Raw genomic sequence first — 71,547 nt, 5'->3', positions numbered from 1 at the left:
CCCACTGAGGTAAAGATATACCAGAGTAACCTGACTGAAAGTTGATATATATCAAAATAAATAAACAAGAAAGTCACTGAACAAACGAGTCTGGTAGCCATCTCACGTGAGGCTAATGCATTATGTGTTGTATGTTGGTCTCTGAATACAGTACAGTGACAAACAGCTTGAATATTGAAGAAACTTCAAACTATTGAGGAGTGTGAATTAATTAACGCATCTTAGCACATTGCATTTTGGCGGTAGAGGGGTCAGGTTAGGTTGGTCATAGGCTAGGTATAGTTAGGTTTGGTCAGGTCTGGTTAGATTTAGTTTGTTTTTGACTTGTTTACTTTTATTATTTGGTAATTCCGTGTGATACGCTTCGCGCTACGCCTTTGTTGTCACCGGTGGCTGAGGAGACGACGTCAGGGCAGTAATATATATATTTTACCAAAACACATTAAAGAATAGTGGAGGTACACCGGAAACATGAAAAGATGCACCTATATAACGATCATAGGCAATAAAGACCACAAGAGGAAGAAGAAGAAGGCTCGTTTATGTCGATCATTTACTCCACTGTTGTGTCTATTGTTTCCAAACAAGCTTTTGTGTACAGATAGATAACATGTTGAGTTCATTATAGCTATTTCATCTTTGCATAATATGCACTGTGGTAGCTATATACAATGCTTTTGCAAGTGATCGTTTTGCTAGGTGATGTACTTCATACCGGTGTTTTGCTCAAAAAATACTTAGCTTAGAGTCCGCTAAGGGGAATTCTAAGTAATACTTAAGGGCCTATGCTTAGCTAAAAGTTGTTAAGTGCAAGGCTTAGTATTATTCTTAGAATAGTTGTGTATACGGCCCCTGGACTTTGAGGCGACGGTGGTTGATAGTCGTATCAACCACAAGTTTTGTTAGCTTAAAAATAAAATGTTTAGTAAAGTTTGTAATATTAAATAGAGATGGTTGTCGGCCACAGTCATTGGCGGGGTGGGGCCAATGAATTGCTTTGTGAAAGGATATGAGAGAATATAGCGCTCACAACGCAACTCTAATAGATGGAGGCCCGTAGTAGTAGAAAAAAAAAGTAGAAGTAGTAGTAGTAGTAGATTTCCTTCAGTTTAGCCATCAAGACCAAGTTTTCTTTAGAACAATTCATAAGAACATAAGAACATAAAAACATAGGAGTCTGCAATTCATAAGTAATTATATAGCAAACTAACGTAGAAGGAAGGAAGGAAAGAGAACGAAAGAAGAGAGAAAGAAGAAAGAGGAGGGAAGAGGAGATATATGAATCAAATAACAAGATATCATATAGAGAATGAATGAAGGAGGGAAGAAGGGATGGGGAAGAATGGAGGAGGAGGAGGAGGAGTAACCGCCACGAAGGGGAAGAGGAGGTAGTACATCCCACACACACTCCCTCTTCTCTCTCTCTCTCTCTCTCTCTGAAATAAAACAAGGAAGTAAAGGAAGAAAGAATGAAATAGAAGGAATTATAAAAGATAGATTGAAAAGAAGGCGAATGAAAAGAGAAGGAAAGGAGAGAGAGAGAGAGAGAGAGAGAGAGAGAGAGAGAGAGAGAGAGAGAGAGAGAGAGAGAGAGAGAGAGAGAGAGAGAGAGAGAGAGAGAGTCAGCTGTCCCCCCTTCTCCCCTTCTCAGTCAGCTGAAAAGGACACACCATCATCATCTAATTATAATAATAATAATAATAATAATAATAATAATAATAATAATAATAATAATAATAATAACAATATAAAAAAATAAAAGAAAAGAAGGACAAGAATAGCAAGAAGAAAAAAGTAGGTAGAGAAGTAAAAAGAGGGAGAGGAAGAGAAAAAAGAAAGAGGAAGAAATAGAAAAAGAAGAAAAAGAGGAAGTAGAGGAATTGAGAAATAATAATAATAACACTCACCTAACCCATGATGTAGATGTAGTTCTTCTTTTTCTTCTTCTTCCTGTTCTTGCAACATATACCTATATAATTAAATTCGTGACAAAATATTAACTTGATATAATCGCACGCACACACACACGCACAGACACTTTCACTATCACCATTATCTATTATTATTATTTCCATCATCATCATTATTATTATTATCAGTTATAATTATTATTATTTTCTAAGATATTTCTAACTTATTTGCACATTATTTTACCTTTTTCCTTTTTATAATTTTCTAAGCATTTTCGAACAAAATTTCACATCATTTTGCTTTAAATTAATTTATTGTAATTTTCTAAGGATTTCCTTACATACTTTTACATTATTTTACCTTATTTTATTTTTTTCTAATTTTCTAGGCATTTTCTTACTTACTTTTACATTATTTTTAACTAATGTTTCCTTATTAATATCCAAGCTTTTTCTCATTATTTCAGTATCACTTTATATCTTTGACCTTATTTTTCCTTTCTACTATTTTCTAAGCATTTTCTAATTTTCACATGACTTTACCTTATTATTTTTTTCAGGCTATTTCTCACTAATTTTCACACGAATCTTACTTTATTATTATTTTCTAAGCATTTCCACACGCTCTTCCCCTTGTCTTTTCCTTGCTATCACTTTCTATTTTTTTTCGTTAATTTTCCTTTTCAACACACGACTTCCCCGCTGTCTTGCCCTCCACCCTCCGCTTTTCTCTTTTTTCAACCTTATTTTAGCATTCCCACGCGTTAAGATTGGCACTGTATGATCTATGCCACCTCCTCTTTCTGTGTATGGCACTGCGGCACTTTGAGGAAACGCAATTTACTTTAAAAATGTTGAAAAATATATATCTGGCGCTGAAGCGGGGTGTCAGACATGACACTCCGCCATTTTCACTCCCTCATTTTTTCTCTTATTTCAATCTTATTTCAGCCTTCCAGGGGGTTAGAAATGGCACAGTATAACCACTGGCACCACTTCTTCCTTTCTATGGCACCACAACATTCCGGGAACACGTAATTCGCCTAAAAAATGTACAAATACAATGTTGAAATTTCCCCGGGGTGGCACTTTCCCTCCACTCCACTTCTTCTCACCCAATTTTCCGCATGATGTAAGCTTTTCCAGGGACTGGGATTGACACTGTGTAATCTCTGGCACCTCTTCTTTCTTCCCTGGCACTGTGGTTCGCTGGCACAGCGTAGTTTGTCGGAAAACGATAAAAAGGATTTAATTTCACGGGTCACGCGAGCACCATCAGAGACGCCGCGCGGGAAGCCGGGAACTGAACTGATGGGGACTGAGTCGCCGATGGTTCTGTACGCCGAGTCCACGGGATTACTATAAGAAAAGTTATAATTATTTTTAACTATTATTGATGTTATTACTATGATTCATGGAGGGAAAATAAGGAAAAAGATGTTATTAGGCCTTTATAAATAGGTGATGTGCGAATACGTATTTGACAAGGCTTTCATGGGCGTTGTGGGCGTTACCAGGGATAGTTTTATGACCTTGGTGGTAGTTTGACCTTTCCACTTTACTGTGAACTTTAAAAAGATAGTCAATAGATACCGATTGACCTCTTTTCTGGCCTTTGAGAATAGTTAATGTGAGGGGCGGAGGCGTCTGAGGAAACACATCTGACAAGGCTTTAGTGGGCGTTGTGGGCGTTTCCAGGGGTGGTTAATGAGTCTGGTTGTAGTTTAACCTTTCTTCTTCACCCTGAGCCTAGGGAAAAAGTTATGAGAACCCGTTAATCGACTTTTTGGCCTTTGAAAATAGTTATTTCGCGAGGCGGAGGCGCCCTGCAGGGAGGCGGGTGGACGGGGCATCTTTTAAGGGTGCGTCACCCATTCATGTATTACTCAACCTATTTATTCTATGGCCACGGGAAGACCAATTACTTGCTCTCTTAGGCACACAGCTTCCCTATGTCTAAGAAAACAACTCTATCACGCCCAAAACGAATGAAACGCAGCAGAAATTCCACAAAACCGCCCACAAGGGAAATAGATGAAGCGGTCACCAGCCACCTCACAGCGTACTCCGTGACCTCTGGCTAACCTTTCGGAGCTCAAGAACGCCCTATTGACAAGGCTTTCGTGGGCGTTGTGGGCGTGTCCTGGGGTAACTTAATGACCCTGGTGGAAGACTAACCTTTCTTCGTTACCATGAGCCTAAGAAAACAGTCCATAGAGTGCGATTAGACTCATTTTTAGCCTTTGGAAATAGTGGATATGTTCGCCCCCGCGGCCCGCCGTCTTTCTGTCATGTCGAGCTCGGCCCCCACATAAGCACATTTGACAAGCTTTTCTTGAGCGTTGTGGGCGTTTCCATGGGTAGTTTGATGACCCTGGTGGTGATTTAACCTTTCTTCCTTACCCTGAATGTGCAAAAACACTCATGCAAACCCGATTGACCTCCTAGTTGAGCTTTAGAAATAGTCGACCTGGTCACCTCCACCGTCCCTGTCTTCTCGTCTGTACCCAAGGACCTGCCGGTCGGCCATATACGCCCATTTGACAAGGCTTTCGTGGGCATTGTAGGCGTTTCCAGGCGTAGTTTGATAACCCTGGTGATAGTTTAACCTTTCTTCTTTACCATGAACCTGAGAACACAGTCATGAGAACGCGATTAGGCTCATTTTTAGCATTTAGAAATAGTCGACGTGGTCACCCGCGACGTCTTTGTGGCGCTTCCTGAACCTGTTGGCACCCACGTATGCACATTTGGCAAGGGTTTCGTGGGCGTTGTGGGCGTTTCCAGGGGTAGTTTGGTGACCCTGGTGGTAGTTTAACCTTTTTTGTTTACCATGAATGTGCAAAAATACTAACGAGAACCCGATTGACCTCCTATTTAACCTTTAGAAATACTCGACGTGGTCACCCCGCCGGCCGTGTCTCTCCTCGCATGGACCCAGTGACCTGTTCCTGAACCTTACGTCGCCCAACTACTCCCATTTGGCAAGGCTTTCGTGGGCGTTGTGGGCGTTTCCAAGAGTAGCTTAACAACCCTGGTGATAGATTAACCTTTCTTCTTTACTCTGAACCAAAGAAAACAGTCAACAGAACCTGAATAAGCTCCTATTAGACCTTTAGAAATAGTAGACGTGGTTACCCTCATAGCGATGACGTAATACCCTTATACAGCGCATGTTTATACTTTTTCAGAGGATCCTTATACTTTTGACATAAGCTAATAGAGTGACTATGAGGGCATAGAAATGGCACCCTATAGTTGCCAGGAGTCGCCACTGTAACCATTCCCAACCCCTCATAGCCCCTCGGCAACCACACATAGCCCCCAAAATCCCCACATAACCCCACAAAACCCACATACGCACATTGTTATGGTTATGTGTTACTAACGAGACCAGAGCAATTTTCATGCTAGGAGCGGGGGTGTCATGCGGTGAAATTTCCCTAAACCTATTATAACCCACTTTCAAACCGACACAACTCCCCCACAACCCCACGTAACCCCTCCCCAACCCACCACAACCACATTTATAAGCCCTTGCCAACCCCTACAACCCCACTTGACCCCAACACACCCCTCCCTCAAGTGTCTTAAACAGCGATGGTCCGCCCCTGGCCTCCCCTACTCCCACCCCTCCCTCCTACCCTTCTCCTTGACACACTGTAAGGTTGAATGACACTGTGAGGTTGACAGACGCTAAGGTTGACAGACCCTGTGAGGCTGACACAGCGAAGTTGACAGACAATATGAGGTTGAGACACTGAGGTTGACAGACACTAAGGTTGACAGACCCTGTAAGGTTGACACAGTAAGGTTGAGACACTGTGAGGTTGAGACACTATGAGGTTGAATGACACTGTGAGGGTTCAGACACTGTGAGGTTGACAGACGCCATGGTTGACCCACTGTAAGGTTGAATGACACTGTGAGGTTGACAATACTGTAAGGTTGAATGACACGGTTTGGCTGACAGACACTGTGAGGTTGACAGATACTGTGAGGTTGAATGACACTGTGAGGGCTCAGACACTATGAGGTTGACAGATACTGTGAGGTTGAATGACACGGTTTGGCTGACAGACACTGTGAGGTTGACAGATACTGTGAGGTTGAATGACACTGTGAGGGTTCAGACACTTTGAGTTTGACAGACACCGAGGTTCACACACTGTGAGGGTTCAGACACTGTGAGGTTAAATGACACTGTGAGGGTTCAGACACTGTGAGGGTTCAGACACTGTGAGGGTTCAGACACTGTGAGGGTTCAGACACTGTGAGGGTTCAGACACTGTGAGGGTTCAGACACTGTGAGGATTCAGACACTGTGAGGTTAAATGACACTGTGAGGGTTCAGACACTGTGAGGGTTCAGACACTGTGAGGGTTCAGACACTGTGAGGGTTCAGACACTGTGAGGGTTCAGACACTGTGAGATTGAATGACACTGTGAGGGTTCAGACACTGTGAGATTGAATGACACTGTGAGGGTTCAGACACTGTGAGATTGAATGACACTGTGAGGGTTCAGACACTGTGAGATTGAATGACACTGTGAGGGTTCAGACACTGTGAGTTTGACAGACACCGAGGTTGACACACCGTGAGGTTGAATGACACTCTGAGGTTGAATGACATTGTGAGGTTGACGGACACTGAGGTTGCCACAGCACCTTACAGATGTAATACCCTTCATAACACACCCACCACAGCACCTTACAGATGTAATACCCTTCATAACACACCCACCACAGCACCTTACAGATGTAATACCCTTCATAACACACCCACCACAGCACCTAACAGATGTAATACCCTTCATAACACACCCACCACAGCACCTTACAGATGTAATACCCTTCATAACACACCCACCACAGCACCTTACAAGTGTATATTTATTTTGGTGGTTCCAGCAGGGCCACCAGATGGCAGGTACAGTTCAGTGAAGAACCCAATTGCTTCTTTGGCTCTGCCAGCGCAAACTAGCATGCCAAAGGAAAGTAGAACGGTTGACTTGCATGGCGTGAACTCCTGAGGAATGAAGAAGGCACACGGGAAGGGAAGAGGAGAAAAAGACATGAAGAAAGGAAGAGATGAATGTGAAGTGATGTGATGACTGACATGACAGGAGGAGACTGGATGCTGCTGCTGCTGGCTACTTCAATACATCTCAAAACTCTCTATATCATACACTCCCCAATACTTATGCAGCACACACGCACCGACATGCATACAACACCTCTCTTCAATACATCTCAACGCGTCCTGCTGGGAGATCTCTGAACCATTACATTCATGTATACCCAGTAGTGGTGTATTCCAGGGAACATTTCAGGCATTGCATCTTATTCTTGTAAGTTTTGGCGGCTGTTCAGGCCATGGCAACGTTGCTGTACGGTTTTAAGTGTCTCCCTGTCTCCCTGCGTCCTGCTCCGATGACCCAGCCCATTAGTTGTACAAACGAATTTTATTTATAACAATCTAAGGAAGTAATTATTTTTGGAGATTTCAACTTGCCTCTAATTGCCTGGCATCAAGGAAGGCCCCCGTCAGTACACTGGCCTCCACTCCACCAGCCATTCATGCACTGCTTCATGTCTCCTGGTCTGCACCAGTGGGCGTCTGACCCAACTTTTGTCACATCTGGCAACATATTAGACTTAATTCTGACTTCGGATGGTTGGAGACGTGGATGTACTGGGTAATTTTCCCAACTGTGGTCACTCCCAATTGATTTTTCAGTAGGTACTGTTTCCAAGCGGGTACGGAGCAAAGGTACCTCCAGTCCCGTGACTAAGTATGCCTGGCACAGGGTGAACACAAGACAACAGACTCTCACCTGCATGATACTGACTGGCACTTTGAGTTTTCCAGTATGTCTGTTGATGCCGTGTTCTTGAGTCTTATAGAGCAATTGTGTCCCATCGGGTCTACGTTCCTATCACTGCGGCTCTAATTGTGTCTCCCTGTCCTCTGTCACCACTGTGTCCACTCTGGGGTGTCTTATTCATCGAGGGATTCGTGAATCAACAAACACATCTCCGGCTAATGGCGTGAGATTATCCAATATAACGCAATTAAGATTATCCATTATGACGTAATATTATCCATGGAGGTTTTCATTCATGTATCAGCAAACACGTCTCCGGAGGCTGTGACGAAATATTATCCATTATGACGTAATATTATCCATGTGGGTGTTCATTCATGTATCAGCAAACACGTACGTCTCCGGAGGCTGTGACGTAATATTATCCATTATGACGTAATATTATCCATGTGGGTGTTCATCCATGTATCAGCAAACACGTACGTCTCCGGAGGCTGTGATGCAAGATTTAAAGTTCGCGCCTAAACAGCTGACGGGCTCGCCGGGCCCAGTGACCTCAACACCCCCGTGAGGCATTGTACGGCACTGATATGGCTTGAGCCTTGAGGAGCCCCAGACCGGTAGAGAACACGTCCAGTACACGATCTAGCCTGTTACTTAGCATACAAAGGCTTAGGGAATCGTGAAGTACTCATATATGAACTCGTAAGCAAAACTTTATTCAACTGGAAAATGGCAACACCTCCTATCATATATACAGCCTTACACAAGCTGATACAGGCGTTATCATTGCACAGCGTGACAAACAGAAGATTAGTGTACATATCTTAACACTAAAACAACACTGGCATGGCCGCTGCAGCCTAAAATTATGAAGGAATATATCCGGTAAAGGCGTGGAGAATGGCAACACCTCCCGCCATATTTGCGGCCTTATTCGCTGACACTGGTGTACGTTATTACTGCACAGTACGATAAACAGAAGATTACTGAACATATCTCAGTACTAAAACAACCCTACACGACATAATAAGGACCGGTACAGCCTTAACATATGGAGAAATGTATCCAGTAGTGAGGAATGGCAACACCCTACAGTTTCCATACTTCCAAATTAAGCTCAAAGAGGCAATAACTGTATGATAAACAGAACACACAGTATGATAAACAGAACGTTGATTAACATATCACCAAAACAAATATTAGCAACACCAGCATGGCCGGTAAAGCCTCAGAACGTGGAGAAATAATATGACAGCTACTCGATCGACCGTCAGCTGGCGGCCCCAATGACCCGTAACTCGCACCACGTAACACAGTGATAGACAGCTTCAGGGGCTCATAAACTAGTACAAAACTCGTCCATTACAATACCTAGGCTTTTATTTAGCATAGAAAGACACCGGGAATACTTAAATCTTATAGTAACTGCCATCAGCTGGTGACCTCAATGACCCCAAAACTATACGTCACATAACTCAATGATAGACGGCTTCAGGGGCTCCCACACTGGTACAAAACACGTCTGTTGCAATACCTAGGCTTTGTTTAGCATAGAAAGACATATTGAAGCGTCAAATGCTCATATACACACATAAGGAAAAAATGGTCAACTTGTGGGAGACGGCAACACCTCCTACCATGTATACAGGCTTATACCGTGCTTTGTTATCACGCAGCGTGGCTAACAGTGTACTAGTGAAGATATTTGACCACTGCAATACTGAAGAACAACAACACAATGATCGGTATTGCCTAACAGCAGGATTAAATATATCGGCTTATGGCACCCTCACGCGGCAAAAAGGAAATTATTCAACAAGACTTTGGGCCCACGGCAACACCTCCCATCACATATACAGGCTTGTACGGGGCTTTGCTATCCCTCAGTGTGCTTAACAACAGACTGAACAAGATAACTAAACACTCTGATATGCAGGAACAACACTGCAATAACCGCTATGGCCTAAAAATAGGGTTAAATATATCCTCACATGGCACCCTCACGCCGCAACACACGATTCGTACCCAAAATATGCAAGTCGACTCGGCCAAACGGCAACACTTTTCAACACAGGTAACGCTCTCACAGGCCTACGAGGGCGTATATACCTGCACAGTGCGGGGAATATTACATAACTAAGCCTATTGTACCAGGAAGATAAACATAAACCACACTAGAGTCCCCGCCATGGCCTGAAAAAGGGAGAAATATACACTTGACGGCACCTCCACATTCTCTCAATCAACCAGGCAGAATGAATGGCACCTGGCCGCATCGGGCGTACAGCCACTCCCGTTGAGGCCTATACTGGATCCTAGGGGTGCTGTAGGCCTATAAATCATCCTCAAGATAACTCCTGTCGCCTCAATACGCGATAATGGAAACTTTAACATTCCAAAAATTACATCGGGGTTGCGTTTTTGGGGTTGACCTTTTGACCTTGAGACCCGGAGGAAAAGGAGGAGTTACGTTATCAAGGGAGGGAAAATTAACATAGGAGTGTTTCTACGGCTATACTGAGTCTATATCTATGTATCTATTTACCTATCTGTATGTCTATCTGTCTATCACTGCAATAACCTCTTTCTATCTATTGACCATTTGTTGTGTATTTGCCCGTCTGTCTGTCTGTCTATCTGTTTATCTATCTACTTATCTATATCCGTTTATCTGTTTGTCTATTTATCTATATCTCTGCCTTCTATCTATCTATCTATCTATCCCTGTGCAATAACCTCAGTATCTATTGGTTTATTATCTGTTATCATGCAATAACCTGTGTAAATCTATTTGTCTGTCTAGCTATTTATCTATCCGCTTCATTCTGCCCTCTCCTCCTACTCCTCCTCCTCCTCCTTGTTTCATCTTTTCTTTTTATCTCCATCTCTCCCTCTATCTTCTCTTATTGTTTCCTCCTCCTCCTCCTCCTCCTCGTTTCATTTTTTTCTTTTTATCTCCATCTCTCCCTCTATCTTCTCTTATTGTTTCCTCCTCCTCCTCCTCCTCGTTTCATTTTTTTCTTTTTATCTCCATCTCTCCCTCTATCTTCTCTTATTGTTTCCTCCTCCTCCTCCTCCTCGTTTCATTTTTTTCTTTTTATCTCCATCTCTCCCTCTACCTTCTCTTATTATTTCCTCCTCCTCCTCCTTTCATCTTTTCTTTTTATCTCCATCTCTCTCTCTATCTTCTCTTATTGTTTCCTCCTCCTCCATCTCCTCTCATCTTGTCTTTCTTTCTCTTTTCAGTTTTCACTCTTCTTTTCCGCTTCCTCTATTTTCCTCTTTTCTTCCTCCTCCAATCCTCCTTTTCCTCCTCCTTCTCCTAGCTCATACATGTCTTTTGTTCAATATATACTTTCTCCTTCTATCTGGGTATATGCTAATTGTACCACCACTACTACTACTACTGAAATGCCTGAATTTTTCTTTACTATACTCCCACACGACCACTGCGTGTAACGAAACACACGAGAAATTAATCCAGACAAGGGAAGTTTTGCGCCGGGATCGAACCCGCGACCAGCGTAACGGGAGAGCCGCTCCTTTACCAGTCGGCCAAAGAGGTACCCCCCTGGCTAAGTGGGTTATGGGAGGCTCGCCCATCAGGCAAGTCGTGTCACTACACTACTACTACTACTACTACTACTAATGATAATAACAATATTAATAATAATAATGGATATGAAACATTGCTTGACTGTTTTGCACGTTCTATTTTGCTTTATTTAATTGGACAGCAGATAAAGACATGGTAAATACAACCAGGTAAACACACACACACACACACACACACACACACACACACACAGATTGAAGGAGATGGACTTGACGACACTGGAACAAAGAAGGGAGAGAGGAGATGTGATCACGCTGTATAAGTTGGTAAATAAGTTTGATGAGGTGGATAGAGAGGATCTCTTCTCAACTGTGAGGACACAGGGGCTGAGAGGACATGGAAAGAAACTTAATAAAGGAACCTGCTTGAGTGACTTGAAAAAGTAGGTTATAGTTTTCCACACAGAAGTGTTAACACATGGAACAGCTTGCAGGAAGAGGTGGTGGAGGCGAGCAGTGTCCACCAAATGAAGGAAAGGCTGGATGAATGTAGACATGGAGACGGGACTATTAGAGCTTAGCTCGGGCCACCTAGACTACAAATAGCTAAACACACACACACACACACACACACTTGTGAAAGCAGTGTAGCGGTACAGCGGTACAGTACCTATGATTTTTTTTTATATATATAGCCACGGACGCTAAATATATAGCTGCACCTTCCACCACCACACAACACCCAGCCGCACGTGCCCCAGTAATGAGATTCCCTTGTAGTTATGACAGAAATCGTTATTCTGTTTTGGTAATGGTGGAGAGGGAGGAAGGGAGACCCGAGCCCCAGACCAAGGCCGAGTAGTGCCTGGCGGGGCGTGTTGACGTGTGTGTGTGTGTGTTGGTGAGCAGCGTTCATTGCAAGGTGTGTTCCTCCATATTTACCGCATAAAATGAAGACAAAGATTCTTGTGTTGCCCTGTAATGTGTTGTTCTATGGCTGTGTTGTTGTCAGTGCTAAGAGGCTGGGGGAGGGAGAGGCTTAGTGAGGCAGACTATGGTGATGCCAAGGTTATTTACTTTGTTGAATCTCGTCGACTACGGACACAGCTGAGGTGGACCTCCGCTGCTTCCCACTGGCTCCTCTCCTCTTGCTGAAGGTTTGTAGAAAAGATATATGAAGAGATAGTGATGTTTCATAAAGTAGATTATGAGATACTGGCACGGACCTAAAACGAATCTTTACCAAGACGATTTCCGTTGCCACTTGGATAACCTGGCGCTGGTGGCTGGTCAGGTACTGTTGACAGCCACTTGTCCAGGTGGTACTTGAAGGTGTCGGGTGCTACTGCAGTCAGGTTCCTTATGCTGGGAGGCACTGCATTGAATAGGCGTGCTCCAGTGTGGGTGAAGCTGTTGTGCACGATGGTTTTCACTCTTGAGGACACACCTTCAGTCCTCTTGATGTAGCACAGCCTGCCGCGCCTTGGGTGGTGGTGCTCCTGGAGGCCGGCATTTAGTACCAGCTTCTCAAGTGTCTTCCACACGTACATGATGATGTACCTGTCTCAGCGCCGCTGTAGTGAGTAGAGATGCAGGTGCTGTAGCCTTTCCCAGTAGTTGAGGTGCTCCATACCCTCAATACGGCTGGTAAATGTTCTCTGCACTGCCTCTATCCTTGATATATCTCCCACTCTGTGTGGGGACCACAGCTGGCAGCAGTACTCCAGCCTAGGGAGCACCAAGGATTTCCAGTGTCAGCATACAGTCCTGTTTCCTAGTTCTGAAGGTGCGTAGTATCCAACCAGTGAGTCCTTGGGCTGTTGCTGTGATCTTGTTGTAGTGCAACGTGAAGGTGTCGTCATCACTCACATACACTCCAAGATCCTTGACGTGGTGTTTGCTTTCGATGGTTTGCTGGTTGCAGATGTAACTTGTTGTGGTCTTCAGCTCCTGTAGTGGGCTATATCTAAGTACCTCAAATTTGTCACTGTTTAGCAGCATGTTGTTCTCCTCTGCCCAAGTTATCACTCGGTCCACGTCAGCTTGTAGCAGGGCAGTGTCACTGTGGGCTTGTACATGTTTAAGGTTCCTCGTGTCATCTCCGAAGGATGTGGCCTTGGCATGCTGGAGATCTTGATCGATGTCTTGTATCATGACCAGGAACAGGAGTGGTCCCAGCACCAAGCCTTGAGGAACGCCACTTTTGAAACATTTGAAACATTTTATTATACTTGCAATTTGTATACATAGGTCGATATAACATAAATTTGTTGTGCAAGTAGCCCATAGGAAGCTAGAGCTTTTGGGGCAACAATTGGTATGTATTAATGTTTTTTTTTTCTTTTTCTGGACATGTATAGTACTAAATTTTTTGGCCCAAGTAACATTAGATAAAGTATTCAAAATAATAATCTAACAATACTAGTATTACTAGTAAAAAGACAATAATGATAATAATGAAATAATAATGATATTGATGATAATAATGATTAATAATGATAATAGTAATAATAATAAAAGTAATAATGATAATATATCACCTCTGTTTACGTTCTTCTCTAATAACATCATCATCATCATCATCATAATAATAATAATAATAATAATAATAATAATACCTATCATTACTACAATGATGATGATGATACACAGCAGTTGTACTAATAATAATAGAATGACAACAATAATAATAATGGTAATAATACTGATAATAATAATAATAATAATAATAATAATAATAATAATAATAATAATAGCAATAATAATAGCAATAATAATAATAATAATAATAATAATAATAATAGTAATAATAATAATAATAATTGACTGGGCTGGGTCGAGATAAACTGCCCTGGACTGACACTTGTTGAGTTCGGCCTGTGAGGAAACTGGATCCATTTTCCTAGGTTACCACTGATACCATGAGCCCTGAGTTTGTGTAGCAGTAGCCCATGGTCCACCTTATCGAAGGCCTTGGCGAAGTCTAGGTAGATGACGTCTGCGTTCCTGCCCTCCTGCACTGCCTCGAGTATTCCTTGGTGGTGCTTCTGTAGCTGTGAGAGACAAGAACGACCTCTCCTAAATCCGTGCTGTCCCTCGTTTAAGGTGTTCCTCTTTTCTAGGTGGTCGACGAGCTTTGTGCAGATGATCTCTGTTATTTTAATGAGGTGTGATGTTAAGACCACAGGACGGTAATTCTTGGCTTGTCCTCTGCTGCCACCTTTGTGGATGGGAGTTACTATCCCGGTCTTTAGTAGTGGTGGGACTGTCGCTTCACTTAGTGATTTGTGCCACAGTAGCTGAAGTGGTTTTGCCAGTTCATTCCTGCAGTTTCTTAGCAGTATGGCATGGAAACCGTCCTGTCCTGCTGCTGAGTCCGGTGCAATACTGTTGATGGCTGCTACAATGTCCCCGGTTTCTAATTCTATATCGGTGAACAGCTGGTGATCTTCTGTTGGGGCTTGGAAGAAGGAGATAGGGTCTGTTACCATCTTGTTCGGCAGTGGGGTGCTGAAGACACTGTCGTACTGTTGGCGGAGCAGCTCAGCCATTCCTTTGGGCAGCTCACAGTCTCATTACCGTCCGTTATCAGAGGGCCTACTGGGGCGCGTCCGTTGAGTTTTTTCCGGGCGTACGTGAAGAAGTATTTTGAGTTCTCCTTGATGTTTGACACTGCCCTTCTTTCATCTCTGGCTCTCTCTTCCTCATGGGATTCCATCAGTTGATGTTCCAAGGAATCTAGCTGGTCTTGAATCCGACTCCTTGTTGTTGTGTGGTGCTCTGGAACACTGAGTAATTTTTTCTTCAGAGTTGACCTTTTTCTCATTAGGATTTTCCTGTCCCTTGGGATGAGCTGCTTTGTCCGGTTACCTTTCCGTGGGGTCCACTGTTTGCAGATGTCCAGGGCCTTTTCCTGTAGGAGCATCAGTGAGGTGTTAACATCCTTCCCTGTCATTAGCGCTTCCCAGTCGACAAGTTCAAGCTCCGTTCGGATTTGGTCCCAGTTCACCTTTAGGCTGACACCACCAGCTTGTAACCTTCATGGCAGCAATCAAGACTCACTCCTTCGCTACAATGTTAAGAACATAAGAACGCAGGAGTCTACAAGAGGCCGGTAGGCCTGTATGAGGCAGCTCCTTTGACCCTAAGCTCCTGTGTATCTAACCCCATCTAATATCGCTGTCCATGAATTTATCTAGTCTATTTTTGAATGTGACAATTGTATTGGCACTCACCACATGACTGCTAAGCCTATTCCACTCATCCACCACCCTGTTAGTAAACCAATTTTTGCCTATGTCCCTGTTGAATCTGAATTTATCCAGTTTAAACCCATTACTTCGTGTCCTACCCGGTTCTCTTACCAACAAAACCTTATGAATGTCTCCCTTATTAAAGTCCTTCATCCATTTATAAACCTCGATCATGTCTCCACGCACCCTTCGCCTTTCTAGAGAATGCAAGTTTAACTGTTTGAGTCTTTCCTCGTATGGCAAGTTTCTCAACCCCTGAATCATCTTAGTCATCCTCCTCTGTTGTATGAACAAGTGCACCCAGGATTACTTATGGAGGCTAACATCATTATAGTGTTGGCGGCCCTGCGATGGTGACGCTCATCATCAGCGGCAGTAAATGTGAACACCAACGAGAGTGTCTGTGCCATCCAAGGATGGGCTGTCTTGGGTGGTGGGCCAGTGTCTGTGGGAGGGCTGTCCTGGGTGGTGGGCCAGTGTGTGTCATACCGGAAAGTTCCTACTTATCCTACAATGATGCTTTAAAATGTTCTGTGGTGCAGCAGTAACACAACAGTAACCTCGTGAACTCTATATCCAACCCCACCTGGCAGGGTTACTCGTAGGAAGCTCAGGAAATGGTCCTTGCCATAGGCCTAAAGAGGTGCGGCCAGCAAGAAAGTGGCCGTACTCTGCTCTGCTGCGGCTTGTGCGGGACCCCTGATTCTTGTCAAGAATTTGGGGGTAGTCTTGAAAATCTGATGCGCTAAAACAAGAAATGCAAAAATTTCCCTAGATTTGGGAAAATTCTTGCTCGGTCCAGGGTAATTCTTGATCGCCAGACGATATCTTATGATGGAGAGTGAGCAAGACACTTATGTGAGCTTTATTCCTAGGAAATTTGGGAAGATTTACCCTGAGGAAGAGAAATACTATGAGGTAACCCATGATAGGAGGGCATACATAGGAAGAGTTCTAAAAGTTTGTATAACCAGTGTAACAATTAAATTCTTAGAGAGAGGATGAACACTCAGTAGGACTGGCCCAAACGTGGTTATGTTGGTGAGGTTAGTAAGACACACTTGATCAGTGGACCAGTGCTGTTGTCAGGCACACCGCCTTTAACAATTAGAAGGATTGATAAAGCTTCTGCTGACTTTAAAATGCATGTAAAACACAGCATGATGGAACCACTTCCCTGGCATTTACAGAAAGTAACAATACGTAGGTTACTTCTCTTTTTTACTAGCTACCCGGGATACAAATTCATCATGATATTTTCCAGAGGGGAAAAAAAACAGGTACCTAAATGTCTGAAAGGTGGGTATTTTTGTTTGAAGTGATCTTGATTCATTCAGATGTCAAGTCAATTCAACAACAAGTAAGAGGATGTTCGTTTATTTACCATACAAAACAGTTTTTACACCTGTCTCAGTTCACCCCAAGAAGTGTCTCAATTCACCCCAAGAAGTGTCTCAATTCACCCCAAGAAGTGTCTCAATTCACCCCAAGAAGTGTCTCAATTCACCCCAAGAAGTGTCTCAATTCACCCCAAGAAGTGTTTCAATTCACCCCAAGAGGTGTCTCAATTCACCCCAAGAAGTGTTTCAATTCACCCCAAGAAGTGTTTCAATTCACCCCAAGAAGTGTCTCAATTCACCCCAAGAAGTGTTTCAATTCACCCCAAGAAGTGTCTCAATTCATCCCAAGAAGTGTTTCAATTCACCCCAAGAAGTGTCTCAATTCACCCCAAGAAGTGTTTCAATTCACCCCAAGAAGTGTCTCAATTCATCCCAAGAAGTGTTTCAATTCACCCCAAGAAGTGTTTCAATTCACCCCAAGAAGTGTCTCAATTCACCCCAAGAAGTGTTTCAATTCACCCCAAGAAGTGTTTCAATTCACCCCAAGAAGTGTCTCAGTTCACCCCAAGAAGTGTTTCAATTCACCCCAAGAAGTGTCTCTATTCACCCCAAGAAGTGTCTCAATTCACCCCAAGAAGTGTTTCAATTCACCCCAAGAAGTGTCTCAATTCACCCCAAGAAGTGTTTCCATTCACCCCAAGAAGTGTTTCAATTCACCCCAAGAAGTGTCTCAATTCACCCCAAGAAGTGTTTCAATTCACCCCAAGAAGTGTCTCAGTTCACCCCAAGAAGTGTTTCAATTCACCCCAAGAAGTGTCTCAATTCACCCCAAGAAGTGTCTCAATTCACCCCAAGAAGTGTTTCAATTCACCCCAAGAAGTGTCTCAATTCACCCCAAGAAGTGTTTCAATTCACCCCAAGAAGTGTTTCAATTCACCCCAAGAAGTGTTTCAATTCACCCCAAGAAGTGTCTCAATTCACCCAAAGAAGTGTTTCAATTCAATTCACCCCAAGAAGTGTCTCTATTCACCCCAAGAAGTGTCTCAGTTCTCCCCAAGAAGTGTCTCAATTCATCCCAAGAAGTGTTTCAATTCACCCCAAGAAGTGTCTCAGCTCATGCCATTTTCCTTGACTGAATCAAAGTGACTGTTTACTTTATGTAAAAAATAAATACATAAAGTTTTGTACACTTGCACATGAATTGGTCACCTGCCCTCCATACTCAACTTGAATATAAACTGCTTCACTCTTAGGCTGCGTCTACACCAAGCGAGTCGCGTCGAGTCGACCTGACGCGTCAACCTGAGTCAAGTCAGCGCTCAGTGACCCGTTTGATTTCATGGAGAATGGATGCATAGTCTTGTTTATTTTTTATTTATTTATCTTATTTATTTTGTTCGCTATTGTTCTTTTTTTTTCTTTTCTATTGGTGTTTTTCTTTTTCTTTTCTTTTTATTTCTTTTCTTGCTGTTGTTTATCTTCTTTTATTTATTTTTTATTTTTTTCCCATGATGCTTTTGTTGGTGTTGGTTGGTCTGGGTGAGCCGCTTTCCTCCCAGAGGAGATCAGCGAGTTGTGATTTACTTCATGTTTTTGGTGACGGGTATAATTTCTTGGCGTACGCTTGAGTATGATTGAACGTAATTAATGCTATATGAATGGTGCACATTGTTATTTACAAACATTGTAAATATACATATTAAGTATATGTATATACCTCCTCCTCCATGTCCCTTGTCCTACTAACATAGCATTGTGATAGGCCCCAATATTAACAGTTTGTGCATTGTATGTACATACATATGTATGAGTGGTTGAGTGAGTGGTGTGCATGCTTTAGGATTATACGTAAAACTGAAAACTTCTTTCCATAAAGTGGGAATGACATCATGATCCCGGTGGTTGGGGTCACTGGAATCATAAATAACAGGGCCCTCTTGAACTGTTGATTAGGAGTGCCTCCAGCATACTTGAAGACACCACGGCAGACTCGCTGTAACCGTCGTCAAAAATAGGTCCAGCTCTATATGTGACTCAATGCGATGCAAAACAACGTGATGTGGCTCGACGCATCCGGTGTAAACGGTTTCTTTAAAAAACCCATATAAATCAGTGTTGAAACTTGGGTAGCGATTCATGATGCATCATGAATTGTCATGACGCGACATGACATGACTCAATGTGTGTCTCAAACGCAGCCGTATGGTTTAGAGGACAGAACCAAATAAGGGAAAAATGTCTCAATTCCCCCCACTCGACACTACTCCTTGGTCTTTCTCTGCCTCTGTGGTGGATAGTGGAGTGTCTCCCATGTGGTTTTGGTGTGCTGGATATCCCCTCCCAAGGTGCAGGACTTTACATTTCTCTTCACTGAATTGTAGCAGACACTTTTTGTTCCATTCCTGTAGCTTGGTGAGATCATCTGGTAGAAAATCCACAGTCAAGGGGTTAAACATTGTTTTTAATGTGTTATACGCACTCACAGAATGCTACTGTCATCTATTAGCATTATTCCTAATGAGAATAGATGCATATTAAATTCCAATTATGGAAAATTTACTTGAAAAAATCTTTCCAAGAACCAAAGTGTATAAGTTATGCGTATGTATAACTTATGTATGCATGGTACCGATATTTATGTACATTATGTATTATACTTGTGTATGAGTTGTGAAGTGCCACCTTCCCTGGTTTTCCTTCCCTTCCCTTCCTGTCCCATCCCACACAATCAGAGCATCAAGGCTCCACAGTACAATAAGGTAATTTTGTTTGGTTCAAATTTTTCTTGCTCTTTCTAATAGCTGTCAATGTTTCCACAGCCACGTACGTGTGCCTGTGTTGTCCAGCAGAGGCCGGAGGGGTCTGTGAACAGCAGCGGCACCAGCCAGGTGCTGGAGTGGTGCCAGGACTCATCCATGGTGGTGGTTGGTGTGTGAACAGCAGCGGCACCAGCCAGGTGCTGGAGTGGTGCCAGGACACATCCATGGTGGTGGTTGGTCTGTGAACAGCAGCAGCACCAGCCAGGTGCTGGAGTGGTGCCAGGACACATCCATGGTGGTGGTTGGTGTGTGAACAGCAGCGGCACCAGCCAGGTGCTGGAGTGGTGCCAGGACACATCCATGGTGGTGGTTGGTGTGTGAACAGCAGCAGCACCAGCCAGGTGCTGGAGTGGTGCCAGGACACATCCATGGTGGTGGTTGGTGTGTGAACAGCAGCAGCACCAGCCAGGTGCTTGTGTGGTGCCAGGACACATCCATGGTGGTGGTTGGTGTGTGAACAGCAGCAGCACCAGCCAGGTGCTGGAGTGGTGCCAGGACTCATCCATGGTGGTGGTTGGTGTGTGAACAGCAGCAGCACCAGCCAGGTGCTGGAGTGGTGCCAGGGCACATCCATGGTGGTGGTTGGCATAAGTGTTTCAGGCTGGGCCTCATAAACCAAAACCTTTCGCCCCCCAAGCACACACACTTGACAAGGCTTTCCTAGGATTTGTGGGGGTCATTTCCATGGCCTGGTTTATGAATTGGTGCTCCCTTTGTATGTTGATCACTGCCCCTATAAAAGAGCGAATAGATGAGCTGCCTTCAAACCAAATATAATAGAATAGAGATAAAAGAGTATATGTAGTCAGTCGGTGTAGTTGTTGTAGCTGTGGAGACAGAAAGCAATCTTGTACGTTAATCACCCAATGACTTGCAGACCAACAAGAATCGGCTGATCTTATACTCTATCGTGGCTGATGAGTCTCGGCGGGAGGTTTACGAGCAGAGGGACCTGCCAGCCCCCCCCTCAAGTGGGAGTCTTCCAGCCTGTATGCCTGTGAGCCCGTCCGCCTCTCATGATCTCCACGGTGAGTGCTGGGATGGATTTTGCCGCTCCTCAGAACCTTGGGGAGTAACACAGGAAAATGTCGGCCATTCTTAGTTTTTACCACAAAATGTCATGTCAAGGTTACAGCAATTGTGTTACTGTGAGTGACAGCAACTCTTTCCCTTCCCTTCCCTTCCCTTTCTCTACCAATTGTGTTACTGTGAGTGGCGGCAACTCTTTCCCTTCCCTTCCCTTCCCTTTCTCTACCAATTGTGTTACTGTGAGTGGCGGCAATTCTTTCCCTTCCCTTCCCTTCCCTTCTCATCCCTTTCTTTTCCAATTAATTTCCCTCCCATCCTTCCCGTTCCCTTCCCCTTCCTTCCCTTCTCATCCCTTTCTCTAGCAATTCGTTTCCCTCCCCTCCCTTCCCTTTCTTTCCGTTTCTTCCCATCCTTTCCTTGCCATCTCTTCATCCTTTCCCCTCCTTCCCCTGCTTTCCCTTTCCTTCTCTTCTCCTCCCTTCCCTTCCCTTCCCATCCTTTCCTACCAATTCATATCCCTCCCCTTCCTTTCCTTTCCTTCCCATCCTTTCCTTTCCATTTCTTCATCTATTCCCCTCCATCCCTTCCCATCCCTTCCTTTCCCTTCCTACCTTTTCATTTCCCTCCCCTTTCCCTTCCCGTCAATGCCTTCATTTTGTTGGTGTTTTTCAGGCTTTTCAGACCGAGGTGAACAGAGGCGTGACTGAGCTGGTGTGTCTAAGGGAGGAGCTGATGGTTGCCACTGTGCCGGGCCATACCCAGCGGCTGTGTTGGGACGGCTCCGTCAACTACAGCCACAAGCTGCGTGGACCTGCAGCGCGTCCCATTCTGCAATGATCAGCTGGCAGTGAAGGGTGAGTCTCCGAGGCTCTTGACTTTGTGGACCATAGCCATTATTTTTAAACATAAGCTCCCCGGTTCTCCTGTTTGAAAAGCCTCTCACTGTAGAAGTTAACCTGACCTAGCCTAACAAATCCCCAAACAGTTACTACAGGCCTTGACTCAGAAAATTCATATATGCTTCCCTGTTAATGAGACTTTCTATACAACAAAGTGAGGTCATTCTTTGTTGATTTAAACCATAAGGTGCTGGCTATCATGTATTTGAAGATACCCTAAACTTAACCCAACAAAACCCCAAACAGTTAATATAGATCTTGAGTCAGAAAAATCATATATGCTTCCTTACTTTCTATACAACAAAGTGACATCATTCTTCAGGTAAGGTCAGGTCTTTAGGGGCTGTGGTATGTGTGGGGGGAGTCCGGTGTGTTTAGTCTTGCCCTGCAGCGGTGCCCCTAGAGGCTCCGGGGGTGCATGTGGTGGACCTGGCGTGTTCCCCGGTGGTGGTCCTCAGCGACGGCAGGGCAGCTTTCCTCACCGCCTCAAATTTGATCCTGATGTGAGTTATTCACTTACTATGCAGGACTGTTTTGTTGATGTTGTTTTATGTTTTGACGTAAAGCTGCCTCCCTAGCTGTAAGAAGTAATTATACCTTCTAAAACAGCCTGTCCTTGAAGTATACATGTTGTTTTGTATAGATTTTTCATTGTAATCTCTATTTTTTTTGTGCCCTTGGCCTGTACCAAGACTCATGAAGGTTTAGCAATGAGGATCAAAGGGAAGGATGGTGTGCACTGAGTCACTAACATTTTTGGAACGAAGGTTTGCAGGAGACTAGTGAGCATGTGGGTAGTCTTGAGCCACTCAGCGGTGACTGAAAAATCCCAGCTTGTGGCGGTGGGCAGGACATGAACCCACACCCTCCTGGATATGGTGCCAGCATGCTGACCACTCAGCCACCTCCACCTCACAGTTCCCAGGGCGTGGTGTGCCTGGACCCCGGTGAGTGAGGCAACAGGCGGCCTGGAGGTGTCCCACATTATGGTGCCCTCAGACAGAGGCTACGGAGGAAGGGTCACCAGGGCCAGTGGGTGAGTGTCCCTTACCTAATCCATCACTATTTGTCTTACACCCCATTGCTGAGAGTGTTTGTTCAATGTGAGACTAATAATGTACCCAAAGATATATTAAACACTTCTTTCCTGTGTATACACAAGGCTGTTTTGATGCACAGAGATGCAGCTCTTTGAGGCTCCTTTATCTTTGTTTGAGGTTCTGAGGGCCAAGGCTCAAGAGGAAATTAGGTTGTAAAAGTGTGTTCATCCCTTTGCTGTGTGTTTATCTAAGCTTCTGTGGGCCACAGCTAAATAGAAAGGAGGTGTTGAGTGTTTCCATTCCTTTGCTGTGTGTTTGTTTAAGCTTCTGTGGAACAAAGCTAAATAGAAAGGAGGTGTTGAGTGTTTCCATTCCTTTGCTGTGTGTTTATCTAAGCTTCTGTGGGCCAAAGCTAAATAGAAAGGAGGTGTTGAGTGTTTCCATTCCTTTGCTGTGTGTTTAAGCTTCTGTGGGCCAAAGCTAAATAGAAAGGTGTTGAGTGTTTCCATTCCTTTGCTGTGTGTTTATCTAAGCTTCTGTGGGCCAAAGCTAAATAGAAAGGAGGTGTTGAGTGTTTCCATTCCTTTGCTGTGTGTTTATCTAAGCTTCTGTGGGCCAAAGCTAAATAGAAAGGAGGTGTTGAGTGTTTCCATTCCTTTGCTGTGTGTTTATCTAAGCTTCTGTGGGCCAAAGCTAAATAGAAAGGAGGTGTTGAGTGTTTCCATTCCTTTGCTGTGTGTTTATCTAAGCTTCTGTGGGCCAAAGCTAAATAGAAAGGAGGTGTTGAGTGTTTCCATTCCTTTGCTGTGTGTTTATCTAAGCTTCTGTGGGCCAAAGCTAAATAGAAAGGAGGTGTTGAGTGTTTCCATTCCTTTGCTGTCTGTATCTAAGCTTCTGTGGGCCAAGGCATGAAAGGTGGTAAAAGTGCTTCTATGCATTTGCTGTTTTTATTCAAGCTTCTGTCAGTCAAGACTCAAGAAAAGAAGGGAGTAATAGTGCTTCTATTACTTTGCTTTGTCTTTATTTATCTATTTATTTACATATTCTCATCCCTTTGTTTTCATGAAGTGGGCTCCTGAAGGCACTGTGCTGGGCATGAGCTGGACAGGAGGAGGATTGCTGCTGTGGAGTGCATTTGGCTCCCTGCTGACTGTGTCTGCGCTGGGACCACTCCGAGGACCCACTGTCTCTTGCCATTACTATAACCAATATGGTAAGTAGCAGGGGGGTGGAGCGCAGTCACTGGAGTCGCCTACTTTTGGCCAGAGTCAAAGTCGCTAAAATTATCTCAACACCTTTATGACAAAACAGCTGCTTCTTCCTCTTAATGAAAATTGGTTAGGTTAAGTTAGGTTAGGTTAGGCTTGCTGGTTCTTCCTCATAATGAAGATTGGTTAGGTTAGGTTAGGCTAGCTGGTTCTTCCTCATAATGAAGATTGGTTAGGTTAGGCTAGCTGGTTCTTCCTCATAATGAAGATTGGTTAGGTTAGGTTAGGCTAGCTGCTTCTTCATCATAATGAAGATTGGTTAGGTTAGGTTAGGCTAGCTGGTTCTTCCTCATAATGAAGATTGGTTAGGTTAGGTTAGCTGGTTCTTCCTCATAATGAAGATTGGTTAGTCATTCTTAAAGCCATACAAAGGCCATGGAAGCCTTCAGAAATGTTTGCAAACTTTGCTTATTCTAAAAACTTGCTCCAGGCATGTCAAACTACGTATTTAATTGAGGCAAACTACTTGTGTGTCTTACGGTCATATTCTTTATACATTTCAGCGCCCAATCACATGTATTTGACAAGGCTTTCGTAGGAGTTTGGGGCATTTCCAGGGGTAGTTTTATGACCCTGGTGGTAGTTTGACCCTTTTTCTGTACCATGAACCTAAGAAACATATTTGACTAGGCTTTCATAGGAGTTTTGAACATTCCCATATCCAAAACTGATAGCTTGAGTAAAAGTCATATGCATCGGGGCACACTATACTAAGGTTAACATCACTTTGTTGTTTTCTGCCTGTCTGTTTCTCTCCCCAGTTCCACAGCGCCCAGATGACTCCCATCGTGCTGGCGTCAAGCTGTGAGGCTGTGCTGCACCGTGAGCCACAAGCTCCACCTGAGCCACGCCCTCTGGCTCCACAGTGGGGTTCACGGCACACGCGCGTGGCTCCCTTTGTTCCCAAACTCCTCGGACAAGTCCCACACCTTCATGGCCCGGAGAATCACGCTGCCCTTCACTCCATGCGTCCATACAGCCGCTGGGAAGGTGACGCTTAACTTGACTAATCATTTTCGTGTGTAATCTTTTATACTTCGCACACGGCAGGTTTTGCTGTTGAAGAATTAAGACTTTTCTCAAGGGAATCATGGACAGTATTTCCCTTTAGTGCTAAACAAAAGGATTAATGTGAATGCAGTGTGTACAGTTTGGGTCCCTCCCTAACCCTCCTCACCTCACTGAGTCCCACAATATTCAAGCAGTCAAGTTTGTATTATTATTATTATTATTATTATTATTATTATTATTATTATTATTATTATTATTATTATTATTATTATTATTATTATTTTTACAGTAGAGGAAGTAAGTCAAGGTCAAAACAATAACTGCGCTAAACTAAACCAATCCCTCTAATCACTGCCCCTATGAAAGAGTGTACAGATGAGTGGCATTTAGCAGCATTCAGTGCTCGATGGCTCCTCCATAAACACTGACAAATCAGCTTCCATTACGCTGGCTATCCTTGCACCCGTGCACTGGAGTGACTCTGACTGGCACTGTAATGAGGCACTCCTTCACTGCTGCCTGGCACTAAGGGATGTCTGTGGAACCTTATGTTGATGTAGTGAAGGAGGTAGGTAGCCAGCATCCCACATGGCTGGTTTACGGCATTATTAGTGCAGAAAACATTGTCACGCTACTGCTCCTAGGCCCTGGGGGCATGGCTGGAGCTGTTAGTCAGGGTGGTATTACATAACTGGCCTGCAAGACTGTTCACCAGGGTTGGGATAATGACTCGGGAGACATAAATTTTCATGCCTCAGAAATCCTGCTGCCAAAGAGTTTGTATAGGAAGGCAAACCATACACCTCAACGTTCACTCAATGTTAGTGTTGATTTTGTTTCTGCAAGAGTTGTTACAGGAAGGGTTGCTTTAGGGAGAGTTGGTAGAGGAAGTGTTGGAGTATTGAAGAGGTGGTAGAGGAATTTTTGAAGAGTTAGTATATGAAGAATTGGTATAGGAAGTTTTGATTCTGTTTTTTGCAGTTGTTCCAAGAAGGGTTGCTACAGGAAGAGTTGGTATAGGAAGTGTTGGAGTATTGAAGAGTTAGTATAAGAAGAGTTGGTATAGGAAGTGTTGAAATATTGAAGAGTTAGTATAAGAAGAGTTGGTATAGGAAGTATTGAAGTATTGAAGAGTTAGTATAAGAAGAGTTGGTATAGGAAGTGTTGAAGAGTTGGTATAGGAACTATTGAAGAGCTAGTATAAGAAAAGTTGGTATAGGAAGTGTTGAAGTATTGAAGAGTTGGTATAGGAACTATTGAAGAGTTGGTATAGGAACTATTGAAGAGTTAGTATAAGAAGAGTTGGTATAGGAACTATTGAAGAGTTGGTATTGGAACTATTGAAGAGTTGGTATAGGAACTATTGAAGAGTTAGTATAAGAAGAGTTGGTATAGGAACTATTGAAGAGTTGGTATTGGAACTATTGAAGAGTTGGTATTGGAACTATTGAAGAGTTAGTATAAGAAGAGTTGGTATAGGAACTATTGAAGAGTTGGTATAGGAACTATTGAAGAGTTGGTATTGGAACTATTGAAGAGTTGGTATTGGAACTATTGAAGAGTTAGTATAAGAAGAGTTGGTATAGGAAGTGTTGAAGTATTGAAGAGTTGGTATTGGAACTATTGAAGAGTTAGTATAAGAAGAGTTGGAATAGGAAGTGTTGAAGTGTTGAAGAGTTGGTATTGGAACTATTGAAGAGTTAGTATAAGAAGAGTTGGTATAGGAAGTTTTTATTCTGCTTTTTGCAATAGTTGGTATGGGAAGACAGAGCATACATTTACACTTTTTCTATATGTTAGTTTTGATCATGTTTTTGTGGGCGGCAGCTGTCATGTTTGAGGAGGACATCCATCCTGCTGGCCGCCCAGACTGACGCCTCCTTGCCGGCCTGTGTACTACTGCCTCCCACCACCAGCCCCTCCCTGTGGCTGAATGCACTGTAAGTCATTCTTTATTGTGGTTCAATTTCGTTTTTGTGCGGTAGTGATAGGGTCTTGCCACTAATGAATATCAAAATAACACTTTTCAAAATGACACTAAATTAGAAGAGATTCTAAATTTCTACAATAATGTTTGGATTCTCTCAAATACCGTTTTTTTGGGGTGAGTCACGTTTGTCATGTTCATGTGTTTTTTTCTTAATCCGTCCGCTGCAATTGGCACGGATTTCACCTTCACTGTTAGCCTGGTAACATAATTATAGTCCCAGGTCTTTCTCTGCTTCTGTGGCAGATAGTGGAGTGTTTCCCATGTGGTATTGGTGTGCTGGATATCCCCTCCCAAGGTGCAGGACTTTACAGTTTTCTTCATTGAATTGTAGCAGCCACTTGTTGCTTCACTCCTGTAGCTTGGTGAGGTCTTCTGGTAGGAAGTCTGCACCCAAGGGGTTAAGGGAATTTCTCTTGTATGTCTGATATTCTGTATTTCTGTGATGGTAGTGGTGGTGATAACTGACAAGGGTATCTGGCCCTAGAGGAGGAGGCCTCCCAGACTGCCTGCTGCCCCGGTGCTGGAGTTCATCAGGGAGTTTCCAGTGCACCTCCAGACGGTGGTGGAGTGTGCCTGCAAGGCAGAGCTGGCACTCTGGCACTACCTCTATAAGCAGCCGGCAGCCCCAAGCAGCTCTTCATACGAGCACTGGAGGTTCCCCAGCTGGACACAGCAGCCTCATGCCTCATCATTTTGCAGGAGGGTGAGGAAGGAGAAGCAAGGTGGGCTATTAGTTTTGTCTAATTTCATGGCATTCATCTGACAATAGTTTATGAATGTGGTTTCTAGTCACACCGTTAACACACTTTTTGCCTTGTTTTGGTGGAGGTCATTTTGTCTCCATAAATAAAGTTTGCCTTGCTTCCCCGGGACAGAATCTGGAGAGTGCCTCCGTGAGTCGCTGCCTTACAACGCGTCTCCTCCATGCCACTCCAGAAGCCAGGGAGTGGAACCTCAGCAAAGACCTCATCCGCTTCCTGCGCTCTATAGGTGAGGAAGACTCTTGCCTCAGCCATGTATACTAAACACTCCTATGGCATTAATAGGATGGACCTTGCTTGTGACAGCATCTTCTGTTTCCAGAAGCAGCTGTTCCTGTATGAACAAGATCCTGAAGTCCACAGCCAGCGCAGCGTCAACAGCCAAGGTATTAGTCAGCATGTATACTTCTGTTGTCTTGTGGTTATATTCTCCGGCAAGGCGTGGAATAAGTGGAGATGGGATAGAAGTGTTGAAGTAGTAGATTGGGGCTACTATCAAAGGGGCTGTTGAAGAAGTAGTATCTTAAAATGATCCTACAGGCCACAGCAATGAGGACAGGACAACCTCAGTCTGCTTCCTGGCCTGGAGCAGCAGTGTATAGATGGGCGTCTGTGTTCCTGTGTTCTTTCCTGCTCCTGATCTGCCTCCCTTCATGTAAGAAAACCTTCTCCTGCTGCTTCCTGGCCTGGAGCAGCAGTGTATAGATGGGCGTCTGTGTTCCTGGGTTCTTTCCTGCTCCTGATCTGCCTCCCTTCATGTAAGAAAACCTTCTCCTGCTGCTTCCTGGCCTGGAGCAGCAGTGTATAGATGGGCGTCTGTGTTCCTGGGTTCTTTCCTGCTCCTGATCTGCTTCCCTTCATGTAAGAAAACCTTCTTTTTCTGCTTCCTGGCCTGGAGCAGCAGTGTATAGATGGGCGTCTGTGTTCCTGGGTTCTTTCCTGCTCCTGATCTGCCTCCCTTCATGTAAGAAAACCTTCTCCTGCTGCTTCCTGGCCTGGAGCAGCAGTGTATAGATGGGCGTCTGTGTTCCTGGGTTCTTTCCTGCTCCTGATCTGCCTCCCTTCACGTAAGAAAACCTTCTCCTGCTGCTTCCTGGCCTGGAGCAGCACTGTATCGATGGGCATCTGTGTTCCTGGGTTCTTTCCTGCTCCTGATCTGCCTTCCTTCATGTAAGAAAACCTTCTCCTGCTGCTTCCTGGCCTGGAGCAGCAGTGTATAAATGGGCGTCTGTGTTCCTGGGTTCTTTCCTGCTCCTGATCTGCCTCCCTTCATGTAAGAAAACCTTCTTTTTCTGCTTCCTGGCCTGGAGCAGCAGTGTATAGATGGGTGTCTGTGTTCCTGGGTTCTTTCCTGCTCCTGATCTGCCTCCCTTCATGTAAGAAAACCTTCTCCTGCTGCTTCCTGGCCTGGAGCAGCAGTGTATAGATGGGTGTCTGTGTTCCTGGGTTCTTTCCTGCTCCTGATCTGCCTCCCTTCATGTAAGAAAACCTACTTTTTCTGCTTCCTGGCCTGGAGCAGCAGTGTATAGATGGGTGTCTGTGTTCCTGGGTTCTTTCCTGCTCCTGATCTGCCTCCCTTCATGTAAGAAAACCTTCTCCTGCTTTTACCTGGCCTTGAGCAGCAGTGTATAGATGGGTGTCTGTGTTCCTGGGTTCTTTCCTGCTCCTGATCTGCCTCCCTTCATGTAAGAAAACCTTCTCCTGCTGCTTCCTGGCCTGGAGCAGCAGTGTATAGATGGGTGTCTGTGTTCCTGGGTTCTTTCCTGCTCCTGATCTGCCTCCCTTCATGTAAGAAAACCTACTTTTTCTGCTTCCTGGCCTGGAGCAGCAGTGTATAGATGGGTGTCTGTGTTCCTGGGTTCTTTCCTGCTCCTGATCTGCCTCCCTTCATGTAAGAAAACCTTCTCCTGCTTTTACCTGGCCTAGAGCAGCAGTGTATAGATGGGTGTCTTTGTTCCTGGGTTCTTTCCTGCTCCTGATCTGCCTCCCTTCATGTAAGAAAACCTTCTCCTGCTGCTTCCTGGCCTGGAGCAGCAGTGTATAGATGGGCGTCTGTGTTCCTGGGTTCTTTCCTGCTCCTGATCTGCTTCCCTTCATGTAAGAAAACCTTCTCCTGCTGCTTCCTGGCCTGGAGCAGCAGTGTATAGATGGGCATCTGTGTTCCTGGGTTCTTTCCTGCTCCTGATCTGCCTTCCTTCATGTAAGAAAACCTTCTCCTGCTGCTTCCTGGCCTGGAGCAGCAGTGTATAAATGGGCGTCTGTGTTCCTGGGTTCTTTCCTGCTCCTGATCTGCCTCCCTTCATGTAAGAAAACCTTATTTTTCTGCTTCCTGGCCTGGAGCAGCAGTGTATAGATGGGCGTCTGTGTTCCTGGGTTCTTTCCTGCCCCTGATCTGCCTCCCTTCATGTAAGAAAACCTTCTCCTGCTGCTTCCTGGCCTGGAGCAGCAGTGTATAGATGGGCGTCTGTGTTCCTGGGTTCTTTCCTGCTCCTGATCTGCCTCCCTTCACGTAAGAAAACCTTCTTTTTCTGCTTCCTGGCCTGGAGCAGCAGTGTATAGATGGGTGTCTGTGTTCCTGGGTTCTTTCCTGCTCCTGATCTGCCTCCCTTCATGTAAGAAAACCTTATTTTTCTGCTTCCTGGCCTGGAGCAGCAGTGTATAAATGGGCGTCTGTGTTCCTGGGTTCTTTCCTGCTCCTGATCTGCCTCCCTTCATGTAAGAAAACCTTATTTTTCTGCTTCCTGGCCTGGAGCAGCAGTGTATAGATGGGTGTCTGTGTTCCTGGGTTCTTTCCTGCTCCTGATCTGCCTCCCTTCATGTAAGAAAACCTTCTCCTGCTGCTTCCTGGCCTGGAGCAGCAGTGTATAGATGGGCGTCTGTGTTCCTGGGTTCTTTCCTGCTCCTGATCTGCCTCCCTTCATGTAAGAAAACCTTCTCCTGCTGATTCCTGGCCTGGAGCAGCAGTGTATAGATGGGCGTCTGTGTTCCTGGGTTCTTTCCTGCTCCTGATCTGCCTCCCTTCATGTAAGAAAACCTTCTCCTGCTGCTTCCTGGCCTAGAGCAGCAGTGTATAGATGGGTGTCTTTGTTCCTGGGTTCTTTCCTGCTCCTGATCTGCCTCCCTTCATGTAAGAAAACCTTCTGCTGCTTCCTGGCCTGGAGCAGCAGTGTATAGATGGGCGTCTTTGTTCCTGGGTTCTTTCCTGCTCCTGATCTGCCTAACTTCATGTAAGAAAACCTTCTTTTTCTGCTTCCTGGCCTGGAGCAGCAGGGAATAGATGAGTGTCTGTTTTCCTGGGTTCTTTCCTGCTCCTGATCTTCCTCCCTTCATGTAAGAAAACCTACTTTTTCTGTTTCCTGGCCTGGAACAGCAGTGTATAGATGGGCGTCTGTGTTCCTGGGTTCTTTCCTGCTCCTGATCTGCCTCCCTTCCTGTAAGAAAACCTTCTCCTGCTGCTTCCTGGCCTGGAACAGCAGTGTATAGATGGGCGTCTGTGTTCCTGGGTTCTTTCCTGCTCCTGATCTGCCTCCCTTCATGTAAGAAAACCTTCTCCTGCTGCTTCCTGGCCTGGAGCAGCAGTGTATAGATGGGCGTCTGTGTTTCTGGGTTCTTTCCTGCTCCTGATCTGCTTCCCTTCATGTAAGAAAACCTTCTCCTGCTGCTTCCTGGCCTGGAGCAGCAGTGTATAGATGGGCGTCTGTGTTCCTGGGTTCTTTCCTGCTCCTGATCTGCCTCCCTTCATGTAAGAAAACCTTCTCCTGCTGCTTCCTGGCCTGGAGCAGCAGTGTATTTTTTTTTTTTTTTTTTTTTTTTACAGCAAAGGAGACAGCTCAAGGGCACAAAAAAGTAAACATTAATAAAAAAAAAAGCCCGCTACTCGCTGCTCCTAAAAAGAATCCAAAGAGGTGGCCGAAAGATAAGTCAGTTTCGGGAGGAGAGGTGTCCTGATACCCTCCTCTTGAAAGAGTTCAAGTCGTAGGCAGGAGGAAATACAGATGAAGGAAGATTGTTCCAGAGTTTACCAGCGTGAGGGATGAAAGAGTGAAGATGCTGGTTAACTCTTGCATAAGGGGTTTGGACAGTATAGGGATGAGCATGAGTAGAAAGTCGAGTGCAGCGGGGCCGCCGGAGGGGGGAGCCATGCAGTTAGCAAGTTCAGAAGAGCAGTCAGCGTGGAAATATCGATAGAAGATAGAAAGAGAGGCAACATTGCGGCGGAATTTAAGAGGTAGAAGACTATCAGTATGAGGAGGAGAGCTGATGAGACGAAGAGCCTTAGCCTCCACTCTGTCCAGAAGAGCTGTGTGAGTGGAGCCCCCCCACACATGAGATGCATACTCCATACGAGGGCGGACAAGGCCCCTGTATATGGACAGCAACTGTGCAGGGGAGAAGAACTGGCGGAGACGGTACAGAACGCCCAGCCTCGAGGAAGCTGATTTAGTAAGAGATGAGATATGAAGTTTCCAGTTGAGATTTTGAGTTAAGGATAGACCGAGGATGTTTAGTGTTGAGGAAGGTGATAGCTGGGTGTTGTCAAAGAATAGGGGATAGTTGTTTAGAAGATTGTGTCGAGTGGATAGGTGGAGAAACTGTGTTTTTGAGGCGTTGAAGGACACCAGGTTCTTCTTGCCCCAATCGGAAATAATAGTAAGGTCTGAGGCTAAGCATTCTGCAGCCTCCAGCCTTGAGTCGTTAAGTTCCTGAAGGGTGGGTCTTCTATTAAAAGAAGTTGAATAATGCAGAGTGGAATCATCGGCGTAGGAATGGATAGGACAGTTCGTTTTGGAAAGAAGATCATCAATGAACAACAGAAAAAGAGTGGGAGATAGAACAGAACCCTGTGGGACACCACTGTTAATAGATTTAGGGGAAGAACAGTGACCGTCTACCACGGCAGAAATAGAACGGTCAGAAAGGAAACTGGAGATAAAGGTACAGAGATTAGGATAGAAACCGTAGGAGGGTAGTTTAGAAAGCAAAGATTTGTGCCAGACCCTATCAAAAGCTTTTGATATGTCCAGCGCAATAGCAAAAGTTTCACCGAAACGGCTAAGAGAGGATGACCAAGAGTCAGTTAAGAAGGCAAGGAGATCACCAGTAGAACGCCCCTTGCGGAACCCATACTGGCGATCAGATAGAAGGTCAGAAGTGGAAAGGTGCTTTTGAATCTTACGGTTAAGGATTGATTCAAAAGCTTTAGATAGACAAGAAAGTAAAGCAATAGGACGGTAGTTTGAGGGATTGGAGCGGTCACCCTTCTTAGGTACAGGCTGTATGAAGGCATACTTCCAGCAAGAAGGAAAGGTAGATGTTGACAGGCAGAGGCGAAAGAGTTTGACCAGGCAGGGTGACAGCACGGAGGCACAGTTTTTAAGGACAATAGGAGGCACTCCATCAGGTCCATAAGCCTTCTGAGGATTGAGGCCAGAGAGGGCATAGAAAACATCATTTTGAAGAATCTTTATAACATGCATAAAGGAGTCAGAGGGGGATGAGTAGGAGGAATATGCCCAGAATCGTCCAGAGTGGAGTTTTTAGAAAAAGTTTGAGAGAAGAGTTCAGCCTTAGAGATAGATGAGACGGCAGTGTTGCCGTCAGGACTGAGGAGTGGAGGGAAAGATGAAGAAGTGAAGTTGGAGGAGATGTTTTTGGCTAGATGCCAGAAGTCACGGGAAGAGTTAGAGAAAGCAAGGTTTTGACATTTTCTATTAATGAAAGAATTTTGGTTAGTCGGAGAATAGATTTGGCACGATTTCGGGCAGAAATGTAAAGTTCATAATTAGCATTAGTTTGAAGGCTCTGGTATCTTTTGTGAGCTACCTCTCTATCACTGACAGCACGAGAACAAGCGTGATTAAACCAAGGCTTTTTAGCGTGAGGAGTAGAGAAAGAACGAGGAATGTATGCCTCCATTCCAGAGACAATCACCTCTGTGATGCGCTGAGCACACACAGAGGGGTCTCTATCCTGGAAGCTATAATCAGTCCACGGAAATCGGAAAAGTACATCCTCAGGTCGTCCCACCGAGCTGAAGCAAAATGCCAGAAGCATCGCCTCTTCGGTGGGTCCAGAGGATGTACAGGAGCGATAGGACAGGATGCAGAAATAAGATTGTGATCGGAGGAGCCCAACGGAGAGAACAGTTTGACAGAATAAGCAGAAGGGTTTGAGGTAAGGAAGAGGTCTAGAATGTTGGGCCGATCTCCAAGACGGTCAGGAATACGTGTAGGGTGCTGGACCAACTGCTCTAGGTCGTTGAGGATAGCAAAGTTGTAGGCTTGTTCACCAGGATGGTCAGTGAAAGAGGATGAAAGCCAAAGCTGGTGGTGAACATTGAAATCTCCTAGGATGGAGATTTCAGCGAAGGGAGAGTGGGTCAAGATGTGCTCCACTTTAGAATTCAAATAGTCAAAGAATTTTACGTAGTTGGTAGAGTTAGGTGAGAGATAAACAGCACAGATGTATTTAGTAATAGAATGACAGTGAAGTCTTAACCAGATGGTGGAAAATTCAGAAGAGTCAAGGTCGTGGGCACGAGAGCAAGTGATGTCGTTGCGCACGTAGGCGCAACATCCAGCTTTGGATTGAAATTTAGGATAGAGATAGTAGGAGGGAACAGAGTAGACATTGCTGTCAGTAGATGGGCGTCTGTGTTCCTGGGTTCTTTCCTGCTCCTGATCTGCCTCCCTTCATGTAAGAAAACCTTCTTTTTCTGCTTCCTGGCCTGGAGCAGCAGTGTATAGATGGGCGTCTGTGTTCCTGGGTTCTTTCCTGCTCCTGATCTGCTTCCCTTCATGTAAGAAAACCTTCTCCTGCTGCTTCCTGGCCTGGAGCAGCAGTGTATAGATGGGTGTCTGTGTTCCTGGGTTCTTTCCTGCTCCTGATCTGCCTCCCTTCCTGTAAGAAAACCTTCTCCTGCTGCTTCCTGGCCTGGAACAGCAGTGTATAGATGGGCGTCTGTGTTCCTGGGTTCTTTCCTGCTCCTGATCTGCCTCCCTTCCTGTAAGAAAACCTTCTCCTGCTGCTTCCTGGCCTGGAGCAGCAGTGTATAGATGGGCATCTGTGTTCCTGGGTTCTTTCCTGCTCCTGATCTGCCTAACTTCATGTAAGTAAACCTTCTTTTTCTGCTTCCTGGCCTGGAGCAGCAGTGTATAGATGGGTGTCTGTGTTCCTGGGTTCTTTCCTGCTCCTGATCTGCCTCCCTTCATGTAAGAAAACCTTCTCCTGCTGCTTCCTGGCCTGGAGCAGCAGTGTATAGATGGGTGTCTGTGTTCCTGGGTTCTTTCCTGCTCCTGATCTGCCTCCCTTCATGTAAGAAAACCTACTTTTTCTGCTTCCTGGCCTGGAGCAGCAGTGTATAGATGGGTGTCTGTGTTCCTGGGTTCTTTCCTGCTCCTGATCTGCCTCCCTTCATGTAAGAAAACCTTCTCCTGCTTTTACCTGGCCTTGAGCAGCAGTGTATAGATGGGTGTCTTTGTTCCTGGGTTCTTTCCTGCTCCTGATCTGCCTCCCTTCATGTAAGAAAACCTTCTCCTGCTGCTTCCTGGCCTGTAGCAGCAGTGTATAGATGGGCGTCTGTGTTCCTGGGTTTTTCCTGCTCCTGATCTGCCTCCCTTCATGTAAGAAAACCTTCTGCTGCTGCTTCCTGGCCTAGAGCAGCAGTGTATAGATTAGCGTCTGTGTTCCTGGGTTCTTTCCTGCTCCTGATCTGCCTCCCTTCATGTAAGAAAACCTTCTGCTGCTTCCTGGCCTGGAGCAGCAGTGTATAGATTAGCGTCTGTGTTCCTGGGTTCTTTCCTGCTCCTGATCCGCCTCCCTTCACGTAAGAAAACCTTCTCCTGCTGCTTCCTGGCCTGGAGCAGCAGTGTATAGATGGGTGTCTGTGTTCCTGGGTTCTTTCCTGCTCCTGATCTGCCTCCCTTCATGTAAGAAAACCTTCTCCTGCTGCTTCCTGGCCTGGAGCAGCAGTGTATAGATTAGCGTCTGTGTTCCTGGGTTCTTTCCTGCTCCTGATCTGCCTCCCTTCATGTAAGAAAACCTTCTCCTGCTGCTTCCTGGCCTGGAGCAGCAGTGTATAGATGGGCGTCTGTGTTCCTGGGTTCTTTCCTGCTCCTGATCTGCCTCCCTTCACGTAAGAAAACCTTCTCCTGCTGCTTCCTGGCCTGGAGCAGCAGTGTATAGATGGGTGTCTGTGTTCCTGGGCTCTTTCCTGCTCCTGATGTGCCTCCCTTCATGTAAGAAAACCTTCTTTTTCTGCTTCCTGGCCTGGAGCAGCAGTGTATAGATGGGCGTCTGTGTTCCTGGGTTCTTTCCTGCTCCTGATCTGCCTCCCTTCATGTAAGAAAACCTTCTTTTTCTGCTTCCTGGCCTGGAGCAGCAGTGTATAGATGGGTGTCTGTGTTCCTGGGTTCTTTCCTGCTCGTGATCTGCCTCCCTTCATGTAAGAAAACCTTCTGCTTCTGCTTCCTGGCCTGGAGCAGCAGTGTATAGATGGGTGTCTGTGTTCCTGGGTTCTTTCCTGCTCCTGATCTGCCTCCCTTCATGTAAGAAAACCTTCTCCTGCTGCTTCCTGGCCTGGAGCAGCAGTGTATAGATGGGCGTCTGTGTTCCTGGGTTCTTTCCTGCTCCTGATCTGCCTCCCTTCATGTAAGAAAACCTTCTTTTTCTGCTTCCTGGCCTGGAGCAGCAGTGTATAGATGGGTGTCTGTGTTCCTGGGTTCTTTCCTGCTCCTGATCTGCCTCCCTTCATGTAAGAAAACCTTCTTTTTCTGCTTCCTGGCCTGGAGCAGCAGTGTATAGATGGGCGTCTGTGTTCCTGGGTTCTTTCCTGCTCCTGATCTGCCTCCCTTCATGTAAGAAAACCTTCTCCTGCTGCTTCCTGGCCTGGAGCAGCAGTGTATAGATGGACGTCTTTGTTCCTGGGTTCTTTCCTGCTCCTGATCTGCCTCCCTACATGTAAGAAAACCTTCTTTTTCTGCTTCCTGGCCTGGAGCAGCAGTGTATAGAAGTGCATCTGTGTTCCTGGGTTCTTTCCTGCTCCTGATCTGCCTCCCTTCATGTAAGAAAACCTTCTCCTGCTGCTTCCTGGCCTGGAGCAGCAGTGTATAGATGGGCGTCTGTGTTCCTGGGTTCTTTCCTGCTCCTGATCTGCCTCCCTTCATGTAAGAAAACCTTTTTCTGCTTCCTGGCCTGGAGCAGCAGTGTATAGATGGGCGTCTGTGTTCCTGGGTTCTTTCCTGCTCCTGATCTGCTTCCCTTCATGTAAGAAAACCTTCTTTTTCTGCTTCCTGGCCTGGAGCAGCAGTGTATAGATGGGCGTCTGTGTTCCTGGGTTCTTTCCTGCTCCTGATCTGCCTCCCTTCATGTAAGAAAACCTTCTCCTGCTGCTTCCTGGCCTGGACCAGCAGTGTAAAGATGGGCATCTGTGTTCCTGGGTTCTTTCCTGCTCCTGATCTGCATCCCTTCATGTAAGAAAACCTTCTCCTGCTGCTTCCTGGCCTGGAGCAGCAGTGTAAAGATGGGCGTCTGTGTTCCTGGGTTCTTTCCTGCTCCTGATCTGCCTCCCTTCATGTAAGAAAACCTTTTTCTGCTTCCTGGCCTGGAACAGCAGTGTATAGATGGGCGTCTGTGTTCCTGGGTTCTTTCCTGCTCCTGATCTGCCTCCCTTCATGTAAGAAAACCTTCTTTTTTCTGCTTCTTGGCCTGGAGCAGCAGTGTATAAATGGGCGTCTGTGTTCCTGGGTTCTTTCCTGCTCCTGATCTGCCTCCCTTCATGTAAGAAAACCTTCTCCTGCTGCTTCCTGGCCTGGAGCAGCAGTGTATAGATGGGTGTCTGTGTTCCTGGGTTCTTTCCTGCTCCTGGTCTGCCTCCCTTCATGTAAGAAAACCTTCTCCTGCTGCTTCCTGGCCTGGAGCAGCAGTGTATAGATGGGCGTCTGTGTTTCTGGGTTCTTTCCTGCTCCTGATCTGCTTCCCTTCATGTAAGAAAACCTTCTCCTGCTGCTTCCTGGCCTGGAGCAGCAGTGTATAGATGGGCATCTGTGTTCCTGGGTTCTTTCCTGCTCCTGATCTGCCTTCCTTCATGTAAGAAAACCTTCTCCTGCTGCTTCCTGGCCTGGAGCAGCAGTGTATAAATGGGCGTCTGTGTTCCTGGGTTCTTTCCTGCTCCTGATCTGCCTCCCTTCATGTAAGAAAACCTTATTGTGCTGCTTCCTGGCCTGGAGCAGCAGTGTATAGATGGGCGTCTGTGTTCCTGGGTTCTTTCCTGCTCCTGATCTGCCTCCCTTCATGTAAGAAAACCTTCTCCTGCTGCTTCCTGGCCTGGAGCAGCAGTGTATAGATGGGCGTCTGTGTTCCTGGGTTCTTTCCTGCTCCTGATCTGCCTCCCTTCATGTAAGAAAACCTTCTCCTGCTGATTCCTGGCCTGGAGCAGCAGTGTATAGATGGGCGTCTGTGTTCCTGGGTTCTTTCCTGCTCCTGATCTGCCTCCCTTCATGTAAGAAAACCTTCTCCTGCTGCTTCCTGGCCTAGAGCAGCAGTGTATAGATGGGTGTCTTTGTTCCTGGGTTCTTTCCTGCTCCTGATCTGCCTCCCTTCATGTAAGAAAACCTTCTCCTGCTGCTTCCTGGCCTGGAGCAGCAGTGTATAGATGGGCGTCTTTGTTCCTGGGTTCTTTCCTGCTCCTGATCTGCCTCCCTTCATGTAAGAAAACCTTCTTTTTCTGCTTCCTGGCCTGGAGCAGCAGTGTATAGATGGGCGTCTGTGTTCCTGGGTTCTTTCCTGCTCCTGATCTGCCTAACTTCATGTAAGAAAACCTTCTCCTGCTGCTTCCTGGCCTGGAGCAGCAGTGTATAGATGGGCGTCTGTGTTCCTGGGTTCTTTCCTGCTCCTGATCTGCCTAACTTCATGTAAGAAAACCTTCTTTTTCTGCTTCCTGGCCTGGAGCAGCAGGGAATAGATGAGTGTCTGTTTTCCTGGGTTCTTTCCTGCTCCTGATCTTCCTCCCTTCATGTAAGAAAACCTACTTTTTCTGCTTCCTGGCCTGGAACAGCAGTGTATAGATGGGCGTCTGTGTTCCTGGGTTCTTTCCTGCTCCTGATCTGCCTCCCTTCCTGTAAGAAAACCTTCTCCTGCTGCTTCCTGGCCTGGAGCAGCAGTGTATAGATGGGCGTCTGTGTTCCTGGGTTCTTTCCTGGTCCTGATCTGCCTCCCTTCATGTAAGAAAACCTTCTCCTGCTGCTTCCTGGCCTGGAGCAGCTGTGTATAGATGGGCGTCTGTGTTCCTGGGTTCTTTCCTGCTCCTGATCTGCCTCCCTTCATGTAAGAAAACCTTCTTTTTCTGCTTCCTGGCCTGAAGTAGCATTGTATAGATGGGTGTCTGTGTTCCTGGGTTCTTTCCTGCTCCTGATCTGCCTCCCTTCATGTAAGAAAACCTTCTCCTGCTGCTTCCTGGCCTGGAGCAGCAGTGTATAGATGGACGTCTGTGTTCCTGGGTTCTTTCCTGCTCCTGATCTGCCTCCCTTCATGTAAGAAAACCTTCTCCTGCTGCTTCCTGGCCTAGAGCAGCAATATATAGATGGGTGTCTTTGTTCCTGGGTTCTTTCCTGCTCCTGATCTGCCTCCCTTCATGTAAGAAAACCTTCTCCTGCTGCTTCCTGGCCTGGAGCAGCAGTGTATTGATGGGCGTCTGTGTTCCTGGGTTCTTTCCTGCTCCTGATCTGCCTCCCTTCATGTAAGAAAACCTTCTCCTGCTGCTTCCTGGCCTGGAGCAGCAGTGTATAGATGGGCATCTGTGTTCCTGGGTTCTTTCCTGCTCCTGATCTGCCTCCCTTCATGTAAGAAAACCTTCTGCTGCTGCTTCCTGGCCTGGAGCAGCAGTGTATTGATGGGCGTCTGTGTTCCTGGGTTCTTTCCTGCTCCTGATCTGCCTCCCTTCATGTAAGAAAACCTTCTGCTGCTGCTTCCTGGCCTGGAGCAGCAGTGTATAGATGGGCATCTGTGTTCCTGGGTTCTTTCCTGCTCCTGATCTGCCTCCCTTCATGTAAGAAAACCTTCTCCTGCTGCTTCCTGGCCTGGAGCAGCAGTGTATAGATGGGTGTCTGTGTTTCTGGGTTCTTTCCTGCTCCTGATCTGCCTAACTTCATGTAAGAAAACCTTCTTTTTCTGCTTCCTGGCCTGGAGCAGCAGTGTATAGATGGGTGTCTGTGTTCCTGGGTTCTTTCCTGCTCCTGATCTGCCTCCCTTCATGTAAGAAAACCTACTTTTTCTGCTTCCTGGCCTGGAGCAGCAGTGTATAGATGGGTGTCTGTGTTCCTGGGTTCTTTCCTGCTCCTGATCTGCTTCCCTTCATGTAAGAAAACCTTCTTTTTCTGCTTCCTGGCCTGGAGCAGCAGTGTATAGATGGGCGTCTGTGTTCCTGGGTTTTTCCTGCTCCTGATCTGCCTCCCTTCATGTAAGAAAACCTTCTGCTGCTTCCTGGCCTGGAGCAGCAGTGTATAGATTAGCGTCTGTGTTCCTGGGTTCTTTCCTGCTCCTGATCTGCCTCCCTTCACGTAAGAAAACCTTCTTTTTCTGCTTCCTGGCCTGGAGCAGCAGTGTATAGATGGGCGTCTGTGTTCCTTGGTTCTTTCCTGCTCCTGATGTGCTTCCCTTCATGTAAGAAAACCTTCTCCTGCTGCTTCCTGGCCTGGAGCAGCAGTGTATAGATGGGCGTCTGTGTTCCTGGGTTCTTTCCTGCTCCTGATCTGCCTCCCTTCATGTAAGAAAACCTTCTTTTTCTGCTTCCTGGCCTGGAGCAGCAGTGTATAGATGGGCGTCTGTGTTCCTGGGTTCTTTCCTGCTCCTGATCTGCTTCCCTTCATGTAAGAAAACCTTCTTTTTCTGCTTCCTGGCCTGGAGCAGCAGTGTATAGATGGGCGTCTGTGTTCCTGGGTTCTTTCCTGCTCCTGATCTGCCTCCCTTCATGTAAGAAAACCTTCTCCTGCTGCTTCCTGGCCTGGAGCAGCAGTGTATAGATGGGCGTCTGTGTTCTTGGGTTGTTTCCTGCTCCTGATCTGCCTCCCTTCATGTAAGAAAACCTTTTTTTTCTGCTTCCTGGCCTGGAGCAGCAGTGTATAGATGGGCGTCTGTGTTCCTGGGTTCTTTCCTGCTCCTGATCTGCCTCCCTTCATGTAAGAAAACCTTCTCCTGCTGCTTCCTGGCCTGGAGCAGCAGTGTATAGATGGGTGTCTGTGTTCCTGGGTTGTTTCCTGCTCCTGATCTGCCTCCCTTCATGTAAGAAAACCTTCTCCTGCTGCTTCCTGGCCTGGAGCAGCTGTGTATAGATGGGTGTCTGTGTTCCTGGGTTCTTTCCTGCTCCTGATCTGCCTTCCTTCATGTAAGAAAACCTTTTTCTGCTTCCTGGCCTGGAGCAGCAGTGTATAGATGGGCGTCTGTGTTCCTGGGTTCTTTCCTGCTCCTGATCTGCCTCCCTTCATGTAAGAAAACCTTCTTTTTCTGCTTCCTGGCCTGGAGCAGCAGTGTGTAGATGGGCGTCTGTGTTCCTGGGTTCTTTCCTGCTCCTGATCTGCCTCCCTTCATGTAAGAAAACCTTCTCCTGCTGCTTCCTGGCCTGGAGCAGCAGTGTATAGATGGGCGTCTGTGTTCCTGGGTTCTTTCCTGCTCCTGATCTGCCTCCCTTCCTGTAAGAAAACCTTCTCCTGCTGCTTCCTGGCCTGGAGCAGCAGTGTATAGATGGGCGTCTGTGTTCCTGGGTTCTTTCCTGCTCCTGATCTGCCCTTCTGACCTTCTCCTGCTGCTTCCTGGCATGAAGTAGTTATATGCTAATATGTGAATTATTTAAATAACAATAAATTATTAGCAGTACGTAGGAGAAAAATTTAGTAATAACGAAATAAAATGTGGAAGAGAGAGAGAGAGAGAGAGAGAGAGAGAGAGAGAGAGAGAGAGAGAGAGAGAGAGAGATCCCTTTCCTGCTACACATTTTTGCTTCATCAAAGGATCCAGCTCAAGTGCAACAAAAAAAGCCCGCTACTCGCCTCTCCCACAAAAGTAAAAAGTAAAGAGTAGCCAGAAGAGAGATCAATTTCGGGTGGAGAGGTGACTTGATACACTTCTTAAAAGAGGTCATGTCATAGGCAGGAGGAAATACAGACGAAGGAAGGCTTCTCCAGAGTTTACCAGTGAAAGGGATGAAAGAATGGAGATTCTGGTTAACTCTTGTATGAGGGGTTTGGACAGAATAGGGATGAGCATGAGTAGAAAGTCGTGTGCAGCGGGGCCGCGTGAGGGGGGGAAGCATGCAGTTAGCAAGTTCAGAAGAGCAATTAGCGTGAAAATATCGATATAAGATAGAAAGAGGCAACATGTCGGCCGAATTTAAAAGTCAGTAGGAGGAGGAGAGCTGATGAGACAAAGAGCCTTAGACTCCACTCTGTCCAGAAGAGCTGTGTGGGTGGAGCCCCCCCACACGAGATGCATACTCCATACGAGGGTGGACAAGGCCCCTGTATATGGATAGCATCTGCGCGGGGGAGAACTGGCGGAGACAATACAGAGCGCCCAACCTCGAGGAAGTTGATTTAGCGAGAGAGGAGATGTGAAGTTTCCAGTTGAAATTTTGAGTTAAGGATAGATCGAAGATGTTTAGCGTTGAAGGTGACAGCTGAGTGTTGTTGAAGAATAGTGGATAGGTGTTTGGAAGTTTGTGTTGTGTGGACAGGTGGAGAAACTGGGTTTTTGAGGCATAGAAGGACACAAGGTTCCTTTTACCCCAATCGGAAATGATAGCAAGGTCTGAGGCTAAGCGTTCTGCAGCCTCCAGTCTGGAGTCTTGTAATTCATGTTGAGAGGGTCTTCTGTTGATAGAAGTTGAATAATGCAGAGTGGAGTCATCAGCGTATGAGTGGATAAGATAGTTGTTATGGAAAGAAGATCATTGATGAATAACAGGAAGAGAGTGGGTGATGGGACAGAGCCCTGTGGAGCACCACTGTTGATAGGTTTAGGGCAAGGACAGTGACCGTCTACCACAGCAGAGATAGAACGGCCGGAAAGGAAACTGGAGATAAAGAAACAGAGAGGGATAGAATCCAAAAGAGTAAACATGACTCCCTTAGATGCAGTGTGTCCTAAACCTGCCTGATCATGTTCCTGGTTGATGTGTTCCTGCCATGAAGTACAAACCATTGCTATCTGAAGCTCCTCCGCTGCTTCCCTGCCTGTGCTTAGGGCGTCCACACCCTTGGTTGACACACTCACCATTTAACCTCCACTCACGAAGCTTTTTTTGTATTGTTTTGTTTTTTATATAATGAAATGCAAAAATTACAGTTTGCGCCCCCTCCATGTAACGCCTCTTGCCACCCCCTGCCCTGATGCCATAGAACACTGTGTTACTGATGGCCTTGCAACACATGACCATATAATTATGTGTGTGTGTGTGTGTGTGTGTGTGTGTGTGTGTGTGTGTGTGTGTAGTACAGGGGATCCTTGGGTTACAACATCCTCAACCTACAACGTTTGGAGGTTGCAACGTAACCCCCGTACATTATTAAAAATCCTTGTTTCGAGTTACGACACTTGTGTCAAATTACGAACTCCACCTGGGACTATATAATACCAGGCTGCCAGTGAAGGGATATCCAGCACACCAGTACCATGTGGGAAGCACTCCACTATCCACCACAGAAACAGAGAAAGACATGGCACTATATGTTATCAGGCTGCCAGTGAAGGGATATCCAGCACACCAATACCATGTGGGAAGCACTCCACTATCCACCACAGAAACAGAGAAAGACATGGCACTATATGTTACCAGGCTACCAGTGAAGGGATATCCAGTACACCAATACCATGTGGGAAGCACTCCACTATCCACCACAGAAACAGAGAAAGACATGGCACTATATGTTACCAGGCTACCAGTGGTACTGGGGATGTGTTACGAGTGGGGTCCCACAAGGTTCGGTATTAGGTCCACTTTTGTTTATTATTTATATCAATGACTTAGACACAGGAATTAGTAGTGATGTTAGTAAATTTGCAGATGATACCAAGATCGGTAGAGTAATTGAGTCGGATCAGGACGCTAGTATTCTCCAAGGTGAACTCAACAGATTATATGACTGGGCGGATAAATGGCAGATGGAGTTCAATGTAGGGAAGTGCAGTATTCTGAGTGTAGGTAGGAACAACCCCTCACATAACTATTGCTTAAATGACACCCTCTTAAGTAGGTCTGGGTGCGAGAGGGATTTAGGGGTCTTAGTGAGCTCTGATCTCCGTCCAAGGGCACAATGCATTCAAGCTAGAAATCGAGCTAATAGGGTACTGGGATTTATTTCAAGGAGCGTAAGCAACAGAAGCCCCGAAGTCTTCCTCAAACTATATTTAGCATTAGTTAGACCTCATCTTGACTATGCGGTTCAGTTCTGGTCACCCTACTATAGAATGGATATCAAAATGTTAGAATCGGTACAGAGGAGAATGACTAAGATGATTCAGGGGTTGAGAAACTTGCCATACGAGGAAAGACTCAAACAGTTAAACTTGCATTCTCTAGAAAGGCGAAGGGTGCGTGGAGACATGATCGAGGTTTATAAATGGATGAAGGGCTTTAATAAGGGAGACATTCATAAGGTTTTGTTGGTAAGAGAACCGGGTAGGACACGAAGTAACGGGTTTAAACTGGATAAATTCAGATTCAACAGGGACATAGGCAAAAATTGGTTTACTAACAGGGTGGTGGATGAGTGGAATAGGCTTAGCAGTCATGTGGTGAGTGCCAATACAATTGTCACATTCAAAAATAGACTAGATAAATTCATGGACAGCGATATTAGGTGGGGTTAGATACACGGGAGCTTAGGGTCAAAGGAGCTGCCTCGTACAGGCCTACCGGCCTCTTGTAGACTCCTGCGTTCTTATGTTCTTATGTAACTCCTCTGGCTTGGGTTATAAGTCCATCTTTATTTAGTAGCCTAATGTATAAGGCTGCATGGTCTTCATTTTCATGGGTACCAATGTCATTATAATATGCTGAAGACATTTTCCTACAGTATTCTCTAAACCTGTTTTGACCCTCAAGCAAAATGAAACACGTTTACATGGCCTTAGTAGTTTACTGTATTATTTTTTTAATCAATAATAAGTATCTAAATGAAATTAAATGTTATTGAATTATAATCATTGATGACTTATCTTCACAATACCTTGGAATCGCACAGAAGATTTATTGCAGCAATAGTGTGTGTGTGTGTGTGTGTGTGTGTGTGTGTGTGTGTGTGTGTGTGTTAACACAATAAAGAGAGCAGCCCGGCGAGTAATGGAATCAGGATCCCCTCCACCCCCAGATAATTAGTTTACACTAATTTTCTCTCCATATGCTAAAGTTTACTGCAAGCAGGTAACGGAAAGGAAGCAACGTGCCTTTGCATTGATGGAGCTTGGGTAGTGTGTCAGCCACGTGGCCCATGACAAGTATATCAAGGCTCATGACGTTCAGGAGGCAGCGTCCCTCCCTGCAGGCAAGGGTCAGGCGATGAAGGGATATGTAGGTAATAGAAAGACTTCCCCAACTGCTGCCGATAATGTTTTACAGCGAAAAGTATTGTTAAATCCATCCATCACAGCAGCAACACTCAAAGAGAAGCACCCAGACTTGTGTGAAGTCTCTCGGTACCCTCTGAGCGCTGCCGCCTCTCAAGGTCGTCAGCAGCCCGCCGTGACACGCATATATCACAGGCTACGTGGGTTACTGAGTGCCTATACTGAGACAGTGGCTGATCGTAAGGCTAATAATAATCTCCTGTCACCTTCTAACGGCACATTCCAACGGCTGGTGACCAAATTATGGTAAAGTATAAGGGCGTAATGGTGGGTTGGCGATACCTGTTGATGTAGACACAAACTGTCTCATATTTATTTTCCCACAGCTCGTTGGCTGCCGGCTCCCTGCTGGCTGTTAGGGGAAGGTGTGCAGGTCTGACACAAGTGTGCTCAGTTTCAGTGAACGACCCGTATGGCTGTGCAACAGAAATACAAAAGAGAGCGTGTGCCAGCGTTTGAAAAGCACGGCGAGAACAGGGCCAATAATGGCATCCAAATCTTAGGTTGTTGGAACTCTCTCTATCAAGGGACTCTAACCTCGCCCACCCTGCCACCCCTTCCCTGGCCATCCCTCCGGGCAAGTCTTTATACAGGGCCCTTCCCATGTGAAGTACCTCATGGTAGGATCCATTGGCCTCCTCCACTTTAGATTGTCTCTTGGTGCCCCTGGAACCAGGGCCATGGAGACCAACACACAATGTGGCCTGAAGCAACATTAAAGTCATTCAAGACAAGAGAGGAGGCAGTGGCTGAGTGGTTAGCGTGCCACTCCCATGTTTGCCACGTTGTGGATGATGTGGGCTAGAATCCGCCGCTACCACCTGGGAATTTTTCAGTCACCGCTGAGTGGCCTGAGCCTACCCACATGCTGTCCTGAAGACCACCCATCAACCCGGACTCTACAAGAACTGTACAAGTGAATCAAGAATGAGCTCTGGGGGCAGCATGAGCCAACTATAGACGGCGGCACCACAAACACCTGCCTGCGCCATAACAGGCTTGGGCCGACCACCAGGCCCAACCAAGAAAGCCTACTGGCACTACAGGCCAGGACGTAGAGGGGGCACTATAAGTGTTTCCCACCTATCAGTAGCAGCACACAGTGTGAATAGACATGAAGCTCCAGGTGCCTCAGACTCACCTGTACTACACACTCAGTCAGTCGCCCCAACAACAAATGCTACAGTTGGCTGGAGGTGCCTAGAGCCACCCCCTAGACACTCACCTTTGATCAATCTATATGCGCCCTTCAGAGTAGTGCCGGGGCTCTAAAGAGCATGGGATCAATCACTATGATTCTCAAAGATGACCAGGAAACAGATGTGTGATGAGACTTACAGGAAACACTATTTAACAGATAACTGGAGGAGGGAAGGGAAGGGATGGTGTGATATCTGGCAGAGCTTCATAACCTCTGTATCACTCAGTATAAAGGACTAGCGGAGGAGTGAAGGTGTAGTATCAGGCTGGGCCTCATGCAGTACACCATGTAATAAACTAATATTAAAGCCTTGATATAATGTACTAATTGACAGGTGAAGGGAAGGGATGTAGTAAATGGCAGGACTGTATACATAAGTTCTCTATTTAACAAACCAATTACCAGAGCACCAAGTCTCCTACCCTGAAGCAAATCACAGTAATGCTGAAGTCTAACACCTCTTCTCTTCTTTCATTCTCAGCAGTAACCAGGAAGCTGATGTGTCATGAGACTTACAGTAAACTGTGTAACAGACTCATTGGGGATGAAGATAAGGGGCTGGCAGAGCTTCCTTCATACAGTAACCTGTGTAAAGACTCATTGGGGGGGTGAAAGGAAGGGGTGTCATACCTGGCAGAGCTTCCTTCATACAGTAACCTGTGTAACAGACTCATTGGGGGTGAAGGGAAGGGGCGGTGTCATACCTGGCAGAGCTTCCTTCATACAGTAACCTGTGTAACAGACTCATTGGGGTGAAGGGAAGGGACGGTGTCATACCTGGCAGAGCTTCCTTCATACAGTAACCTGTGTAACAGACTCATTGGGGTGAAGGGAAGGGACGGTGTCATACCTGGCAGAGCTTCCTTCATACAGTAAACTGTGTAACAGACTCATTGGGGTGAAGGGAAGGGGCGGTGTCATACCTGGCAGAGCTTCCTTCATACAGTAAACTGTGGAACAGACTCATTGCTTTTTTATTTCATTCCCTTTCCTTGCCTGCTCTTTTTCTTCCCGCTTTTCCTTTTACTTTCCCAATACTTCCTTTCCTTCTCTTCCTTTCTTTCCTTTCTTTTTCTATTACGGTAAACTACTTTTCTATCACAGACTCATTGCATTTTTAATTCATTCCCTTTCCTTGCCTGCTCCTTTTCTTCCTTCCTTTCCTTTTACTTTCTGTCTATTTCCTTCCCTTCTCTTCCTCTCTTTTCTATTACAGTCTCACATCCTGAAGCCCTAAGTCTGGCAGATCACAGCAATGCTTAACTCTAATGCCTACTCTATTCTCTCAGGCTTTGCTTCATCAACTGAAGGCTGCGGAGGGGAGCGACCTGTGGGTGCGGCGAGCGGCCGTCAGCAACATGTCCTCAATCCTCAGCTCCATCCAGAACAACGACCGAGGTGGACTCTACCCGTACAGGGCCAGCAAGGTACTTCAGAGCTTGTCTCCCGAAATGTCATAATTATATAAGGAAATGCTAAAGAAAGGAATGAAAAAAAAAATGAGGTTGCAGTTATGGATACAAATTTAATACATCTCAGCCAGACGTTATATTCGTCCTGATTTACGAATTACAGTTTGGCTTTGGTTAACTCTTGCATCAGAAAGTTGGACAGCATAGGGCTTGAGGAAAAAGTCTTGGGTAGAGAGGCCACATGAAGGGTCTCTAAAAGCATTCAGTTGCTATGCTTTTCTTAACCTGGTAGCAGCGGGGATCATGTTTCTTAATGGTCCCTCCAAGCGAGAAAAATGAGAAAAAATCACCCCTCACTCAAACCATTTCATAATATATACCAAAGGATTTGTGATCAGATTATGTATCATCTGTTTTGGGGGGTTTATATCATGGCACAAATTTGGCCCATCGCTGCTACACGGTAAAGCCACAAATTTGACCCGTCGCTGCTACATGGTAAAGCCACAAATTTAACCCATCGCTGTTACACGGTAAAGCCACAAATTTAACCCATCGCTGCTACATGGTAAAGCCACAAATTTAACCCATCGCTGTTACACGGTAAAGCCACAAATTTGTCCCATCGCTGCTACCGGGTTAAGAGTATACAGCATGAAAATAGCATTGCAAGGTGATGGTAAGTGGAGCAATACTGTGGGAGACTTTGATGAGGGTGATGAGGCCCACTAAGGTATATTTGTACAAAGGTTAGTGCCATGGAAAAGAAGGGAAGGGAAGGAAATGAAACGTAAGGAAAGGGAAGGGGAGGAAAGGAAACGTAAGGAAAGAAAAGCAAAGGAAAGGGAAGGGAACAGAAGGGAAGGGAACGGAAGGGAAGGAAAGGAAACGAAAGGAAAGAAAAACAAAGGGAAGGGAACGGAAAGGAAAGAAAAAAGGAAAGGAAAGGAAAAAGGAAGGGAACGGAAAGAGCAAGAAAGGAAAGAAAAAAAATAACGTAATAGAAAAATAAAGTAATATGATAGAAGTAAATATATGGAAAGGAAAAGGAAGAAAAAGAGCAGGAAAGGAAAGGGAATAAGATAAAAAGAAAACAGTAGAAAAAAATAAGAGAAGGGAAGGGACGGGAAACAGAATGAAGAGACCAAGGTTGTAACGCGTCCATCTGAGAATTACCTTAAACCCCTTTGAGACGTAGGTTGGTATTCTGGCACGCATCCGCCTCTCACGTCAACTCTTCCCAAAGGCCAAACAGTAGATTGATGGGGTTCTCCTGAGTGATGGTCTCGTGTAAAAGTCCCCCTCCAGCAAGGTTGTGACGAGTCCTTTTGAGGAACAATTTTAACAACCTTTGAGAAGTAGGTCGGTATTCTCAGACTTCCGCTTCTCACGTCAACTCTTTCCAAAGGCCACAAAGGAGATCAATTGCATCCTCATGAGTCTTCTTCCATATTCATGATGCAGAAGCCTCGTCAAACTATCACCAAGGTCATAAAACTACCCATGGAAATGCCCACAACTCTTATGAGAACCTTTTCAAATGGGTGTGTTTGGGCACTTGAATGTCTCCCAGCAGGATCGGCTGACTTGCCCCAGCCGTGAGTTACGTGGGTGCCCTTGGCCTCCTCCACGCAGGGTTTTCTCATACAGACAACCCCGTGAGCAGGATCAACATCCAGGAGGCGTGCCACGTGCCCATATACCTGGAGTTGGCGTTCACGGACTAAGCTGGCAACAGGCCTCGATTCAGTTTCCTGGAATAGTCGCTGGTTTGATACGAGGTCATTCCAGCAATACCCTGTGATCCTGCGAAGGCACTTGGCACCAAAGGCATCGACGCGCCTCTCCACGTCACTGTTCAGTGTCTGTGTGGGCCAGGCCCGTCTGTTGAGTGACTTCCTGGTGAGACCCACCATTGTCATGCACTGTGCTACCAAGGTATGTGAAACATCTGGGGACTTGGACATCCTCACCACATGCATGGACAGACTGAACTGTGTCATCCAGAAAGCCTCCAAACACCTGGACCTTGGTTCTGGCCCAGGAGGCCTTCAGCCCCAGCAGCTACAGGTCCTAAACACTGAGAGCCATCATCAGAACCTCCAGCAATTCTGAGAAAAGTGTATACAGCATCATCAGCAAAAACAAGATCAGTGACCGTGATGTGCGAAGCAAGGTGTCCCAAAGCTTGGTGCACTAGTGTAGACCATGGGCAGTATTACACATGAACAACATGTGTCCTCAAGGCCTCCTGCTTACATCTGTGAATGGACGACACGTCTACATCTGGGAAAACAGACCAAGGTGAAAACAAAGGAGTTGGGAAACTGCCTGTAATGTGCCATTCCCTCAAAGAGAAGAAATATTTTAAAAAAAGATCAAATTTAGTTTCCGGTGTCTTTTATTTGCCTCTCAAAAGAAATGAAGTGATAGGGAGAAGGAAATACAATAGGAGGAATCAATGCTGCTCCAGAGTTTGCCAGTGAAAGGTATGAACGATTTTATTTTATTTATTTTTTTTTTTTTTTTATGTCGTGGCCTATTGCGCCGGTAGGCTTCTTCCCAGTGGATCCTGATGGTCGGTCCAAGGCTTCTTCCCGGTGGGGCCTGATGGTCGGCCCAGCCCGTTCTGCCACAGGCGAGTTTTATAGTGGCGCCATCCTGCATTGGCTCATGCTGCCCTCCCAGAGCTCATCTTTAATCCTAGACTCTAGAGTCCGGGTTGATAGGTGGTCTTCTGGACAGCATGTGGGTAGTTTTTAAGGCACTCGGCGGCGGCTGAAAAATCCCAGCTTGGTGGCACCGGGCGGGGATTGAACTCGTGTCGTCCTGAACGCGGTGCCCACGCTATCCATTCAGCCCACTGGTCAGCTTTTGCATAGTTAGTAAGGGATGAAAGAGTGGAAGTAATGCTTAACTCTTTCACTGATATATATGTTCTTTTTTTTATAGGACCTTACTGCGTAGAATGTCATAGGCTACTATACTTGGCGCCTCCCATGACTTTATCCATTCCTCTCCTCCCAGACGGCTCCCAACGCAATCACCAAGTTCCTGAGCATTGACCTGAGGGACAGCAACACCCTGGTGGGCAGCGTGTGGCCCGGCTGGGTGCAGACTGATATGAGTGGCCGCAACGCTCCCCTCACACCGGCACAGAGCATTGCCAACATCTGCATCTTCTCGGCCCTATGAACGATGCACACCACGGACAGTTTTACCAGCAGGACGGCACCAAGCTACCCTGGTGATTGCTGTTTGTCGAGGTGATTCCGTTTTCTCTTGTCTGGTGCACTCTTTTCACTTTTTATTTTTCAACAGTAGAGGAGACAAGAAATAGGCTTAGCAGTCATGTGGTGAGTGCCAATACAATTGTCACATTCAAAAATAGACTAGATAAATTCATGGACAGCGATATTAGGTGGGGTTAGATACACGGGAGCTTAGGGTCAAAGGAGCTGCCTCGTACAGGCCTACCGGCCTCTTGTAGACTCCTGCGTTCTTATGTTCTTATGTTCTTATGTAATGCACAAAAAGAAAAACTACGCTGGATTGCTGCTGGTGTCAAGAGGTATTTTTTTCCTCCTTTCTGGTACAGTATTTTTGTTTGTTGTTCGTTGAAAGAAAAACTACGCTGGTGATTGCTGGGTGTCAAGAGGGTAATATTGTTTTCCTCCTTTCTGGTACAGTATTTTGTTTGTTCGTTATTTTCTACAGTGGAGAAGACAGGAACAAGGTTGAACTAATGCATTGAAAGAAAAACTACCCCGGTGATTGCTGGGCGTCAAGGTAATTCTGCTTGGCTCTCTTCTAGTCTAGTGCCTTCCTTTTCTACTACTCCAGGGAATGACCCAAGCGTATGAAACCCTTGTTAAATATGTGAGCTTGGGCACCAAAATGCTTAAAAAGAATGGCCATACAGTAAGTACCCATTACTGTAAGTCCTAACATACCCATTATTGATCCAAAGTAATATTTCAGATGGTTGTGCTGCTAGCTAGAGGCTGCCAAGGACCTGAGAACAGCATGCAGGCTCAACACTGCTGGACAGACCAACACAAGTGGCTCGGGAAGTGCAGCCGTCCAGGCCGGTGTGAGCCTTGCTGTGTTGTGCCAAACTCTGTGTACATAAGACAGAAGTAAGTTGTGCAGTGTAAAAAGCCATTAGGTAGTGTAGTATCTGTACATTTCCGTAAATAAAGACTGATGCAATATTTTCACATCATGCTGCCTGTTGAGAAAAGGAAAGGCTCACAGAATAGCGGGGAAAGTAATGGAATGAACTGAGGCTTGTTTGATATGTAGGAAATAACTGAGTTTAAATCATCATTAGTAACCTGACTGGGCCTTTGTAATGAAAGGGGTTCCACAAGGCTCTGTATTGGGTCCTCAGTTTATTATTTATGTTGGTGACTTGGGTTTGAAAATAACACCAGATTTTTGAAGCAACATGTTAGTATTTATTAAGAGTTTTGTGGCTTGCTTGACTTTTTACTCCATTTTGGGGACAGTTAGAGGTGTTGGATTTTCAGGTTTAAGTGGAGATGAGGAAGGGAGGGTGGAAGAAGGGGACAACTAGTAATAGGGAATAGAGGGGAAGGGTGTGAGATGGGGGTGAGGGTAGAGTAGAGGAAGGAAGCGTGGGAGGAATACTAGAAGAGAAGAGGAAAGAAGGAAAAGTGTCAGGTAGAGGTTTGTGGGGAGACGAAGGAAGGCATTGGAGGGAAGAGAGGGGAAAAGAAGAGGGAGAATGAGAGTGCTGGGGAGGAGTTCGGAGTGAGGAAAGGGAGAAATGGGGGAAGTTGTAGAAAGGGAAGGAAGATAACAGGAACAAAAGCGACGAAAAGAAAGGGAAGGGAGAGAACTTTTAATCAGGAACGAAAGAAAAGAGAAAGTGAATGAAAGAAAACAGATGGTACAAAACAGGAGCTAAAGAAAGACAGATCAGACCACGCCGGACAACAATAATCACGACTAGGGAAGACTGGTGAAATAGAAGCTTGAGCCTAACACTAACACTAATGAAAGGGGACAGAGGAAGGCGACAACGTTAACCAAGGCGAGGAGGAGCCTAGCGTGATGAGACAGAAACGAGGTGGCGGCAGAGCGATGGGCGGGGGACTGAAACGCACTAAGAGAAGAACCAGCGAGATGAAACAAGGAAGGGGCTGGCTGGTAAAGGGTCTGAATCTACACGAATATGTCTGAACAGTGAGGGAGATGTAGATAAGTGGAAGAGGAGAGAAAGGAGAAGGGGAAGAGGCAGAACACAAGGAGAGAAAAAGAGCATGGAATGAGGGAAAAATTGAGGAATGAGAGGAAGGTGAAAGGGAAAGAAAGGAAACAACCCCTAGAAAAGCAAACAAGGAGATTAGGGAAAAGAAAGGGAGAGAAAGGAAAGGGGAACAGGGGATGGGAAGGCAGAACACTAAGAACAGAGGCTAGGCAAAGGATAGGAAGGGAGAGGGACAATCGGGCAGGAAGATTAAGGAAGAGGGAGGAAAAGTGGAAGGAGAGGGGACAGAGGACGGACGAAGAACAGGGATGAGGGGAAGACAAGGGAGGATAAACAACAAGGCAATGGTGGCAAGGTTGAACAGTGTGGGAGATGAGGAAAATAGGCCTAGAATGGAAAACAAGGGAGATTAAGGAAGACAGGGAAAGAGAGAGGGAAAGGGAGAAGAGGAAGGGACGGGGAACAGGGATGAGGGAAAAGGATGGTAAACGACAGGGCAAAGGTGGCAAGGTTGAGCAGTGGGGGAGATGAGGAAGCTAGGCCTAGAGTAGAAAACAGGGAGATTAAGGAAGACAGGGAAAGAGAGAGGGAAAGGGAAAAGAGGAAGGGACGGGGAACAGGGATGAGGGAAAAGGGATGGTAAACGACAGGGCAAAGGTGGCAGGGTTGAGTAGTGAGGGAGATGAATAAACTAGGCCTAGAACAGAAAGTAGGGAGATTAGGGAAGACAAAGCGAAAGAAAGGAAAATGGAACAGGGGATAAGACGGAGAACAGGGATGAGGGAAAAGGATGGTAAACGACAGGGCAATGTTAGCAGGGTAGAGCAGTGGGGGAGATAAGGAGACTAGGCCTAGCGAATAAGACAAGATTAAAAAAAAAAGAGAGGGAAAGAGGGAGGAAAAGGTAACAGGGGATGGGATAGAGAACAGGGATGAGGGAGAGGCAAGGGAGGGAGATGAGGAAAAAAGGGCAAGTGCAGATAACAAGTTGATTAAGGAAGAGACAGGAGATGGGGAACGAAAAGGTAACAGACATGCGTAATCGGAGTAAGACTATTCAGAATATGGCAGAAAGTACGAGTATAAAAATGATCATTACTTTTTTCTCCCCTTCGTTGTTTGGTTAAGCGGTTACAACGACTCTCCGGGGAATCCTAACGGCTGCCTTACATTAATAAACCTATTACTATTATTATTATTACACACACACACACACACACACACACACACACACACACACACACACACACACACACACACACACTGCAATTCAAAAATATCCTCAGGGTTAACTTCATGGGACTTAGTTAGTGAGATACGACAAAAGGAAGTTAAGAAAAAAGGGGCGTCTGAATTAAGGCTGTAAACTGATGGGCTTGTTCATCTCTGACGCTTTGGCTTCCTCGGACAGAACATACAGGAGGAGGAGGAGGAGGAGGAGGAGGTGGCGAAAAACAACGATTGCCTGCATAACTTTCCACAGCGGCGGCAATTAATTTATAGTCAACTCGGCGTTATTTCCACATGGCAGCCTGCTTGCCTTTGTTTAGCGTGTGTGTGTGTGTGTGTGTGTGTGTGTGTGTGTGTGTGTGTGTGTGTTTATGTTGATTTTCTGAGGAGGTTTATAGCACCTACTAGGACTTTCTCTCTCTCTCTCTCTCTCTCTCTCTCTCTCTCTCTCTCTCTCTCTCTCTCTCTCTCTCTTATTTTTTCTTCTGTTATTTTTTATTAATTTTCTTTTTTTCTTCCTTTTCTTCTTTTCTTCATGTGTTTTTTTTCTTTTTCTTCTCTAATTTTCCGTTTTTTTCGTTTTTTCTCTTTTTCTTCTTTTTCTTCTTTCTTCTGTTTTCTGTTTTCTGCTTTTTTTCTTCTCCCTCTCCCTCTCCCCCTCTCCTTCTCTCTCGGTGAAGCGGAAAACCTCAAGTAATTTCCAGCGTCTCTTACCTTTTGAAATCAGGTCGCGAGGCTGCACCTTTATCGGACACTTAAGCCTTTAATTGCCACACCTGAGCTAGATTAAGGCCAGAATGCAAGATTGAGCCACTCCACCACACCTTCCCCCTCACACCTGCCTACTCACCTTTGCTTACCTCAGTCAATATACGCCTAATTTTTCCCACCTGTCTGTCCTTCAAATTTTCGCTTCCAATCTATCCTTCCTACGTTTACTCTTATCAGTCACTGTCTCTAACATTATCTTTTCGCACCTTGTTAATGTCGTGTCTAATTTATCTACCTGTTCTTATCTGGGCTTCCAATCATTGTTTTCTACGTATAGTCTTATCAATCCCTCCTTCCTTCAAGCTTACCTTTCTTAACCTTGTCACCATCTTTGCTAATATATCTACTTGTTTTTCTTATTCTAACTTTCTATCTGTCTTCCCTAGTTTTAATTATGCTAGCGTTCTATCTCTCTACCCTAGTTATTATCAATCTTCTTCTCCTTCCAACTCACTTTTTCCAGTCTTGTCAAATTCTTTCATAAATCGTCAAGCTGGCCTTCTTATTCCGTCTTCTTGTATCTATTTCCTATTTAGAGCTTCACCAATCCCCCTCATCATCCTCAATCTCTTCACCCCCTCTCTTCCTTCCCCTTCCCTTCCTCTCCTTCTTTTCCTCCCCATCTCTTTCTCCCCCTCCTCTTCATCCTCTCCTTTCAACATCTTCTCTTCGTCTCACCTCTTCTTCATCCCCTTCTATTCCTCCTCCTCCTCCTCCCTCCTTCCTCATTCTTTTCCTCCCCATCTCTTTCTCTCCCCTTCTCTTCCTCTCCTCCTCCTCCTCCACCTCCTCCTCCCCCTTCCCTTCCTCGTCTCCTCTTTCCTCCCCATCTCTTCCTCTCTCTCTCTCCCTCCTTCAACCTCTCTCTCTCTCTCTCTCTCTCTCTCTCTCTCTCTCTCTCTCTCTCTCTCTCTCTCTCTCTCTCTCAAAATAACTTGAAGCCATCCTACAGGAATCTATCCCACACCAATTCCCTCCCCTTTATCTCCTCTTCCTCTCCTCTTCCCTCTCACATTCTCCTCTCCTTTCCTTACCCCGTGCTCTACCTATCCCTCTTCCTCTCCCTTCCACACAGTCTCGAGGAAGTGACTTGATAAAGGGCTTTGCGTCGTCTGTTCTCTACTTTCCCAGGGTCATCCATCAAGGGAACGCTTCTTCGCGGCAGCCAAGCGTGTTTTGCTATTCGCCGCACGCGTCCCCAGACCTTCCTTTTGGCTGGCCGGGGAGCAGGTGCGGGGATGAGGCCGGAAGGCAGCATGGGGACGAAGGAAAGGACGGAAAGCTGGCAAGGGGTATGAAAGGACTTGAGGCTTTGCGGGGAGGAAGAGCGGACTAGGAGGAGGTTGTGTGGGGATGAAGTAAAGAAGGAAGAGGGGGCGAAGAGCTTGAGAATTGAGGAAAGATGAAAACTAGAGGGTTGAGAAGTGATGAGGAAGTAGAGTAGGGAAAATTGAATAAGAAAGCTGAGAAAAGATGACTAAAATAAATGAGAAATGAGAAAAGACAAAAATCTAGAAAGAAGAGGGAAGATGAAATAGAGAAATAGGGAGCAATAGGGTGTCGAGGGAAGGGAAGATATGAAAAAGAAAGCTGAGAAAAGATGACTAAAATAAATGAGAAATGAGAAAAGACAAAAATAGAAAGAAGAGGGAAGATGAAATAGAGAAATAGGGAGCAATAGGGTGACGAGGGAAGGGAAGATATGAAAAAGAAAGCTGAGAAACGATTAGCAAAATAATAAAGAACTGAGAAAAGAGAAAAATTAGGAAGATGAGAAAAGATGAAGAGGAGGAATAGGAAGCAAGATGGTAAAAAAGAAGTGAAGGATTGATAAAACTGAGAAAACATGACTTAAATGATTGAGAATTGAAGAAAAAAATAAAACTAAGAAGCTGAGATAAGTTAAAATCGATAAATACGAACTAAAGGATAAAAAATGGATGTAGACTTGATGAAAAAGAAAAAAAACATTGTAGAAGTGAGAAAACATGAAAAATGAAAAGTGAGTTAGAGGGTGAAGTGACTGAAGAATTGAGGAAAACAAGAAAGCTGGGAAGAAAAGATGAAAAAAAAGAAGACTGGGGAGCAGCGTCAAGGTACAAAGAGACTGAAGAGGCGAATAATACGAGACATCTGGGAAATGAGAAAAGATAAAAAATAAAAAATAGGATGAAGGGAACGAAAAAACAAAAGAAAAAAAGAACACAATTGGGGAGGGGAGAAACAAATGGAGATAAATCAGTAAAAGGAGGAAAAAAAATAAAAAAATAAACCACGAAAGAATTAAGAAAAGAACTCGAAAACTGTGACAAGGTAAAGCATGAGACAAGGGGAAAGAAAACAGAGAACCGGGAGCATCACAGAGAAAAAAAATCGCGAGGGGAAATGAAGCACAGAAGATGAGGGGGAGGAAGAGGAGACAGAGGTGGAGGAGAAGGAGGAGAAGGAGAAAGAGAGAGGGAGAAGGAGAGAGAACAGTCTGTACCTTACTTTTTCCAATCTGTGACTCTGAAGCTAACCAAATCATCTTGTTTGAGGGACTGACCCGACTCAGGACGCGAGGAGAGAAAGATAAAACAAGGGATAGAGGAAGAGAATCAAGGTATGAGGATAACAAACAGCGAAGAGAGAGAGAGAGAGAAGGTGAAGAAGGATAGGAATAGAATGATAAAGGAAAAGGAAATAGTGAAGGGAAAGGGGAGATAAAGGAGGACAGAAGAGTGTAGGAAAAAGGGAGGAAGTAGACGAAATAAGATAACGAAGAGAGGAAGAGAGGAAGCTAAAACAAAAAGATAGGAAGTACGAATCAGAAAAGGAGAAAAAGAAAACCGAAAATAGAACGGGAAGAGGAGAGAAAGAAGGGCTAGAAAATACAGATGAAGGAAAACAAGACCCATAAGAGAAATGAGAGAAAGGAGAGCAAGAAGAGAGAAATGAAGGATAATAAGAAGGGAGAGAGGGGGAACAGTAGAGAAAGAGGAAAGAAAACAAAATCAAGATGTAGGAAGAAAGGTTGCAGTAGACAAAGCAAGGAAACGAAGGGAAGAGATAAAGACGAAACAAAGGACAGACAAAGTGAACCAGGACATAAAGAAAACAAAACCGAAAAGATGATGAGGAGGTGAAGAAAGACCCAAAAAGACGAGAGGAAAAAGTACCATAAGAGAAAGATGAAGGAAAAGAAGAACGAGAAGAGTTAGAGGAAAGAAGGGAGGACTAAAAGAGAAAGAGGAAAGAAAACAGAAGTTGAGGTGCAGAAAGGAGGGGAGGAGTTGATAACGCAAGTCAACGAAGAAAGGAAGAGAGGAAAATAAAACAAGGGGTAGAAAGAGGGAATCAGAGTGTAAAGAAAACAAAAGCTATATGCCAGAAAGAGGAGAGGAAGATAGACAAGAAGAGAGAGAGGAAGGAAAACAGAAGTCGAGGCGCTGAATGGAGGGGCGGAGAAGATAAAGCTAATAAAAGGAGGAGAGAGCAAAATAGAATACAAAGGAACAATAGCAACTAGGGGATGAACTTGGTGAGGAAACAAAGAAAAATAGACAAAAAGAAGAGAAGAAAAGAAGAAAAATGAAGAACACACATACACTAGGGAATGAACTTGGTGAGGAAACGAAAGAAAAATAGAAGAAAGAAGAGAAGAAAAGAAGAAAAATGAAGAAAACAACAACTAGTGACTGATAAACACGACGCTTCACAACCACCACCACCACCACCACCACCACCAACAACAACAACAACAACAACACGGCACAGATTATTGATGACTGGTCTATGCCACCGGGACAAAACAAGAAGAAAACAAAGTGAGATGTATGCCAGAATTTGAGAGCATACCATCTCTCTCTCTCTCTCTCTCTCTCTCTCTCTCTCTCATGGACGTGACTGATACATGATTGAACGCTCTGACGTTTTCCTTCGGCTGTCCATCATGTGTGTGTGTGTGTGTGTGTGTGTGTGTGTGTGTGTGTGTATGAAGTACATATACGTTTGAAATGAAGAGGGAAAAATGGGGAAAAAAAAATATAAAACAGAGGGGGGAAAAAAAGAGGAAAAAAAGAAAGGGAAAGTGGAAGTGGGGAAGACAGGTGGGAGGGAAGGGCATCTGCGGGCCACACCTGTAATCAAGCTATTTCCGGCGGCCAGGTGAGACTTTCTGATGAAGGCTGACATCTGCGTGTGTGTGTGTGTGTGTGTGTGTGTGTGTGTGTGTGTGTGTGTGTGTTGTGGAAATATTTTAGTCATCCATTTCACAATCTGATGTTGGTTAATAAAGAATATTGGAGTCACACAGGATATAGAAATGATGAAAGATGAATATATATGTGTAATTGCTCTCTCTCTCTCTCTCTCTCTCTCTCTCTCGATATATATATGCAGGTAAGGCCAATTAAGGTAATGCAACTCTTCACTAATGATTCTCTCCCTTCTCTTCCAGGTGAGGAGAGAGGGACTAAGTGACACACGCACGCACACACCTACGTCCATTAAGTATGCCATTAACCGTAAGTGTCTGTGTGTGTATGTATGTGTGTGTGTGGGGGGGGGGAGGGGAGAGGGGGAGCAGGTGTTTATGGGTACTCTTCTTCCCTCTATTTTCCTTTTTATTACACCTAACTTTTTCCTCTTCTGCATTTTGCTTTTCTACATAATTGGTGTAGCATAATGTGTGTGTGTGTATGTGTGTTTGTGAGAGACAGGACAGGTGTTATGATTACTCTACTTTAACTCCCTTTTTATTGCACCTAACTTTTCATCGTCTACATATTTACTTGTATCATTATTGGTATAGGGTAATGCAAGGTGTACTCTGTCTATCAATTATATTCTTTCTCCCCTCTACTGCGTCAATTTCCTCCCGTTCTCTATCGTCCTGTACAGTTTTCTTTCTTGTGGTACCGTTGATGTGGTGTAATGAAAGGGGGGACTCAAATGGTTTGGTGTATAATTATATGTTTTTTCTTCCTCGTATAGAATTTCATGCTCGCAAATAGACAGACAGACAGACAAAAAGAGAGGCAAACAGGTTCACGCACGCATGTACACACAAAAATAAACACACACACACATGTATACCCGACCACACACACACACATAAAAAAAAACATACAGACAGAGACAAACAGGCTCACACACGCATACACAAAAAAAAAAAAAAAATACTAGCCCCACACACAAACACCCACGCACAAACACACATGAATTAGTTGCCTTATATGAAAAACAAGTAAATAAAAAAGAGACATATAGTAAACGTTTTCAGCAGAGGGGAGGGATCAAGTGCACACCATGACATTAAAACGAGAAGAAGGTAGTATGGTGGAAAAAAAACTACAGCCCTTCTAGCCTTCCTTCCCTCCCTTCCACTGCCTTCTGACGGGGCGAGGGAGGAAGGGGATTAATACGACATGGAACGAGGGGACAAGTACGAGAGGGAAGGGAAAATTAAGGTCACACAGTACTCACAAGGGACGCTGGAAGGCAAACATTTAAGGACCTTTTGAAGTAGTTGCTGGAATGTTGTTGTTGTTGTTATTGTTGTTGTTGTTGTTGTTGTTGTTGTTGTTGTTGTTGTTGTTGTTGTTGTTGTTTTGTCTACACTTTTTTTGTGTGTATAATGTTTAAAGTTTGTTTGTTTTATTGACACGTGACTGAGAGGGTTATATAAGTCATGAATTTCAAACACTATCTATTACTTTTGTAGACATTATTTTTGTTATTCTTGTTCTTGTTCTTATTCAAATTTTCATCATCACCGGCTATTATCATTATTATTATTATTATTATTATTATTATTATTATTATTATTATTATTATTATTATTATTATTATTGTTATTATTATTACTATTATTAATATTACCTACTATTACAACTGGCATTCACAATACTATAATAATTCCCCCCTAAAGGTTACGTAAAGTCAGTGTCATTACTTGCAGACGACTCAGTATATAATCAAAAACAAGACCTTTGAGCCTCTGAAGTAAGGGAACCATTTGCGCCAATCGTGCCAGAACCCAGCGAGTCAAACCCACACTAACACATTCCTTAACAAACACATCACAAGGGAAACCAAGCACTCCACACCTCCACCTCCACCCACATCATCATTTAATCCACAGCGAGGCTCACCTTTCGTCCTTTCACTTCTAATTCACGTCACAGGTAACCCGATGGCCTGTCTGCCCCTCTGACCTTACCCTTCCTCTGTCTGCGCGGGAGGAAATGAATGTGATAGTCTTTGAAAGGTCGAAGAGAGACCGTACATATCCGGTAACCTCGGGCCACATCTGGGAACCTACCTAGCATTAATCTATCAGAGAGGTGAGAGAGTGAGAGTGAAGTAAAGGGACAGTTTCTAATTATCAAATGTATATTCTTTATGGTGATTTAATTTCCTCTTTCTTACCTGTGCCTGAGGTGTGAGGTGTTTGGTCCCAGGTGGTGATGCTCGGGTACCTGGTCGTCATTCCTTCCGTTGACTTCATTGGATTTATTCTTTCTGTAGACAAGGAAAGAAAATGTCACCAGTTGAACGCCATTTACGGGGAAAAGATGTTATTGTGGTTTCATTTATTTCATTTTGGAATTAGTTTACAGACTTAAATGTAGGCAGGACTGAAAACTGATTGCAAATGAAAACAAGTTATTTAATGAGGACAAAGTGTGTGTGTGTGTGTGTGTGTGTGTGTGTGTGTGTGTGTGTGTGTGTGTGTGTGTGTGTGTGTGTGTTATATGAAGAAAAAATGAAACTGGAAAGAACGGACGGGGAAGATTGGGAAATAAAAAGATACAAAACTCGAAATAAAAAGATACAAAATAAAAAAAAATAAAATAAAAAAAAAAAAAACTCGAAATAAAAAGATACAAAATAAAAATACAAAATAAAATAAATAAAATAAAATAAAAAAGATACAAAAATCAGAATAAATATGTACAAAATAAAGATACAAAACTCGAAATAAATAGATACAAAATAAAAAATACAAAAAAAAGATACAAAACTCGAAAGAACGGAGGGAGAAGATTGAGAGATAAAAAGAAACAAAAACTAGAGCACAGAGTTTGAAAGATAAAAGAGGAAGAGAATCGAAGAGCCACACTGTATCAGAAGAGGGAGTGACAGACAATAAAAAAATGTCTATGAATGGAATAGAGGAAGGAAGAGAGGAAGGAAGGAAAGGGAAACTAAGAAAAGCGAGATGAAGTAATAAAAAACACACTCATAAAAAAAGGTGCTAGGACAAAATGAAAAGAGAAAACGAAAGAAAGATATGAGAGAGGAAAAGTTCAATAAGGACGGAATGCATGAAGACAAAGAAACAGGAGAAAAAGAGGAGCAACAAGAGATGAAAGGGGACGTCAAGGGCAAAGATAATAACCAATAACAAGAATAATAAACTAGAGTATTAACACCTGAGCTTTAAAAGGTAACAAAGACAAAGGAAGAGAGAGAGAGAGAGAGAGAGAGAGAGCTGTGAAGGATTAGCTCCGTTCACATGACAAATAAATGGAAAAAGGGATATGCAGGTATTAATACACACACACACACACACACACACACACACACACACACACACACACACACACACACACACACACACAGAAAGTAAGTTCAGAGAGGCAGAATGACAGGGCAGAAAAACACATGCAAAAGACAAGGAGAAAATAAGACACACGAAGATGTAAATGTAAAACTTTACTTCCTTACTTTTCTTTCATCAGACAAACTCCATTTCTTTCATGTCTGTGTGTGTATGTATGTGTGTGTGTCTGTGTCTGTCATCTCTCTCTGCGACTTTCCACATAGGAGAAATATTTTTCAGGTGACAAAAGAGAAAGGAAATATTCAGAAGGAAAAACATATTCATGAGAGAGAGAGAGAGAGAGAGAGAGAGAGAGAGAGAGAGAGAGAGAGAGAGAGAGAGAGAGAGAGAGAGAGAGAGAGAGAGAGAGAGAGAGAGAGAGAGAGAGAGAGAGAGATGGGACACACGGACATAGCAGATAGAAAGAGTCGCAGGCGGAAAAACACCAGAGAGAAAGAGTGGACACAGGGTCATAAATAAGACAACAAGACTATCCCCGAAAGACTGAAGACAAGGCGCCGGTGGACAGGTGGAGGGAAAACAAACAAATACACCAAACCGAGAGAAGAAGAAAAATAAGATGAAGAGGTGAAAGAAACAGAGAGCAAAGTAAAAGGATAAAGAAAAAAGAAGAAAGGTGGGAGAGGAAGGATGAGAGGAAATGAAAAACAGAAGATAGAGGGGGAAAGAGCAGAGATATAAGGTAGAGAAACTAAACACGAAAAGAAAAAAGGAAGAAATATGGGAGAGGAAGGATGAAAGGAAAGGAAAAAGAGAAGATAAAGAGGGAAAGAGCTGAAATATAAGGTAGAGAAATTAAAAACGAAAAGGAAGAAGGATGGTAAAGAAATGACGAAAGTGGAAAGTAAAGAAAATAAAAGGAAGACAGGGTAAGAAAATAAATAATGACAAACCAACGTAAAGAAAGAGGAGGAAAGATAGAGAAGAGAGAGGACGTGAAGGGAGGGTAAAAAAAGTAAGAGAGAGAAGGAACAAACGGCGGAATATATTAAAAGAAACGATGGGAGAGAGAGAGAGAGAGAGAGAGAGAGAGAGAGAGAGAGAGAGAGAGAGAGAGAGAGAGAGAGAGAGAGAGAGAGAGAGAGAGAGAGAGAGAGAGAGAGAGAGAGAGAGAGAGAGAGAGAGAGAGAGAGAGAAAAAATAAGATTGAAGAAGAAAAGGAGCGGAGAGAAAAGATGAGAGAGGAAGAACGAGAGGGAGGGAAAGATAAAATATTAAGAAAAATGAGGCAGAGAGAGAAAAACAGTAAAGCAAACGGCGGAGAAAAATTAGGAGGAAAGATGAGAGAGAAAAGAGAGAAAACCGAGTAAAAAATAAAATGTGGAGAGAAAGAGGAAAGAGAAAATAAGGCACAACAAATGGCAAAGAAAGAAAAGATGAGAAAGGAAGGATGAGAGGTGGGGAAAAACGAAGAAAACAACATAACAAAAAAAAGAGAAAGAGAGGATAAAGAAGTGGAAGAATGGGAGAAAATGAGATAATGGAAAAGCTAACTACTAAAAAAGAGGAAGAAAGTTGGAAAAGAAGGAGGAGGAGGAGGAGCAGGAGGAGAAGGAGGAGGAAGATGGAAAATAACACAGCATGAAAACAGAGAACGAGAAAACACAAAATTCAGACAGAAGAAAAAAAAGGAAGAGGGAGAATGGGAGAAATAAAGACCAACAAAAAATGGGAAGTGTTAATAAAGAGAAGTGAAGAGAGATATGATTGATGAAAAAGAAAACAGGGGCGAAGAGAACACGAAAGAGAATGAAACGAGTAAAGAGAGACAACAAAAAAAATGAGGAAGAGGAAAATGGAGAAAACGAAGAGGGAGAGAAATGCGGAAGGAGATTTAAGAGAGTGTGACATGAGAGAAGGAAATACTCTCAACACACACACACACACACACACACACACACACACACACACACACACACACACACACACACACACACACACACACACACACACACAGACACCTTGACACTCCCATTTTTTCACCACAACCTCTCACACTAATTCTCAACACCACACCATCACACCACTCATACCACCATCACCATCATCACCACCAATGGCACTTTACCAACACCACAATACATCGCATCACAACACACACACACACACACACACACACACACACACACACACACACACACACACACAACAGCACGCCATTCCACCAAGCTTTCCCAACATCACAAAGACATACAATTTCCCGTCAAACGCATTACAACCAAAACCGACCAAGGAAAAAGATGAACTACGAAGCTACACGATAACTTATTTAAAGCTACCCAAATGCAAGCCTTTACCAACACACCCACATACATACACCAGCTATAAATTAAAACCACCAAGCTACGATCACCCACCAACCGGAAAAAGACGTTCAACCAAGGAGCATTTCAATCTCTATTTTTTTTCATCTACAGCAAGGGAGGCATCTCAAGGGCATAATAAAACAAGAACATCAACAAAAAAATCACGCTAACGTCAATGAAAAAAGCCTGCTACTTCAACGAAAATAATGGTATATTCAATGCTGGCCTCTCGTTCATTTTTGCTTTAGTTCGGAGCAGCTGCTTCCCTTTGCTTCATTTTCTTAATATTTTCTCTTTCCCTCCCTCTCGTTCTTCCTCTCTCATCTTTTCTCTTTATTTCCGTTGGTTTGCCTTTTTTTCCTCCCTGTTCGCTACACCAACAAAACAGCGTGGACGAAGGTCTGGACTAAGGTCGGTATTATAAGACCCTTTCGGTTCTCACCACCTATTTCTAAAGGTCAAAGAGGGGCTCAATCGGGTTCTAATGAGTGTTTCTTTAGGTTCATGGTACAGAAGAAGAGTCACACTACCACCAGGGTCACAAAACTACCCCTGGAAATGCCCACAACTCCTACGAAAGCCTTCTCAATTATGTGTTTCTTAGGTTCACGGCACAGAAGAAGGGTCAAACTAATACCAGGGTCATAAAACTACTCCTGGAAATGCCCCAAACTCCTACGAAAGCCTTGTCAAATATGTGTTTCTTAGGTTCACGGCACAGAGGAAGGGTCACACTACCACCAGGGTCACAAAACTACCCCTGGAAATGCCCACAACTCCTACGAAAGCCTTGTCAAATATGAGAACTCGGGCGACGAACTGTTTAGCAATTTGGCCCTAAGGCGAAGGAAGCAAATAGCAGTGATGGTTTAAATAGTCAACTGATAAGGAAAACGGGAATAGGTTGCCTCCCATCTTGATTCAGCAATGCAGGTGAAAGATAGATGGGGGAAGGAGAAAGGGAGAGGGAGAGAGAGACCGCACTGAACAGGGGTATAAATTATGGGACGGCATAATTTTCCTGATACAATTACCGGGAGAGAAGGGAAGGAATGAAGGGCAGGGGAAGAGCGGGCGAGTGAGCCAAGGGAAGGGAAGGGAAGGGAAGGGAAGGGAAGGCAGGGGAGGGGCATGCGAGGGAGCCAAGGAAAGGAAGAAAGGGAAGAGGAGGGAAGGGAAGAAATGAAAGGCAAGGGAGGGGCGGGCGAGGTAGCCGAGGAAAGGAAAGGAAAGGAAGGGAAGGAATGAAAGGCAAGGGAAGAGCGGGCGATGGAGCAGAGGAAGGGAAAGGAAAGGACAGGAAGGGAAGGATTGGGAGGTAATGCAGAGAAAGGGAGGGAGAGTCAGATATTAGCATAGAAGGTCATGAGTGAAAAAAGAAAGAGAGTTGGAAAGAATAAGAATAGGAAGAAACTACAAAGAGAAAGAGATTTGAAAGTACTGAATGAAAAAAAAAGTGACAATAAACACAAGGAAACTTATAAAACAGAGAAGGAAAAAAATGGGAGAGAAAGAAAAGACAGATTAAACAGACTGAAAAGAAATAAAAGAAACACAATCATATGAAAATTTAGTCTAATAATGTCACTTTTATACTAAGAAAACGGAAAAGGGGAGAAATAAAAAGGAAAAAGGGGAAAATAATAGCAATAGGAGGGAAACTAAACAAATTAAAGGTAAAGGTAGCGGGCTTTTTTTATATCTTTTTGTTGCCCTTGCGTTGCTCTCTGTGCTGTAAAAAAAAAGGAAGGAAAGAAGAAAGCAGGCGATGACAAACAAACTGAAAATCGCACAATGGAATCCTGAAATCTTGTTAAGTGGAATTGGCTTTAGAACACTTTGGATCATCAGGTTGATTTTACAAAACTGATGATTGAGAAATATACAGGACGAGCGTGACATTTCATATTGCAGAGACAAGCCCCACACGACCTCCACACACACACACACACACACACACACACACACACACACACACACACACACATATCTATTACAGGAAAGGAAGTGAGCCATTGTTGAAAGCGGTATTTGCTCATGGGTATAAAGGCATACATATAGAAATTAAAAAAGGTAATATATCCGGTGAGCTTACAATTGTCGGCTGCTTATATATTACAGAAGAGGAAATAAACAATTGTTGAAAGCGAGTAATTGATCATGTTTTTAAAGGGATACTCGTTGAAAAAGGAAAGTACACAATGGTCTGACTCAAACGTATTATATCCGGACCACTTAAAATGATCTGTTTCATGTACATTACAAAAGAGGAAGTGAGCCATTGTTGAAAGCGTTAATTGGTGATGATTTTAAAGGGAAACCAGTTGGAAAAAAGGTTAGTACAAACGATACACTAAAAAAAATGCCCTGACCCATATACGTTACCGACCAGGAAGGTAACTCTTTATATTTTTTTTACTGTTCCGCGGTTGTTATTTCAGCGGGCTTATGTTTCATTGCGGCGCGGTAAGACAGTATCATCCCGCATATCAAAATGGAATCGCCCGAGCTGCCAGTACCGCTCAAAACTTTATATGAAAATCATTTAAATATTTTTTTCAGATGTTTTTTTAATAGCAGACTTTTTTTTTAGTGGGCTTGTTTTCTAATGGTCTTCTTTTCTGGCGGGCTGGGGAAGAGTAGTCACAATGTGAGCTTCCTTGTAGCGTGATGCCAGTAGAGTTGTGATGTATGCTGATCAGATGACTTGGCAATAACTAGGGAAGAGTAATAACAGGAGATAAGAGTATCAGGGTATTTTTTTTATTATTGTTTCCTTTTTTTGTGCCCTTGAGCTGTCTCCTTTGTTGTAAAAAAAAAAAAAAAAAAGGAGTGGTGAGCTGCTTTAGACTTGACATTGGTTGAAATTGGACGCTGACAAGAGTATATATTGGACTGTATGCTGCCTTGGTGACTTGACAATGACTGGGGAAGAGTAATAACAAGACATACAGGAGTGACGCGAGCTGCCTTAGACTTAGAAGTGATTGAGGATGGGTGTTGACAGGTGTATAGAACTGTTGTGAGCTGCCCCGGTAAACTGACAATGACTGTGGAAGAGTATTAACAAGTAGAAGTGAAGTGACCTGCCTTGGCAATGACAGAGAAGATTACAACTAAGAGGTAGGAGTGAAGTGAGCTGTCTTAGACCTAACCATGACCGAAAAAGAGCACTAACAGGAGTATAGGAGCTTGTATGTTGTCTAGGTAACTTGGCAAATACTGGGAGGAGTAAGAAAGGAGTGATGTGAGCTGCCGGAATATCGAAGGGCCTTACAATGGCAATCCGCATTAACAAAAGCATAGAAGTGTTGTTTGCTGGCCTCAAGACTTAACAATCGCTAAGAGTTTTGAGTTAAGTATAAAACTGATGTGTGCTGCTCTGAAAGCACACATCCAAGAGTTGTCACCCTCCCTTACACTTTGAGGACATATCCCCTCTTTCCTTCCTTTCTACAGGTATTCTACCCAGCCTCCAGTCTCAGTCTTCCTCCGATGTTTCAGACACACACACACACACACACACACACACACACACACACACACACACACACACACACACACCAGACTTTACATCCCAATTTCTCGCCGTCGTGTGTGTTCCTATAACGGAGGAAGACCCGAGAGGATTATTTTCCATGCTCGGTCTGTGTTCCGGAGGCCATTCTGTTTTCAATCCCAGATTGGTTTTCTGTGACAAAACCGTAACTCTTCTTAATTTCATAAACTTTCATTCAGCAAACATGAACCTCTTCTTTGTTTGGACGGTCTTCTTAGTGCTGGTGGCCGGCCCTCAGGTGGAGGGCTCTGGGGTACCGGGGCTGAAGGTGCTCCCGGATGTGGACTCCTCGTGTGCGGCAGCGGTGAGAGCCGCTATCGAGGAATATCGAGTTCTTTACAAGGGGCAACCTCAAGAAACACCGAATATGACTGAACTAATGAAGACCAGCTCAGAAATAGCCTCTAACGACACCATTAAGACCACAGAAAGGAAAGTCTTTAATAATACCGATGAAACGGGGCAAGAAACCGGAAAAAAGACAGTTGCTGAGAAGACGACAGAAATTGACGTAAAACCCAACGGAACTGTATCAAAGACTTCGGAAACCACGATTGATGTAGATGAGGACGGTAAACAACGGGGTGAAAAATCTGTGACCGAGAGTGAAACAGTGACGGGACAGACTCCAGACAACGGGAGCATAGTACAAACGGTGGACGTTAGAAAGGTGATGGACGAAGAGGGTAATGAAATAAAGGAGGAAGTTGTTATTAAGAAGGAATTAATAGTACAGCCTCTTACCAATACAACTGAAGAAAAGCCGCAGGACGATAAAGACGCAAATCTTATCGTTCCAAAAGTAGGGGCGGACGACAAAGCTAAAAACAAAACCGAATCAAAACGAACAGAGCAAGGAAAAGAGATTCTGCCCAGCAATATAACGAACGAAGTTGTTGTGAAAGAGAAGGAAGAACTTCTACCTTCACAGGAAAGTACGAAAGTGACATCTGTGGAGGAGAGGAATGTTACAGAGAAGAGTGATGGACTTCATGAGGCAGAACGAACAGAGCAAAGAAAGGAGATTCTGCCCAGCAATATAACGAATGAAGTTGTTGTGAAAGAGAAAGAAGAACTTCTACCTTCACAGGAAAGTACGAAAGTGACATCTGTGGAGGAGAGGAATGTTACAGAGAAGAGTGATGGACTTCATGAGGCAGAACGAACAGAACAAAGAAAGGAGATTCTGCCCAGCAATATAACGAATGAAGTTGTTGTGAAAGAGAAAGAAGAACTTCTACCTTCACAGGAAAGCACGAAAGTGACATCTGTGGAGAAGAAGAATATTACAGAGAAGAGTGATGGAAAAGATGTCGAGAAAGAAACTGTAATTCAAAAAGAAGTCCAAAAGAATGTGTAATAGCGACATCAAAGAGGTTCGTAACGAAAACATCTTAATGAAACAATTGAAGACTTGAAACACCAAGTTGATGACGTGAAAAACAAGATGAAGGAAGAAAAAGCAAAGGCTGAAGAAGCAAATACTACGCCTATCACTCAAGACGGTAAAGTCGTTGAAAAGACAGTCCCTGCTGTGACGCCGGCGAAGGTTGTTAGAAAGGATGTGCCCTCGGTGGGAGAAGGAAAAGACCTGTTGTGACTCGAGTTGTTAAACCCGTTACCCTTTCGGTGGTAGCAGAAAAGGTCCCTGTTGTGACAAATCAGACCGTTGCTGAAAAGATTCCCCTACGGCGACGGAAGGAAAAGTCCACGTTGTTAAAGAAGAGAAAGTTTTGAAAAGGTTGTGCCTCGGTGACGGAAGAAAAACTCCCCGTTGTGACAAAGGAGAAGGTTGTTGAGCAGGCTGCCCCTTCGGTGACACAGGAGATCGTAAGTGTCTCTAAGGAGCAAGCAGAACTTCCTCTCGTAGCAGAGGAGAAGAAGGTTATTGAAAAGATTATCCCCTCGGTGACAGAAGGAAAAGTCCCGGTAGTCCCTCAACAGGAGGTTGTTGAAAACGTTGTCCATTCGACGACAGAAGAAAAAGTTCCTGTTGTGACACAAGAAAGGGTTATTGAGCAGAATGTCCCACAAGAAAGGGTTATTGAACAGTCTGTCCCACAAGAAAGGGTTATTGAAAGGGCTGTCCCACAAGAAAGGGTTATTGAACAGTCTGCCCCACAAGAAAGGGTTATTGAACAGAATGCCCCACAAGAAAGGATTATTGAACAGAATGCCCCACAAGAAAGGGTTATTGAACAGTCTGTCCCACAAGAAAGGCTTATTGAAAGGGTTGTCCCACAAGAAAGGGTTATTGAACAGAATGTCCCACAAGAAAGGGTTATTGAACAGAATGCCCCACAAGAAAGGGTTATTGAACAGAATGCCCCACAAGAAAGGGTTATTGAACAGAATGCCCCACAAGAAAGGGTTATTGAACAGAATGCCCCACAAGAAAGGGTTATTGAACAGAATGCCCCACAAGAAAGGGTTATTGAACAGAATGCCCCACAAGAAAGGGTTATTGAACAGAATGCCCCACAAGAAAGGGTTATTGAACAGAATGCCCCACAAGAAAGGGTTATTGAACAGAATGCCCCACAAGAAAGGGTTACTGAACAGAATGTTCCACAAGAAAGGGTTATTGAAAGGGTTGCCCCACAAGAAAGGGCTATTGAACAGGCTGCCCCTACGGCGACAGAAGGAAAAGTTCCTGTTGTGATAAAAAAGAAGGTTACTGAACAGGCTGCCCTTCGGTTACAGAAGAGATTGTCACTGTTTCTAAAGAGAAAGAAGAAGTCCCTGTTGTAACAGAGGAAAAGGTTCCCGCTGTGAGAAATGAGACAGTTATTGAAAAGATTACTCCTTCCGTAACAGAAGAAAAAGTTGTCAATCAACGGAAGGTTGTTTCTTACGAAGATGCTACAGAAAATCAGGAAAATCAAGCTACTGGAGATGAAGAA

At 44.7% G+C, this 71,547-nt stretch overlaps 1 protein-coding gene across 1 annotated transcript; it reads left to right on the top strand.

Moving 5' to 3' along the window:
- Positions 1–12,014: 12,014 nt before the first annotated feature.
- Positions 12,015–51,464, top strand: LOC126994894 (uncharacterized). Its single transcript, XM_050854162.1, has 15 exons — positions 12,015–12,454; positions 19,710–19,846; positions 19,915–20,118; positions 20,187–20,737; positions 21,411–21,592; positions 21,960–22,140; positions 22,556–22,673; positions 23,746–23,890; positions 24,707–24,935; positions 26,784–26,896; positions 27,646–27,668; positions 27,822–27,936; positions 28,030–28,093; positions 47,811–47,948; positions 50,961–51,464. The coding sequence occupies exons 9-15, from the start codon at positions 24,879–24,881 to the stop codon at positions 51,126–51,128; spliced, it is 678 nt and encodes a 225-aa protein (XP_050710119.1). The 5' UTR covers positions 12,015–12,454; positions 19,710–19,846; positions 19,915–20,118; positions 20,187–20,737; positions 21,411–21,592; positions 21,960–22,140; positions 22,556–22,673; positions 23,746–23,890; positions 24,707–24,878; the 3' UTR covers positions 51,129–51,464.
- The last annotated feature ends 20,083 nt before the right edge of the window (positions 51,465–71,547 follow it).

Source organism: Eriocheir sinensis, unplaced genomic scaffold, assembly GCF_024679095.1.
Source record: "Eriocheir sinensis breed Jianghai 21 unplaced genomic scaffold, ASM2467909v1 Scaffold91, whole genome shotgun sequence".
NCBI lineage: Eukaryota > Metazoa > Arthropoda > Malacostraca > Decapoda > Varunidae > Eriocheir > Eriocheir sinensis.
This window is presented reverse-complemented; position numbering and strand designations above follow the sequence as displayed.

What these genes read in the sequence shown, in the direction of transcription:
- LOC126994894 (XM_050854162.1), top strand. Translation starts at nt 24,879, where the DNA reads ATGGCCCGGAGAATCACGCTGCCCTTCACTCCATGCGTCCATACAGCC. An exon ending in GGTGAGGAAGGAGAAGCAAG is followed by an intron (nt 27,669 to 27,821) that starts GTGGGCTATTAG and finishes TCCCCGGGACAG; the next exon opens with AATCTGGAGAGTGCCTCCGT. An exon ending in ACCCGTACAGGGCCAGCAAG is followed by an intron (nt 47,949 to 50,960) that starts GTACTTCAGAGC and finishes CTCTCCTCCCAG; the next exon opens with ACGGCTCCCAACGCAATCAC.